This window comes from Myotis nattereri, assembly GCF_964212035.1.
Source record: "Myotis nattereri genome assembly, chromosome: 6".
Classification (NCBI taxonomy): Eukaryota; Metazoa; Chordata; class Mammalia; order Chiroptera; family Vespertilionidae; genus Myotis; species Myotis nattereri.
The window spans coordinates 40859408-40931496 of NC_138081.1; the positions used below are offsets into that span (position 1 = coordinate 40859408).

A 72089-nucleotide genomic window follows, 5' to 3' on the forward strand; every position below is an offset into this window, starting at 1 on the left:
AGTAATTACAGCAAAACTTATATTTAAAATTCTTGAATACTAAGAAGAAATAAAGTCCCATTAAGATCATATCTTGTTATTATACTAAATTAAAAAGGAATTGTACAGAAATGATATAAGGTAAGTAATAGGAAAGGTTATAAACTTAAAATATTCAAAGTCGCTCTAAAAAAAACAAACGGCCCAAACCGATTAGTATTTGTGTAAGAAATTTTCCAAGAGACCTCATTTTCTTTGTTTCTAGAATGATTAATTAACATCGTTCCCAGAACTCTGCTAGGCTCCCCTGCTGAAAGGAAGAAAGTAAATACAGTACTGCAGGGAAAACTGGTCCATTTCCACTAAACTGAGAGAGGCTTGCGCTTTTGTTAACCAGAAGCACTTGCTAACGAACTACTATTCCTAAACTATTAGCAACTACATAAAGGCTTTTTATTTAAGGGCATCCTCCAGGGAGACTGCGCTGGAATTTGCAGGTCTGAAAAAGGCACAGATTTGGCTCAACTGTAAATATTAGGTGAACAGAGGCAAAGCCATTGTGTAGGGTAGGGGGTGGGGCGGGTGGGGCTCAGATTCCCAATGTTGATAGAAGGATTCTAATTTCGCTTGGTATTTATTTTTTTTCTACTACAATTACAGTTTTGCTAAGAAAAATAAAATATCGGTTGTGCTCTCATCTGGGTTCTAATTTTCCGTGTCTGCATAAAAAGAAAACCTCCCATTGATCTACAGGAATCATCTTACTGCAATCTCCAGTCACTGGGAAAACAGCGGCGCGCCCAGCCCCGCGCCCCTCTCACCGACCCCGCCACCGCCCTCCACCGCCGCTACCTCCGGAGACCCGGATCCACCCCACCCCGACCGCCGTAGGTCCCTGGGGCTTGCCCCACGCAGATGAACCTGGGTGGGTTTGCTCCAAACCAGTAAACCACAACAGAGAACCTAAGCGTGGACTTTGAACCAATCCCTTTTGCCTAGTGTTATTTTTCCTCGTCTCCCTGGCATCCTCGCCACCCCGTGTCATAGTCTTTTCCCTGCCACGGGCTCTCTTCCAGCCAGCGGCATGCCTCAGGGATTGACGCGCAACAAGGAGGCAACCTGAAGGACCTCCGCCCACCAGTCATCCAGGGAAAGACCGAAACTACAACTCCCATCATGCCCCGCACCGGCCTCCCCCTCTTCCCTCCCCCCTCCCTCCACTGCCAGGGCAGGAGGCGGAGAGGCGCGGAGCTTTTTATCTGCAGACCAGGAGGGAGGGATCTGGGTCCCTGCGATCTCACCCGAAGGGAGCGTTCTGGCCGGTGGCAGCCGCGGTTCTCCGCTGCAGAGTTTTGCGTCCGCGTCCGCACCAGCCCAGAGTCCGGGGGGTCAGACGGTGCGTCCCGGCGCGGCGAGAGGATGGTCATCCGTGTATTCATCGCCTCCTCCTCCGGCTTCGTGGCGGTGAGCGCGGCGGGGACCCGTAGCGGGGCCGGGGTCCGGTTGGCCGGGGTAGGGGCACCGGGTGCGCGTCCTGCGCGAGGAACGCGGCGCTGATCCTTGCGGGTCTCGGCGCGCAGCACGTCCGGCCGCGCCAGCCGGCCCCCGCCAGGTGATCCACTCGCACTTGGACAATGAAAAGGGCGGGAGCAAAGGTAGGGTGGGGGACCCCGGGGTCCTACTTCCTTTGGTGTTAATTGCTCCCGATATTGCACTTTCAGCCTGGCTAAGTTTTGTACGGGAGCTTTCTCGGCTGTTTAGTTTGCTAGCCTAGCTCATGAATGAAACAAGTTTAAGAGGGAATAGCTCTCCACCCACCCTTCCCTACCAAGTCCATTTCTTTAGTTTTATACCTGCGCGAAGAGAATGGTAAACCAGGTTTTTTCCTGTTGTGCCAGGAATTTTTGTACTGTAAATATTTTTGCAGCTTTATGTAAATGTGTGTTTGGATTCTTCCCCACGTAATGCTGTCGTCAGTTTCATCTGGGGGATATATAAGTGGTGGTCTCTTTAGTTACCGTAAGCTATTTTGTTTGGTCGATATTCTTGAATATTTTAATGAAAAATTTTATTTTAAGAAGAGGAGTGAAATAGCCAGATGTCAGAATTTAAGGGAAATTCAGTAGTATAGTTGATAGCCCTCTGAGTGAGACAGGTGGCGATATGTTTTACATGATTAAGACTTGGTTTTCTTAGCTAATACTAAACTACAGATTTAAGGGGCTTTTTGGTGAGATATATAATACATATATAAATACATGAAAAAAAACGTAGTATTGATTGCTTAAACTTTGATCTGGCCAGTTAACTTCCCAGCAACTCAACCCAAAATTTGTTTCTGAAGCAGGTGGGATGGAGGACGGAATAGAATATTGTTTGCAAATCCTTATAAGCAACTGAGGCATTTTATTAAGAGGAAATCAACACTGTAGTATAAAAAGAACTCCCTTTTGCTGTAGGAACAATAGATGGGAAATGCCAACTTATCTTTAAATGCAGGCATGCTCTGGTCCCCAGACTCCTGATAGTTTTGGGGTTTCTAATTATTTGTGGCTGCTTAGTCATACCTGCCTTTTACAGACTTTTCCACTGAAACTACGCTGCATGTGTTTGGAAACCCATACTGGTGTGTGGATACATTTTTTTTTTTTCAAATGCACTCCTTCGTAAGAATGCTACAAAGCTTTTGGTTTCGCCACCAACTTGCATACTTCAATAATTGTTCCAATAGTATTTTTTTTTATTGCACCAGGGATGCTTTAATGGTATTAAGAGGTCTAGGCTATATTGAACAAGTCAAAGGCAGGACTTGAGGCAATTACTTGGCTTATCCTGTCAGTAGATAGTTTGTCAAGATAGTTCTGGAACCCCGTATCAGTTCCATTAACAAATATTTATTTCCTGCCTGCTATGTGCCTTTTTAATTTTAAAATTTAATGTTCTGTGCTTTGCTCATGAAGCTAGACTTGAGAGAACCATGTGTTTTGTTTGTTTTTTAATTCTCACTCGAAGACATGCTTATTGATTTTAGAGAGAGGGAGTGGGCTGGGGAGGGAGAGAAACATGGATGGGTTGCCTCCCATACAATCACAACCTAGGTATGTGCTCTGATCAGTAATCAAACCTGTACCTTTTGGTGTACGGGATGATGCTCCAACCAACTCAGCTAACCTGGCCAGGGCAAGAGACCTAAGATTTAATGCAGTCTCTGACTAGTAGTATAAGCTTGGATAAGGTGTTCCATCTCTGCCTGAGTTAGCCTTCTATAGAATGAAGAATTGTGTGATGAATAACTCAGAATTACACTCTAGCTTTCTACTGCTTTGACTTCATCAGTTGGGTAAATGTGGATAAACCCTAGTAAGAGCTTCTTTTACTTTAGCAATATATATATTAGCCTCAAAGTGAATTTATTTTTCCTTTGGTGTTTTACTGTGATGTCTCAGGTCCTCTCACCACCCACCTGGTAGTATGTGTCTTGACATGCTTTGATTTGAGCTGGAAGACATGCTCTGTTATCACATGTGTACAGCCCATAAACATTAATTATCCACTTGATGGACCCCATCTTTTCAAGTCTCAGTTAATCCTCAGTCATCAAGTCCCTCCAACTCTAATATCTCCTATATCAATACACAGTTTTTCTGTAATTATATGATACTAGAGGCCTGGTGCATAACATTTGTGCACTGGAGCGGGGAGGGGCCCTCAGCCTGGCCTGCACCCTCTCACAGTCTGGGATCCCTTGGGGGATGTCTGCCTGCCTGCTTAGGCCCGATCCCCCAGGGATCACACCTAAGTCAGCAGATATCCCTCTCACAGTCCAGGATTCTTGCAGCCCAGGACCCCTCGCTCCTTACTGTCCACCTGCAGCGGAGGTGGGAGAGGCTGCTGCCACCACTGTTGCCTGGCTTCTGGCTGAGTGGCGCTCCCCATATAGGAGCACACTGACCACCAGGGGGCAGCTCCTGCATTGAGCGTCTGCCCACTGGTGGTCAGTGCATGTCATAGCTACTGGTCGTTCTGCCGTTCAGTTGATTTGCATATTAGGGTTTTATTATATCGGATTGATGGTTTTGGTAATGATAACTTTATGCTTATATACAAGAATGATGATTTCCAAGAGATAATGAAGTTGTTTAAGTTAACTTAATGCAGGAAATATATTAATATGAATTTCTAATTTAAAAGCATTGAAATCAGTTATTTCGGTTGGAGAGGCGAATGGGGCTTACAGCATTGAGCTATATTAAGCTTTGAAGGCATCGCTGTAATGTTTTCCCCCCAGGAGTGGTGTGTTGACCATTGGCGATGTTTTATTACCAACAGTGAGCAGCAAGTGCATAGAAGAACAGATAATTTGATTCTCAAGACAGTTTGATTTGAGCTGAAGTTTATTAAACCTCAAGGGAAGAATGTGACTAGAATTAGACTTAGCTAAGTAAGTCCCAGGAATTTCTAAAAAGATGCTCTGCCCCAATCAACAGTAGATTCAAACTTTCTATTTAGAGTAAATGCTCATCTTACGTATTCTGATTTCCCTGAACTCTCTGGCTTACAACACATAACAGTGGTAGTTGGAATAATTAATGCAAAAGAGTGATAGCCCTTTTATCCTCCCCAGCTCCAGGTAAGATGTGCTTTTACTAGGAAATAAAAATGATGACACAATATTATGGTATGGATACCTGAAAAACCAGATTTCTTGTGCAGCTGATAAGGTTGCTGTCATTCATATTGTAGGGAAGGACATTTTACTTCAGTCCTAGGAAAATACTATATTATCTTGGTTGTATACTTAAAAGGGGAGGTCTTAGTAACTTTATGCAGGAAATATATTAATATGAATTCCTAATTTAAAAGCATTGAAATCAGTTAATTATTTCATTCATTCATTTCATTCATTCAATAAGTATTTTCTAAGTGTTTGCTGCTTGCATAGCTCAGTCTTTGGTCTTGTGGGGAACTAGAGGAGAACAGAGGGTGTGGTCTCTGTCCTCAAGGAATTCACGTGGAGACCAGGTGGGGAGATAAGATAGGAAAGGTAAAACCGTCCATAATAAAGTACAGCCCAAGGACACATGCCTCTTTCAGGAACATTCTTACCAGAGATAGAAATAATATAGGCAGCAGAGGGATGCATTGCAGGATGTCAGATAAGGAGGAAATGTGCCAGAAATCATGAAATATGCATGTGGGAGCCTTAGGCAGATGGCAGGGAGAGGGATTGAGTTAGATTTGGAGCCTGGGAGACAGCGCATAAGCCCACCTTGTTCAGACTGGAAAGGGAGGAGCTTTGGGTAAGCGACAGCAGTCAGCAGAGGTCCCCTTGGACCCCTTTTGAGGAGACAGTAGACAATAGACTCTAAGTTCTTGAAAGAAGCCCATGATAACACACAAACTCCAAGATACTAACTCCAAAACTCCATAGTACTATGTCTCAGAGATGTCTTCAGTATCTGCAGCTTGCATGCTCTCTGGAGCCTTTTGTCACCAGGGAATGAGGTACCCTGTGACAGGGAGGGACCCCTGGTATGTGATTTCAGGAAAAACACCCCTGCCCCCCTTGAATTGACTAAAATTTCTCTAAAAAGAAATAAAGTCTTGTAATCCTCCGTAAAGTTCATGGGCTCGCTGTGGTCAGTGTGGCTCAATTGAGTGAGCATGTCGTCCCCTGTACCAAAAGATTGTGGGTGTGATTCCCTATCAGAGTCATGGCATATGCCTGAGTTTCAGGTTCATTCCTGGTAGGGGCCATACAGAAGGCAGCCTCTTATTTTGGTGTTTCTCTTCCTCTCCCTCTCCCTTTCTTTCTAAGGAAAAAGGTTCATGGGCTCAGTTAGAGTTGGAAGAAAACATAAAGAGATTTTTAGTAAAGTCCACCCACCTAATTTCACAAAGATGGACATTTGGGCATAGAGATTTAGTGGCTTGCCCTGAGGTCATTTATGTCAGTTAATTCAGAGCTAAACGGTAAACGGAAGCCAGGTCTCCTTACTCCTGAATATATTCATACGTATGTTCATTCAGCGATGCATCCATGCATGCATGGATTGAGTCTTGCATTCATCAATCACTGAAAACCTACTAAATACCAGGCTCGGTGTTAGGTGGTAGGTATGTATGTGAGGGTCAGGAGAACAGGTTTAAACTGTGCCTTTAGTGGCACAAATCAATGCTGACTTGGGATGCAAACCATTTAATCAAGGAGAAAGAGGGATTCACTGGCTTGGGGGATGTTCCCATGGGCAGGGTGAAATGCGCTAGACTACCATATGTCCGTGGATGTTGGAGAGGAACCTTTACTGAGAGCAAAAGTTACAGGGAAATTGAAAGCAATGTCAGAAAACATGGAGCTTTGCCCAGGGCTGCATCTATGTTTTCAAGGAGAGGTGAGAGTGGTGGGAGAACACATAGAAACTATACTCAGAGTTGTCTTGCTCTTTGCAACTGTGGAAGGCATACCCAACTGCTTTGCATGATTTGTAACTATTTTAAACATCAGTGATCAGTAAGGCATCTCCACAGAATGTATTTAGTGAAGCTTCATTCTTGTGAGGAAGCCATTGAAAGGAGTTCCAAGGCAGTTAAAGTCAGGATGTGACTGTGTAGAACAATTGGGCATTAATTCCAAGGTGATTCTAAGACTGGAAGGAGTTTGTAAGGGTAAGCCTGGGCTCATTAGCATCTTTAACTCATTGATCTTCAGAGTCATACGGCAAGGTAGTTATTTATTCCCATTATACAGTTGAAGAAACTGAAAATTAACTGACCTGATAAGATCATATACAGCAGAAGGTGGGACCCTGAGTCAAACTCTGGTGGGCAGGTGGCTGCAAAGCTTCTAGAGCAGAAGTTCTCTGTGTGGACACTGTGGTGCCCAGGGCGAATGAAAGTACTGGGGATACTCGATATCCTGCAGTATGATGGACAGTCCCCCATAAGATCTGCCCCAGACAAAATGTCAGTGGCACCTGAGGAGAAACAGTGCCGAAGGGCATTGGCAGGGGAAGGTGTGAAGTCAAGTTCAAGACTAGATGGGCACAAACACGAAATGATCAGAAGCAGAAATATGTTGAGACTCAAGGAAAAGGATGGGATTGTAAGAGAAGGTCAGCCTGGGAAAGCATGTGTATTAGTTTCTTAGGGCTACTTTAGTTTCCTTTGGTAAACTAACAAAATACCAAAAACGGGGCGGGGGGGGGGGGGGGACTTAACAACAGGAACTTGTCTCACAGTTCTGGAAGCTGGAAGTCAAGGGCACAGTGCCTGCAGGGTTGCCTCTTCCTGAGAGCTGGAAGAGAGACTCTTGTTCCTACCTTTTGATGGTTTGCTGGCAATCTTTGGGTTTCCTCAGCATGTAGATGTATCACCATGGTATCTGCTTTCATGTTCACATGGTGTACTTGTGTGCCTGCCTGTCTCTGTGTCTAAATTTCCCCTTTTTATAAGGACACAGTCATATAATTAGAGCCTACTCTCTAATGACCTCATCTTAACTTGGTATCTGCAAAGACCCCATTTCCAGTAAAGCCACATTCATCATGGCTTGGACTTCAACATCGTTTGGGGACACAATTAGACCCATAACAGCATGTCATATGAGGGTTGAAATAGAAAGACCAATTGGTGGAATTTCCCCCCTTTAAATGGAAAAATTTTTGAACAGATTTCTTGAATCTTAAAGGCAGCTTTTGGATATATAATTATATGGAATTGTAGTCAATGTATAAGGTCTATTGCTGGGAAGGGAGATTTCTTAATATTCCAAGTGAACACCTCACCTCAGTCATTTTAGTTCATTTTAATATTCCCCCAATTTGATATTTTTCATTCTATAATAAGATTTCAAACTTGTAAATATAAATATAATCAAGGTCATGGACTCCTTTATGAAATTAGGGGCTTTTCCCCCATTTGTTTTAGGATACTTGCAATAAACATTTCTATCTGAGAAAATGAAATTTTGGCAAATATTTATAATATGAAGTATAAGGTGGTTTCCACATTTCAGAAATGTGGAAAGATTACTTGAGTCTTTTTTTTCTGTTTTTCAAAAATTTTTTTAATCAAAAATAGAAAAGGAAAACAGCTATAGCCAGTTAACTGCCACAATATTTTTAATTTAATTAAAAAAGGCCCGCCACTTGCATCTACAGATGCTTATGGCGTACAAATGGATATTGGGGGGAAAAAACCTCAACAATGCAGTAGAAAGCAGTGTAAGATACTAACTCCAAAAAATATTTCTTTAGATTTTTTAATGTTTAGTTTATAAAAAGTTCAGAAATAAATTGTTTGGGTGTTTTGTTTTGTTTTTTCGCCAGCGAAGTTAGAATTGTGCAACGGATTAGAAAAAGTCTAGTCTTAGTGAATATTTCCGTTTTAAAAATAAAAATTAGCATGACGTACTGTTCATTATATATAAAAGTTTAAAATACTTTATTTTGGAATGCAAATTTTAAAAATAGAATAAAAAGTTATTAGTTAAGCTGTTAAATGTCCATTTTTTAAAGTTACTCTATGAACTCTAAACTCAAAGACCTTTTTAGATTTCAGCAATTTTTCATCAGGAATCGCTCTAATCTGTGTGATTGTAGATGTAGAGTTAATAGTTCAGTTTTTCTGAATTAAATTGCATTCCTGTATTCATTATTTTTCTGATTAATTTTTGTTATACTACTTATCCATTATGCAAAAAAGGACCTTAGCTCCCCAAATTAGAAATTTAGTGAATATTTTTCTGTGAAATGGCAAATGCTTATTAATATTTCAGGGAAATTTTTCACTTCTGATTATGTACAATTATCTTTTGGGGTCCTCTTTATAGATGCAGCTTAGAAACATGTCCTTGAACCTTGCTTTTGAGTGGGTTTTTAGCCCAGTGGTGATAAGTATGTACTATTGCCTGGTTTTGGGGGGTGGTTGGGGTGGCGGGGAGAAGTGGGGCGGGGAAGAAGAGTGGGCGATTGGTAGCCTGTACCAGCCGCATACAACTGGCCAGTCTAGTTTAAGGCAGTGCAATTTCCCTTCTGTCTTCTTCGTGGGCTTATCTGCATTTATCTGCTAATTACTGGCTAATTACTCCGGAACTCGACCGTGTTAATTTAAAGTTAGTGTTGTTATTTCTTTTATGTTTGATTGTTTCTTCCCTAAACTCTAGAAAAGAAATCAACCTAGGAAAAGCACTTAATTGGATGTTTCCCTTTTGGACTCATGACAGCTTTTCTCTAAGATCGAAAGCTGAACTAGATGCTGGCAGACTGACTCTACCTACAGACCCAGGTACTTTTAGGCTGGTGCAGCCCTTGGGAAACTCCAGAACAATATGGTTGGTCCCCTGGATCTGGTTCCCTCGGTTGCCATTGGCAGCTTATTTATTCCTGAGGGTACCTGAATCCTTCAGGCTGGCTCAGTATCTGGCAGAACCCCAAAGAGGGTTTCCTGGAACTGACCCCAGCAAGTGGAAAAGCAGGGTGTTTGCACATCAGGGAATGTCTGCCTTGCTGTGGGACCTCTGTGGGCTCTCTGCCAACATTGCTGCAGAGCTCCAGGAGCCAGAAATGGAACGCTGGCTGGGACTAAGGGCAGAGGGTTCTAAGTATTTCAGGATGCGTTTTCCATTTCATACTGGTAATGGCCCAGATCAGGAAATGGCTTTTTGACGTCTTCAATCTAGTGGCTTTGGAGTGGAGGGTTGAGTGTTAAGAGAGACCCAATTAGGTGACTTGCTTGACAAGTCAGTTGAGATATTTCGTAAATGCAGATAGAATTAAAGTAAGCAGCTATTGATGTACACCAAACTACTATTATAATCAAAACAAAGCAAAGCAAAAACCCCAAAGTAACAACAAACACAGTAACTCAATTACTTTTGAGTAATTGGTTTTCCTTCTGTGGGTTGCATAAGGAGTGGGAGTGTAGTGTTCTTCATTCATGACATTCCCGTATGGATTGAAGTTGACTGGTTTTCTGCTTTGGTAATTATAGTCATTAGGACAGTTCCTTTGAATGGGAATTGGCCATTTCTCTAAGCTTGGATCCCCCATTGATAGGAGTTTTGGGTTGCACTGTCCTTTTATAATTTTTTTTTTAATCCTCATCTGAGGATATTTTTTCCATTGCTTTTTAGAGAGAGTGGAAGAAAGGAAGAGAAAGGCAGGGAGAGAGAAACATCGATGTGAGAGTGACACATCAATTGGTTGCCTCCTGCATGAGCCCTAACCAGGGTGGGGATCTAACCTGCAACCTAAGTACATGCCCTAGACCAGAACTGAACCTCTGACCCTTACTTGTATGGGCCGACATTCCAACTGCTAAGCCACTTTGGCCAGGGTTGCTCTGTCCTTTCATAATAAACTACTTCCTAGCCAAAGTAGGTGTTTGGATGAATATCTGCTGTTATTTAATCTGGAGTCAGTTTATATTCAACCCACGTGCCTACTTCTGCCCCATCTATGGACTTTTTATCATTGGAGGGCAGAGTTCCCTCATGGGTAAGGCAGGGACTGAGCTCAAATCTTAGCTCTGCCATTGATGAGGGATATGGCATTAGGCAAGTAACCTCAGTCGCTTCATTTGTAAAACTGGAATAGGTGTGGTACCTTCTGTGTAGGATTGCCATGAGCTTTGAATGAATGAAGTGTTCCACATAAGGTATTTAAGAGAGTGCTCAAGTACTTAGTGTATGTGATCTATTATTTCTATTATATCATCAGCAATAGTAGTTATAGCAGGAATAAAAATAACAATTATAACCTTGGATCATGTAAGATCTTTAATTATCAAAATATTGTGTACAGTACATAGAACTTACTAAGCTGAGTGTGCATGCTGGTATAGTTTTTGGAGAGTTTTATAAATTTAAATATAAAAAGTTTTCAACTGAAATTTGAATAAATAAACATTACAATTTGAGGTCATTCCCCACACAAACCACTTTGAGTTCTGTAATTTTTGAACATTTTATAGGTAAATAGCATGTTGTGCATGCATCACTAAACCATATGTATTCACTGCCTACAAAGTACTCACTACTATGCAAATGGACACCATTCTTTGCTGTACATAGGACATGATTTTAGACTTCTGGCTTGATTTAAAGCTTCCTAAACTTGGCAAGTCGATTTCAATCCAATGACAGCTCTGGCTGATGGATGGTGGCTGCCTGGAGAGCTGGGAAAGGGGTTTTGGAGCCTTGTCTGGGAAACAAGTGGTGTGATTGACTGTTGCTGTCTTCTCCGGCACCAGAGGAGTGAGGACCGGAGCTGTGCCAGCCCTGTCTTAGACTCTGTGTAGTTGAACTCTAGCTTTCAGATTTGTGTAACTGAATGTAGACTATGTGGAGTCTGAGAAAAATATGAGACACCAAATTGAATTGATGGGTAATATCCTTTCCAAACACCTCACCCCAAATTTTGGGGTAAGGATGATGGAGAAGGGCCAGGATTTCTGTGTTTAATGAAGATGAGTGAAACTTCGCAGCAAGGACAGTGATTATCTTGACTGTGAAACTGAACACTGAATCTTGATGCTTGTGACATGTAGGTGGGGTGCTTTCAGAGCTGGCAGATGGGCAGGTGGATGGTGGTAAGAGGAAAAGGGGGCTTCGTGGGAAAAGGTGGTGGAGACAGGAAAGGGAGAAAGACACTGCAATAGGTGGACTCTAGAATGTGACTCTCTACCATGCAGAGCCTTGGGGCACAGAAAGGTGAGGTTCAGGTGAACAATGAGTGTTTACCTGTGCCCAGCAATGTGATAGGACTTTCCTTGCAGGTTATTTAAACTTATAATGACCCTATAAAGTGAAGTTTATTATACCTGTTTTACAGATGAGAATATTGAGGTACAGAGTGATTAAGTAGCTAACATGCCTAGGATCATTCAGCTCAGTGAATCCATATTTGAACGTCTGTCTTCTGATTTTGTGTTCAGTACTTTTTTCATTACCCCACATTGCCCACCAGAAGAGCCTACAATCAGAGACCTATGAGAACCTGGGTCGTGCTGACCCAGAAAGCTGGCTAGGATAACAGTGTGAGCTCAAGCTCAAGCTAAAGAAAGGGGAGGGACAGGACCCCTCTGGAAGAGTTCCAGGGGTTCCCACTCAGCTGTTGAGCAAGTTATTCTAGGCACACTGTCCCCAGGGCATTTGAAAGCAGTGGCTTCTCTCTGCAGAGACTGGTAATGGCTATAAAGAATATGGGTTGAAATGGAAAGCAAATGTGTGGTCATCATCATCATCATAACAACTACCATTCACACCATGCACAGGAAGTACTCAGGGCTCTTTTGTTTGTTATTTTTATTTCTCAAAAGTAATTTGGCATGGTAGCCGTTCATATTCATATCCTCTCTCTCTCTCTCTCTCTCTCTCTCTCTCTCCTCTCTCATAGGGAATTGCTGAAGTTCAGAAACTTTAAATAACCTGCCTTGTTATAGGTTCCAGAAGGTCCAGACACTCAAATCCATGCCATCCTATTTCCAAATATCCATGTTCCTGAGGAAGGAATCAGAGATTAAAGAGAAATTAGAATAAGCAGTGCTCTGAAGTGACTGTGGAATATTTTGTTGGGTGTCCTGATCCAGATTTGCTTCAAATATGATTCTCTTTCTTTGTGTGATAAAGTTGAGTAGAACCAACTTGATGTGTTGAACTGGAGGGAATAGAGGAAGGAATGGGAGTGTAATCGGGTGATATGGGAGAAGGAAAGGTTAGCCCTGTGGCTGGAACCCAGGGATGGGGTCAAAGGCAGAGATATTTAATCTCTTGGGACAAACTGTAGTGGTGGGAGTGTGTGCCCTCATTCTAGTCATCTTGGATCCTGTGCTCCTGGGTGACATGTACTCCATGGGCTGATGAGTTCGTTTTCTACCCTGCAGATAAAGTTTATCAGTATATTGCAGCCTACTGTGGGAGTTCAGTACAAGAATGAGTAGAAAGTGGGAGGCCAGAGTCAGGGCTATCCCTGGTTGAAGGGTAGGGAAGGAGAGCCTGTGGGAGTGCAGGCAGCTGCTGTGTGTAAAAGGAATAATGTAATCAACACCCACAGGAAGGCAGGAGTGGGTATGCAAAGCCACTGTTCATACACATCACAAAGATCAGCTTCTTTACCTGTAATTTACAGAGAGAGCCTCATAAACTTAGTAAATAGAAGAAATTTTTATGATACAAACAAGGTAATAAGTGGAAAGAATGTGGATTTTAGGAGCACAAAGACCTGGGTACAAATTATAACTGGTACCCTAACCAGCAGGTAGCTTAGTAAGTCTTTTAATTTCTTTGGATCTCAGCATCCTCATTTGTAAAGTTGTTAGAGTTTAATAAAATGCCAGCCATTAATAATACCATGAGTTTCATTTAAATTTAAGCCAGCAATAATTCTCTTGTCTTTTGTGAATTCTCAATTTTAAATGAGCTATTAAGATTTAATTAGCCCTGCTGGTGTGGCTCACTGGTTCAGTGTGGATTCATGCACCAAGAGGTTGCTGGTTTGGTTCCTGGTCATGGCAAATGCCTGGGTTGTGGGCTCGATCCTTGGTGGGGAGTGTGCAGGAGGCAGCCAACTGATGTTTCTATCTCTCTCTCCCTTTCTAAGAATCAATAAAAAAGATTTAATTAAAGAGCCCTGGTCGGCGGTGCTTGCAGTGGTTAGAGCATCGGCTCTCATAACAACTACCACTTACACCATGCACAGGAAGCACTCAGGGTTTTTTTGTTTGTTATTTTTATTTCTCAAAGAAATTTGGCCTGGTAGCCATTCATATTCAATATCCTCCCTTCTCTCTCTCTCTCTCTCTCTCTCTCTCTCTCTCTCTCTCTCTCTCTCTCTCTCTCTGTCATAGGAAACTGCTGAAGTTCAGAAACTTTAAATAACCTGCCTTGTCATAGATTCCAGAAGGTCCGGACACTCAGACCCATGCCATCTATTTCCAAATGGCCATGTCCCTGAAGGATTGCAGGTTCGATTCCCAGCCCCAGGGGCTTGCGGGAGGCAACCAATGGATGTATCTCTCTCACATTGATGTTTTTCTCTCTCTTCCCCTTCCTCCCTCCCTTCCACTCTCTCTAAAAATCAATGGAAAAAAATATCCACAAGTGAGGATTAACCAAAAAAAAAAAAAAAAGAGAAAAGATTTAATTAAAGAAAAAAAGTCCTTGTAATCAGACAGTGGGACCTGAGTTTTATTGAAATGCATTTAGAAGATATGAAACTGACATTGTTTATTAGGGTTAGTGAAGGTTCCTGGCTTGAACCCCTTTTGTTTTTAACTTAATACTGTGTTTTAATGTGTGGGTTTTTTTTGGCCAAGATTTTTACATTTTTACTAGGAGATTTTCTCTCTCTCTCTCTCTCTCTCTCTCTCTCTCTCTCTCTCACACACACACACACACACACACACACACACACAACACAATATTTCCTATTCTTTTTAATCATCCAAAGATCTCTTAACCCCAGTGCCTCCCTCGATCAGGGAAGGGATCTGTTGGAGCTAATTAGTGGTGACCCTTTCATCCAAGCATGTACCCTTGGGGTGTCCACAGTTCTCCGACATTCCCACCATCTTCCCTGTTTTGAGCCATTTGTTACAGGGCTTGTGAATTTTTTTTCTTATAATAGAACGTACTTCTTGGTATTTATGTCTTATCAAAAGTGAGAAACCACAAGATTATATTGAGAAGATTATATATATTTCATGAAAAATGCGAGCCAGTGAAAGTTTTTTTTTTTTTTGGAAGGAAGGAAATAATAGTCCTAAATGATTATTAGGTGTTTGTTGGCTTCATTCCTTCAATGTTAACTGCCTGACTGCTTTGGGCATTTGAATATGTATTCCACTCTCTGTGGAAGTTTATTATTATGGGGGGCACAAAGTGTCTCTATTTCCTATGTGTGCTTGGTGCTAGCCTCCCAGCCACTCTGTCACCTCAGAATTGCTGTTTGAGGTCATTATACTCTAGGGCAGAACTTCCTTGAAAAGCTTGGAGGGGAAGCTGATCACACCCTAAACCACAGTTTATCACCACGGTCACTATTGACAATTCTTTGTCACGGAGGTTGTCCTGTGCGTTGTAGTCATAGAACAGCATGCCGGTCTCTACCTGCTGGGTGCTAGTAGTACCCCTGCTCCCAAAACAACCCAAAACTTCTCCAGATATTCTCAGATGTCCCCTGGGGGGCAAAATCACCCCTGGTTGAGAACCCCTGCTCTGATTGTGGTAGCAGAGAGAAAGTACGCACAATATAATGAGACTCGGATGGCCTCAGAACTGGAGGAGACTGAAGAGATAGATCATTTAATTCATCTTCTCTTATGATGAGGTGTGAGCCGTTAAATGACTAGTTCAAGTTCACACTGCTTGTCCTGATACTTCTAGAGCAGTTATTCTCAACCTTCCTAATGCCACGACCCTTTAATACAGTTCCTCGTGTTGTGGTGACCCCCAATTTCATTGTTACAAATTGAACATAATTAAAGCATAGTGATTAATCACAAAAACAGTATAATTATATATGTAATTATATATGTGTTTTCCGGTGGTCTTAGGCGACCCCTGTGAAAGGGTTGTTCGACCCCCAAAGGGGTCGTGACCCATAGGTTGAGAACCGCTGTTCTAGAGCAGCGCACTGTGAGCCTAAGGTACTGCATTGGGAGTTGGAAGATTTGGCATCTGGTTCTGGTGATGCCATTTAATTAGCTTTATGTCTTTGGACAAGAAACTTAGCTTCTCTGGGCTTCAGGTTTTTCTTCATGTTGTTTTTGTTGTCTGGTTGACATATGTCATTTACCATGAAATTCACCCTTTTCAATAGTATATTTCAGTGGCTTTTAGATTCACTGTGTGGCGCATCCATCATCACAATCTAATTCCAGAATCTTTCATCACCCCGAAAAGAAACCCTAAGCCCAAGCCCATTAGCTGTCACTCTCCATTCCTTCCTGTCTCCAGCCCCTGGCAACTACTTTCTGTCTCTATAGATTTGCATATTCTGGACATTTCATTTAAATGGAATCATACAATATGTGCCCTTTGGGTCTGGCTTTTTTCACTTAGCATAATGTGTCTAAGTTCATGCATGTAGAATGTATCAGCACTTCATTTCCTTATATGACTGAATAGTATTCCGTTGTATGAATATACCATATTCATTCATAAGTCGATGGATATTTGGGTCGTTTCCACTTTTGGGCCATTATAAATAATGCTTCTGTGAATAGTTATGTACAAGTTTTTGTGTGACCATATGTTTTCATTTTGCTTGGGTATATACCAAGGAGTAGAATTGGTGGTTCATATGGTAACTCTATATTTAACTATGTGAGGAACTGCCAAATTGTTTTCCAAAGCAATTTTAATTTATATTTTCACTAGTAATTATGAAGGTTCCAGATTATCTACATCCTTACCAATACTTGTTATTGTCTGTCTTTTAGATTATAGCCATTTTAGTGGTTTAGCTTTTGTTGTTTTTTTTTTAAGAGCTCTTCTAGCTCTGAGGTTTTTATTTTCTTTTATTCCATACATAAGCCAATATAAGTAACACAGAATCCAGTCTTTAAGGATATATATTTTGGAAATTAATTGAGTTAATCAGTTCTCATATTTTTTTTTTAAATATATTTTATTGATTTTTTACAGAGAGGAAGGGAGAGAGATAGAGAGTTAGGAACATCGATGAGAGAGAAACATCGATCAGCTGCCTCCTGCACATCTCCCACTGGGGATATGCCTGCAACCCAGGTACATGCCCTTGACCGGAATCGAACCTGGGACCTTTCAGTCCGCAGGCTGACGCTCTATCCACTGAGCCAAACCGGTTTCGGCCAGTTCTCATATTTTTATGAGCCCCGTCTATTGCCCATTGTTTAGTCATGTTCAGGATGCAGAATGAGTAAATAGCTTTACTCTACCTCTGCCCCTCTCCCCCCAACTACCTCATAATCTGACTGTGGGGAGGGGGGGGATGAACACGAGCACAGAAAGCAGAGGACAACACAGAGTCAGGTGCAATACCGTAGCCGGGTGGAATACCGTAGCCAGGTGGAAATCCGTAGCCACGTGGAATACCGTAGCCGGGTGGAATACCGTAGCCGGGTGGAATACCGTAGCCACGTGGAATACCGTAGCCAGGTGGAATACCGTAGCCAGGCGGAATACCGTAGCCAGGTGGAATACCGTAGCCAGGCGGAATACCGTAGCCACGTGGAATACCGTAGCCAGGCGGAATACCGTAGCCAGGCGGAATACAGTAGCCAGGCGGAATACAGTAGCCAGGCGGAATACCGTAGCCAGGCGGAATACAGTAGCCAGGTGAAATACCGTAGTCAGGTGGAATACAGTGCTAAAATTATCTCAAGGCCAGGTGTGTTTACTTGGATAAGGGCAAAGAAAGTCATATTCAGAGCTAGACAGAAAAAAGCATCTCTTGATTTGGGAAGGTGGCTGATTTTAAGATTTTGTGCCAAAATATTTTGTATTAGCTTGTGAACTGGAGCAGATGTCATTCTCCCCGTTCTTTTCCGGCAGACCTGAGTCTGATTTGCATATCCATGCTGCCCTTTGTTGTAGAGGAGATGACTCCCTTTCCGTGGCTGTTTCCTGTAGTGTGAGAGGAAGACAAATGGATGCTCTATAGTTCCTTCCACAGTGATATTTTAGTGAGCGGGGCTCAGGAGATAGTTAACAGGAACAAGATAATTAGTAGTTCACCTTTTGAATTTCTTTTCCATTAAAGTGGGGAGGGAAGCCTTATCCTTTTAAAAGATTAAATTTGTGTGTTAGGTTCAGAAAGCTCAGAAAACCTCCTTGGTTCCTGAGAGCTGATAACTTCAAGGCCAAATATTTAGTCTAAAATTCGGGGCCCTCTGTGATCTGATTCTGACCTCCCTTTGCTGCATTTTCTCTCACTGTTCTTTGGACTGCTATGCAAATACACCAGGCTTTTTCCTCCCTGCCTTCCGTGCCTTTTCTCGTGTCATTTTCTTTGCCTTGACGTTGCTCACCCTCCAGTGGGACTAGTCAGAGTCCCCTCTTATTAGAAGCTGATGCCAATAACATTTCCCAGTGAAGTGCACCCACACCGCCCCCTTCCTCCCTCGCCCTCCAGTCTGGGGGGACCCTGCTTCCCGAGCCCTTCATGGCCCAGCCTGTGAACTTCTCTCTTGTGGCCTCAATACAGTCTGCCCTTGGTTGTAAGTATTTTGTACCCAGATTGTTTGAACTGTAAGCTCTAAGTTCTATGAGGTCAGGGACTATTCCATCTTTTTATTCCTCCAAGTTTCCTATTAGAAAATGTGGCACATAGAGTATTTATTGAACAAGTGAAAAAAAATATTGTTTCTGTAGCTTCTATATCAAAAATATAAAGCTATATCAAGAATATAAAGCTATGTCTCCCTAACCGGTTTGGCTCAGTGGATAGAGTGTCAGCCTGCAGACTAAAGGGTCCCAGGTTCGATTCTGGTCAAGGGCATGTACCTTGGCTGCGGGCACATCCCTGGTGGGGGGTGTGCAGGAGGCAGCTGATCGATGTTTCTCACTCATCGATGTTTCTAACTCTCTGTCCTTCTCCCTTCCTCTCTGTAAAAAATCAATAAAAATATATTTAAAAAAAAAAAGAATATAAAGCTATGTCAAGAGTACATGACCACGTCACAGTAGGGCTGGAGTAGGGCATGCAGATAGACATGTGCTTCGGCAAATGTAAAGGCTATGAGGGACACGATTCCTTTTACTGCTTTTTAAATAAGTGGGATGAAGAATCTGTGTTATCAGAGATCATTTTGTTTGAGTATTACTTCTCTTATCCAGATATCAGAATTCTAGAACCCCCGTGTGAAATGAGGCTGGAGACCTAGAAGGAAGCAGACAGGCCACTAAGAGGCGATGGGCTGTTCTCCATTCTGCAGGGTCAAGCGCAGCCCTTCACAGCCTCACCCAGAAAACTGTATATAAAAGAGGCCACAGTGGTCATGGGCCCCACTGAGAGGAAGCTCAGACCCATGACAACTGCCTTCGGAAAGCAGGACTGGAGAATTCCAAAAGCACGGTTTGGTATAAAGTAACAGTAGGCTTTTACACAGAAGTGGACTCGGAGGATATAAGTGCACCACATCAAAGTACAAAAATGGATCATAATGGTGATTCATCAGGTTTGGCTTATTTTGGTTTGATGTACTCTGCTGAACAATGCAGGAACATGGGTGCATTTTAGAAAGATTCCTAAAGTATAAATAGTTTAAAATAAAATAATAAGTTTCTGTCTAAAGGGGTGAGCTTCAATTATGCAGAAAACCTCAATCTCCACTTCCAGGAGAAAATAACATTACTTGCTCCTAATTGTCTCCATGTTCAACTAACTCCTCTTTTGCCTGCCATTTTCCTTTCTCTCTACCTTCCCATATAGACTCTTTTTCCTCCTCACCATATGAGCTGTGTATTTATATTCCTTCTTTTTATATTTCTGATGCTGTGCTTTTGTTCTTTTTTCACACATTGCTGTAGCTTTGCAGCCCTCTCTGTGCACCTTCCCCACAGAGTGCCGCCTTTTAACAGCCTGGGTCCATGTTACTGGTAGTTTCATATGGAAGTTACTTGTTGGCAAGCCCTGTCTCCACCTCCCCCCCCCCCCGCCACCCCCCCCCCCCCCGCCACACACACACACACACACACACACACACACACACACCCCTCCATTACATTATGCATTGCATCAATGTAAAGGCCTTTTTTGTCACCTGTGTTACCCTAGTTCTTAGGGCAATGTCTAGTACATGGAAAGGTCCTCACAAGGTCTTGTAAAAACCTGTTGAGTGAACAAAGGCTCCTTGACCTTTAAGAGTCTGATTTTTATTTATTTATTTTTAATTCTCTGGAGGATATTTTTCCATTGATTTTTAGAGAGAGTGGAAGAGAGAGGGAAAGACAGAGAGAAATATCGATGTAAGAGAAACACATCGATTGGTTGGCTCCTGCACACACCCCAACCAGGGCCTGGGCTGGGGAGGAGCCTGCAACCAAGGTATGTGCCCTTGACCAGAATCAAACCTGGGTCCCTTTGGTCTGCAGGCTGATGCTCTATCCACTGAGCCAAACCGGCTAGGGCTGATTTTTCTTTGTGTTGACCCTCTGTGCGTGTTCTCTCTCTCTCTCTCTCTCTCTCTCTCTCTCTCTCTCTCTCTCTCTCTCTCTCTCTCTCTCATTCTCCTTTCTTAATTTCTCTGCTTACTCTTTGGAGTCAATATGGAATGCAGACTCATATGACTGAAGATATAGAGAAATTTGAGATGCAGGCACCAGAATTTGGAGGCACTCTTCAACACACTTTATCTTATTAGGAATTAGGCTCATCTGTGGGAAGAGTGAGTTCCTATGGAGATTTGAGGAAGCTATAAAAGCTCCTAGTGGTGTTTGTGCAGGGTTGAAACAGAATTGTGTCCAGCTGAAGTTGGATGGTTGGATTTCAGCAGACAAGGCCTACTAAATAGCCCAAGGAGGGCAGAGAAAACTGATGATATGGCCAACCCAAAAGGGAGCAGGTCCATAGAATGCAGGTAAGAGCATCCAGACTTTCTCTTAGAGGTATCATTTGTGCCTACTATGGAAATATGAACTAATTATACGATCCCCTATAAAATGTAATTGTGAAAATAACCTGTCGTCACCCCAATTATTTTTCAAATGTAAATAGAAGTAGTTTCTAGATCATCTTATAAGATCATTTTCACACATTTGAGGATGGACTGATGTAGAAACGGGAATAACATATTCCAGAACCCGCTATGTTACAGAGCAGCATCTCTGGCTGTGGATGAAGGCACAGCTTTTGGCTGAAGTCCTGTATTCTTGCCTGTGGAAAATACTATGCCCATCAGGATTTCCTCTTTACTGTAGAGGATTTGACTATTACAGCATGTTTTGCCAGAGCTGCTTTTCTGCAAAGTGCCCTCTAATTAACAGGAAGCATGTGTATGAACAGTCGTATATAATTTTTATGGTAGCATTCTAAACATATTTTGCACTTGGCTGACTTTTTTCGTTAAGGAAGTAAACATGTAATCTTGACAGGGAATGTAAAAACTATAAAACCAAACCACCCACATCTTGCTAATGTTTTATTATGGCTTCACATTGCTAAGTAATACAAGTTTGTGTGTGTGTGTGTGTGTGTGTGTTTAATGGTGATCAAGAGTAGTTTCATACATGTGTTAATAGAGAAATTAGTTCTAGGCATTTATATTCCACCAAGCATGTGGGAAAGGAGATAGATCAGTCGGCAGGTATGTATGTGATGAGCAGCTCCTCTGAAGCTATCCTACTGGCCCCCTGTGGGATGCAGGTGTGATGCACTCTTGGTCTTCATCCTCCAAAGGAATTTACAGTTAAGTTGGGGAAAGAGGCACAGATGAGTTTGGTGAAGGAGATGATCTGGGAGGGAAGTGGTTGGTATAAGTTGGGTTTTTCCCACATTGCCACTCTTAACTTTTGGGGCTAGGTAATTCTTTTTTGTGGGTCATTTTCCTGAATATCATGGGATAGTTAGCAGCATCCTTGGCCCCTGCCTACTAGATGCTAGTAGTATCCCCTAGCTGTGACAGCCAGAAATGTCTCCAGACATTGACGAATGTCCCCTGGTTGTGGTAGTGATGGGACAAAATCACTCCCAATTGAGAACCACTATATAGACATAATTGAGCACACTGTGGGCTTGGCTCTGAGCTGTGAAGAATAAATAGAACTTATATAGGAAGTGTGAGCAATATTGGGGTGGTTTAGTGGAAATAAACCATTCTGTAAAGACCCAGTCAGTTTCTACATCAGTCAGTCCTGGAGCAGAGCTATTCAAAGTGTGATCCGTGCACCAAACTTTGTTACTGATATAAGTGCTGTAATTGAGGCTAAACATTTTTTAAATTATTTATTGTTTAAAGTATTACATATGTCTCTTACAAACACATTGATTGGTTGCCTCCTGCACGAGCCCCAACCAGGGCCTGGGCCGGGGAGGAGCCTGCCCTTGACTAGAATTGAACCCAGGACCCTTTTGTCCACAGATTGAACCTCTATCTACTAAGCCAAACCGGCTAGGGCCATATCTGGGTGTGGCTTTATTTTCCACCCTTATGTTTTTAGAGCTCCTGGTCATAATGCATTATGTGTTTCCTGAAACGTTTAATTTTTGAACCTTAACTGCTTCTTTGCTAATACCTTGAAACAAGCTGCCTGAAATAATATATGGAACAGAAGGCATTGCATTTTTCATTTGGAATGATATTATGGCACAAGAGTTCCTCATCTCCTAAACGTAAAGTGTGTGGCTATTGGGCTGCTTGATAGGAGATGTGAATTCCATTCCCAACTCCTGCTACTTACATAGTGAATAATTGGGGTAAGTTACTTAACTAACTAATGTCCATACCTCGGTTTTATCATTTTGTCAAACAAATATGTTGACTCATCTATGACAGGAAAGCACACCAAACCGCAGAAAGGACACACCTGGAGTACCTGGCTCAAGTGACCAGGAAGCCTGCACTACTGGGTCCCACAGGACACCTACTACATAATGGCGCTCTACCAAGACTGGGAGACATAGAAACTACTCAATGCAAAGAAACAAACATAGGGAGGCAGTCAACACAAGGAGACAAAGAAATAAGTCCCAAAAATGAAAGAAAAGAAAACAAAGATTCCATTTAAATAAAATGGAGACAAGCAGTCTACCAGATAGAGTTCAAAACACTGGTTTTAAGGATGCTTAGTAAGAACTTCAACAAAGAGATAGGAAACATAAAAAAGAACCAGTTAGAAATGAAAAATACAGTAACTGAAAAGAAGACTACATTAGTGGGAATCAGCAGTAGATTAGATGAAGTAGAGGATTGAATCAGTGATTTGGAAGATAAGATAGTAGAAAACACCTATTCAGAACAGCAAAAGCAAAAAAGAATCTCAAAAAATGAGGATAGTTTATGGGCTTCTGGAACAATATCAGATATACTAATGTGTATATCATAGAAGTACCAGAAGGAGAAGAGAGAGAGCAAGGAATTGAAAACCCATTAGAACAGTGGTTCTCAACCTGTGGGTCGTGACCCCTTTGGGGGTCGAACGGCCCTTTCACAGGGGTCGCCTAAGACCATCAGAAAACACATATATAATTACATATTGTTTTTGTGATTAATCACTATGCTTTAATTATGTTCAATTTGTAACAATGAAAATACATCCTGCATATCAGATATTTACATTACGATTCATAACAGTAGCAAACTTACAGTTATGAAGTAGCAACGAAAATGATTTTATGGTTGGGGGTCACCACAACATGAGGAACTGTATTAAAGGGTCGTGGCATTAGGACGGTTGAGAACCACTGCATTAGAAGAAGTAATATCAGAAAACTTCTCTAACCTGGTAAAGAAAACAGACATACAAGCCCAGGAAACACAGAATTCCAAACACGATAAGCCCAAAAAGTCCTACAATAAGACTCATCATAATGCCAAAAGTTAAGACAAAAAGAAAATCTTAAAAGCAACAAGAGAAAAGCAGTTAGTGGCCTACAAGGGAACCTCCATAAGACTGTCAGCTGACACCATACAGAGTTATTATATTATTGACTACTAGAGGCCTGGTGTACGAAATTCTTGCACTGCGGGAGTTGGGGGATCCTTTAGCCCTGTCTGTGCCCTCTCACAGTCTGGGACCCCTTGGGGGATGTCCACCTGCCGGTTTTCTTCTGACTACTTTTAAGATGTTCTCTGCCTTTTTATTTTTTTTATTTTTTTTGTAGTTTCCTCTAATGCACCTAGGTATTAACTTTCTTTCTCCTCGCAGTCCGGGACCCCTCAGGGGATGTAACAGTGTGCCAAGCAGCTGGTGGCCAGGAAGGAGCCCAAACCGGGGCTAGGCACCACGCTGCTCATGGTCATCCTGACTTGTTGTGCCTGCTGCTGCTGCTCGGTAATGCTATTGCCGAGACAGAAGAGGCTCCCACCACCGCAGCTATGCTCTCCAGCCGTGAACTCGGCTTCTGGCTGAGCAGCACTCCCCCTATGGGAACGCACTGACCACCAGGGGGCAGCTCCTGCTTTCAGCGTCTGCCCCCTGGTCGTCAGTGTGCATCATAGGGACCGCTCGTTCTGGTTGTTCCGCCGTAAGGGTTGCTTAGGCTTTTATATATATAGAGAGATTCCCTATTCTATACTGTACATCCCCATGACTTGTAACTACCAATTTGTACTTCTAAAATCCTTCCTTTTTCACCCATCCCCCCAACCCCCTCCATCAAAATGTTCTCTGTATATATGAGTTTGCTTCTGATTTGTTTGTTCACTTATTTTGTTTTTCAGATTCTACATGTAAGTGGAATCATATGATATTTGACTTTCTCTGTATGACTTATTTCACTTAGCATAATACCCTCTAGGTTAATTCATATTGTTGCACATGGCAAGATTTTATTTTTTTATGGCTGAGTAATATTCCATTGTGTATATGTACCACTTGTTCTTTATCTAATCATCTATTGAAGGACACTTAGGTTGCATCCTTATCTTGGCTACTTTAGGTAATGCTGCAATGAACATAGGGATGCATATGCCTTTTTCAAATTAGTGTTTTGAGTTTCTTTGGATAAATTCCCAGAAGTGGAAAATGCTGGGTCCTTCTTTGTTTCTTGTTACAGCCTTCATTTTAAAGTCTCTTTTGTCTGATATAAGTATTGCTACCCCGTTTTTTTGTTTGTTTTCATTTTCATGAAATATATTTTTCCAACCTTTTACTTTCAGTCTGTCTTTCGATTTGAAGTCAGTCTCTTGTAGGCCACATATGTAAGGGTTTGTTTTCTTATCCAGTCAGCCATCTATGTCTTTTGATTGGAGCATTTAATTCATTTATATTTAAAGTAATTATTGATAAAGATGTAGTTACTGCTATTTTATTATTCATATTTTTTATCTTTTTTCCCTTCTCCTTCTTAAAGAAGCCCTTATAACATTTCTTATAATGGTTTGGTGGTGATGCACTCCTTTAGTTTTTTTTTTTTTTTCTTGGTCTGAAAACCTCTTTATCTGTCCTTCAATTCTAAATGATTACTTTGCTGGGTAGAATAATCTTCACTGTAGGTCCTTCCTTGCTTTTCATCACTTTGAATATTTTGTGCCAATCCCTTCTGGCCTGACAACTGTGTGCACTTACCCAGAAGTTCTCCAAATCCTTATGATTTTCTTAATATTATTTTATTTTCTCTAGCTCATTTTATTGTAAGAATACAGTATATAATACATATAACAGAAAACATGTTAATTGGCTTTTTGTTATTTGTAAAGCTTCCAATCAACAATAAGTTATTAGTAGTTAAGTTTTGGGGGAGTCAAAATTATAAGTGGATTTATTTTACTTAGTGGGGGTTGGCATTGTTCAAGGATCAGCTGTATAAGGACTTAAACATTTAAGTGTAGCTTTGAAAAATAATATTAAATTTGAGGTAGCAGATTTTACAAACTTCTTTATCTTTTTTGATTCGGTTCTAATATTGTCTTACTTAGCTATCTATTAACATTCTATCACGAATTATAAGTAGATATTGTTTCAGTACCCTGTGATCTGTAATGTGAAGGGAGTAGCCTAAACTATTCCGAAAGTATTGGTTCCCAATCAGAAAATACATACAGGTAACATTTTCATTGATGGTGGGCTAGATTAGAGTCATGGCAAGGGTCCTCCTGCCAGTGGCAGGGCAGTAGTAAGCTCTCTTTGATCTGCTCTGAAATATTTTTTGAACTCAAGAACAGTAGACCATAAACTCTGAAACTGCCCCAGTTTCAGTTTGGAAACTAAGTGACGTGATTGGTTTTAATTACATGTTAACTTCTTGATCTTAATCTATAATTCTAAAAGCGAGACAAGTGAGTATACTCAAAATAAGCAGATATTAAATTGATGTTGTGTATCAGTTTAAGGATACACCAGGACGGACTCTTAAATCCTTGGTTATTGCCATGGGGAAATTGTTAATTACTCTTTATGTGGCTGAAATTTCTGGTTCTCCTTGTTCCGCTTTCTGGTTTTATCTTTAGCATTCCTTCCTAGCCCTGTTTGCAGCAGAGCTGGGAAAGTCAAAAGGTTACTACTCTTGTGCACACTCAACAGTAAACAGTGCCTGTTTGTTCCTGGGTTTCGCTAGTCTACATGGAGCAGTTGGACTTCATTCTCCTGATGACAAGACTGCAGGGTGTATGTACGGAGACCCTTTTCTTTCCTCATCACTCTTAGTCTGCTTTAGTCTGGCTGGGATGGGGGTATGGCTGGGTCAGCAGGAACCTCGGTGGGAAATAAATCCTTATAGAACACGTTCTACTGGTGTGACAGCATTATGCTCATATCTGTAGGGAAACTCATTCTTATCGAAGGATATGTTCCCAGAGAGTGAATTATCTCTCTGTTTAACTTAAGTTTTTTACTTTGGGCACTGTCAGCGCTTTAACTATTGATACCTGTAATTCACAGCTTTCTTGGGGGTGAGCTGAAGTAAGGCAGAGGCAGGTGTGTACCCCCTATGCCTAGCACAGAGCCTGGTATTTGCTAGATCAGTGATGGCGAATCTTTTGAGCTCGGCATGTCAGCATTTTGAAAAACCCTAACTTAACTCTGGTGCCGTGTCACATATAGAGATTTTTTGATATTTGCAACCATAGTAAAACAAAGACTTATATTTTTGATATTTATTTTATATATTTAAATGCCATTTAACAAAAATCAACCAAAAAAAATGAGTCCGTGTGTCACCTCTGACACGTGTGTCATAGCTTCGCCATCACTGTGCTAGATCCTCAAAATGTGCTTGTGGAATGAATAAGAGTGAACCCGTGAAGGAATGGGGAAAGAGAAGCCAAATTCCTGTGGAGCAGTGGGACCAGGTCTCCGAGTGACTAGCAGTATGTCTGCTAAAGAACAATAGCCGACGAGGTTTATGGCCTTAGAATAAAAGTTACTGTAGTGATAATCGTAACTCGTGTGTGTGGAGCTGTTTCGGTGTGCCAGGCACTCAGAGCTCTGTATTACATCATTTCGTTTCCATCACCACGCTCTGAGCTGAATTATGATGTGCATTTCACCGATGAGGAAATTGAAACTTTGATAGGATAAGTAACTTGCACTAGATAATCCCTTTCTGACTGTCCAGGACTAGAACATAAATCAAAACTAAGTGGCCCAGATGAGGCTCAGTCCACTGCCCGTGGCATCATCACCAACATGCTACCAATCATGAACTAGTTGCAGAGATCAGGCCCCGCACAGACCTGTGCCAAGCTTGCAAAGCTTGCAGTGGCCAGGCATGCCTCCTCACCTACTTTCACGTCATCCCTGTGTTAGTACTACCAAACCAAGTACAATAACATGAGTGTGTGCATTGTGTGTGTACATGTGTGTGCGTGTGTGCACACTTCTGTGGGTGGTGGGGGAAGGTTTTCATTTAGGTAGGTTATTTTTGTAACAATTAAGTTTTGGATTTATAGGTAGTTCTGTTGTCAAGCTGAGTCACCAACCAAGTGGTGTATTGTTAATAGAAGCATGAAAGTTAGGAGAAGGAGGTGAATTGTGAATTGATGGATTGACCTTTTGAAAACAAGGTTTTTGTTATTTCTGTTGTTTTGTTTTACCAATCAAGTTAGAGGTGATGGTGACACATTTAAGCATAAATTTTTAGAAAGGCTTTGGAACTATGGGATTGGCTCTTGTGAAAGAGATCAATTTTCAAATGCAAATTTTGGTTCTATTTTATAAAGGTTAATAGTTGAAGTTCTGGGAGCATATGATATCTTCTAGGGCAAAAGTATTAATATGAAGAGAAAACAGATTAGAAAGTATATTGCAAGACGTTATGATGTCTTCAGTTTGCCTGATTCAAGCACAACATTAGTATGTGCTAATATTCCTATCTTTTCTGCCTCTAGATTTATTACCCTGTCTCATTTATGTTAATGAATAGGAAATATATTAGCTGTATAGTATACTTCTATATTTACAGCGAAACCCAGGTTAGTTTTCTAGGATTTCTTTATGAGCCAAGTAATTTTCCCAGTCATAGGTATGCTAGAATGCTTTTAGGTAAAGAATATCAAAATATCAGCCATACAGAGCCAAAGCCTAACATTGTTACAAAAACCACCACTACACATATTATTTTAAAAAAAATGGTGGGGTTTATTTTTTGCCCTTATTTTTGCAAAGTAAGAATTTATAAATTGACTTTTAAAACCTAATTTAAAAAAAACAACACTGAAAAATGAAAATAATAGACTTCAAGGTTTCTCAAATGTTTGGAACAGAGATTTGCCTTCTGGCTTGAAAGTTATTTAGACAAACATTATAAAGGAAAAAAATATATAATCTTGTGTGTTTGCGCACCCCCATTTCTCCTGGCTCCTACACTTCTCTCATGCAATGGTCTGCAATGTTTTTTGATCACATACCCCAATAATAAAATTATTTGTGAATATATTTCCAATATCTGTATATTGTAAATAAATTATCTAATATAATAAAAGCAAAACATGCAAATTGACCATACCTCTGCTACACCCACAAGTCACACCCACAAGACAATCAGGAGCGAATATGCAAACTAACCCAACTAAAATGGCGGCGGCCATGGAGCTGGAGCAAGCAGGAGGCTTGGGTTGCCCCCGGCAATGGAGGAAGCCAAGCTTCCTACCTGCCCTGCCAGCCCTGAGCTCCACTCAAGGCTACAAAGTTTCAATTATAGAAGATAAATAAATCCCAGATACCTGCTTCCAACCTGTGGCCGTGGCCAGCCTGAAAACAGCCCTCAGCCCCTCATCCAGGCTGACCACACCCCCATGGGGTGAGGGTCCCCACTGGGGGCTTGACCAGCCTGCAAACAGCCATCAGCCCCTCACCCACGCTGGCCAGGCACCCCAGTGGGGACCCCCACCCTGAAGGGGGTGTGGCCAGCCTGAAAACGGCCCTCAACCCCTCACCCAGGCTGGCCAGGCATCCTAGTGGGACCCCCACCCTGATCCAGGACACCTTCAGGGTAAACCAGCCAGCCCCCACCCATGTACCAGGCCTCTATCCTATATAATAAACAGGTAATATGCAAACTGACCCTAACAGCAGAAAGACTGGGAATGACTGGTCACTATGACACACACTGACCACCAGGGGGCAGACGCTCAATGCAGGAGCTGCCCCCTGGTGGTCAGTGCGCTTCCACAGGGGGAGTTATGCTCAGCCACAAGCCAGGCTGATGGCTGCCAGTACAGCAGTGGTAGGGGGAGCCTTTCCCGCCTCCTCAGCAGCACTAAGGATGTCCGACTGCAGCTTAGGCCTGCTCCCCACTGGCAAGTGGACATCCCCCAAGGACTGCCAGGCTGCCAGAGGGTTGTCTGACTGCCAGCTTGGGCCCAATCCCCGAGGGAGCGGGCCTAAGCCAGCAGGTGGACATCCCCTGAGGGGTCCCAGACTGCGAGAGGGCACAGGCTGGGCTGAGGGACCCCTCTGAGTTCACAAATTTTTGTGCACCGGGCCTCTAGTATAAATATATTATTGTACTAATAAAATATGTGCATAATAAAGTGTCCACAAAATAGCAATTAAAATGATGGGATACTGTTGAAACAATATTCTTAATTTTGTTTTTTAATGATTAAAAATTCTTTTTTCTGCCTTCCAAAAATTTCTTTAGTGAGAACAATGTAAGCTAATGATCAAAACTAGTTTGAAAGTCTGCTTTTAACAGTTTTTAAATTGTTGAAAATGTACCTTTCTAAAATACATAGATGCATATGGAGAATGAAAGTCTGCTTTTAACAGTTTTTAAATTGTTGAAAATGTACCTTTCTAAAATACATAGATGCATATGGAGAATGAGCATCATTATAGTTGAAGAACAGTGGTACTCATTTCAATCCCATTTATCAGTCATGTAACAGTGGTAAACATTTTCATAGTTAAAAATCATACTGTCTTCCCTGATGTCAATTAGTTGTTCCTGATAACCAATTGAAAGATGTTATATTTTTACATTTAAAAATCTCACTAATGAAGGCCTAGGGAAGGGGACGGAGCAGGAGGGGGGCAGTTATGACGAGCGGGGGAGAGTGGCGAGGTAGAACGGGTCAATGGGGGAGAAAGGAGGACATATGTAATACTTTCAACAATGAAGCTTTAAAAGTTTTAAAAATAACTCACTAAAGATTTTTATGTGAAAGACTTTTAGGAGATTAGAAAATTATCTTAATAGGTTTTCACAGTGACAGTTTTTATAGACAAGTATTGTTTTCATTAACAAAATAATAATACCAAACATTCCCTAAAATTCATTTTGTAAAAGTTGAACAAGAAAGTTACTTGATTCTTATAAAAAAAAGAAAAAGAAGGAAGAAAGAAAGAATATTACTTGATAAAGTATCATCTTTACCTGGAAGGGACAAATCAAGAAGTAAGAAGGTGTGTATATCTGTGTGAAAGTCTGTTTTAGTATCTGTTGGGAGGCATACTGATATCATTTGTCATCATGAAAGCACACTCAGAGCAGTTATCCTTTTTATAAAAGAAAAAAGTGTAGAAGGCACTCAGATTTCCAATGGTAGGATAATGTTAGAATACTCAATAGAATTGACGCATTCAATAAGATAACTCTAAAGATTATAAAATATCCTAATAAAAGAGTAAAACGTAAGTTGTCTATCACTCCAACACAAAGATGGCTGCCCCCATGTGGACACAAGATGGCTGCCACCGATGGCCAGCAGGGGAGGAGAAGTTGGGGGCGACTAGGCCGGCAATGGAGGGCAGTTGGTGGAGACCAGGCCTGCAGGGGAGGGCAGTTGGGGGCAATCGAGCCGGCAGGGGAGCAGTTAGGTGTCGATCAGGCTGGCAGGGGAGTGGTTAGGAGGTGATCAGGCTGGCAGGCAGAAGCTGTTAGGGGCAGTCTGGCAGGCAGGCAGGTGAGCGGTTGGGAGCCAGCAGTCCTGGATTGTGAGTCGGATGCCTGACTGCCCGTTCAGGCCTGATCACCGTGTGGGCTCAGGCCTAAACAGGCAGTTGGACATCCCTCGAGGGGTCCCAGATTGGAGAGGGTGCAGGCTGGGTTGAGGGCCTCTAGTTTATTATAACACCACAACATTCTACTCTAAAACATGTATGTTTTATAGCAATTATATAAAGGTATGTTTCTAAACAATGAATTCTTGGAAGATAATATGAAAATTAATTACTTCAGCATGATGAGATTATGTGTTTTTAATAAAAATTTTAAATTAAAAAGATGACTTAACATTATAAACATGGAAAAAAGAAATTAGTATAAGTTGATTAAGAAAACAGGACCAAAAATGTTGCCTGGTTAAAATGAAAATATGTTTAAAATATTTGTTAAAGCTCAATAATGTTTATTTAATCAAAACATAGAGTGTCTAATAAGTACCAAGGGTAATCTTTTCCATAATTAAAACTGTAATGCCTATTGATTTTTTGATCATAGCCATTCTGACAGGTGTGAGGTGATATCTCATTGTGGTTTTAATTTGCATTTCTCTGATGATTAGTGGCGTTGAGCATTTTTTCATTTGACATTGTCCTCTTCGAACAAATGGCTATTCAGGTCTTCTGCCCATTGTCTAATTGGACTGTTTTTCTTTTGTTGAGTTGTACGAGTACTTTATGTATCTTGGATACATTTGCTTATCAGATGTGTCGTTGGCAGATATGTCCTCCATACAGTGGGTTCCCTTTTCATTTTGATGGTGGTTTCTTTTGCTGTGCAGAAGCTTTTTATTTTGATGTAGTCCATTTTTTAGTTTCCTTTGCCCTAAGAGATGTATCTGTAAACATACTGCTACCTGAGATGTCTGATATTTTACTGCCTATGTTCTCCTCTAAGACTTTTATGGTTTCTGGAAAATATGTTAAGTAAAATAAGCCAGTCTGAGAAAGACAAATATAACATGATCTCACTTACTTGTGGGATCTAATGAATAGAATGAATTGACCATCAAAATAAGACCCAAAGCCTGGAGACATGGAACAGATTGACATACCTCAATGTGGGTTTGGGGGAACGAGAAGGGATAAACCAAAGAACTTACATACTTATAGGCATAGCCCATGGACATGGGCAATAGGGTAGTGAAGACCTGGGGGGTGGGGGGCTGGGGCCTGGGAGTAGAGGGGTAAGGGAGGGGAAATTGGAAGATATTTCTAATACTATCAACAATAAAAAGTATATTTTAAAAAGCTGTATTGCTTAATTTAGAAAATATCATAGTGGTTCTTTCAAAATTGCTCTGTATTTCATAATCCATCTTTCTGACATTCTGATTCCCTAAAACTCGTTTCAATCTCTTGCATGACAGCATCTCTCGTCGTTATCTTTGGCTTGGTAACCTGGTATTTGCTTTCAAGTAAGATAAACTGAAATGGACACTAGATACACAGTACTTTATGTGTAATCTCATGTTTAGTTAAGCAGCATTAGAATGTTGACAGTTAGCAGATGGCTTGTTGGTTCTTATTCTACACCACTGCCTTACTCCCCAACAGTGAGCCACATCAGAAAGTGTTTTAGTTAAGAATGTGTTCATTGGAAAGTAAGAGAGAACCTGACTGATATGTTTGGTCTCTCCTGGTAAGTCCGGAGGCCGATTTGTTCAGAGCTTATGTTTCTAGAATTCTCTCGGGTGGCCTTTTCCTGATGCTCATTGCCTTAAGATGGCTGCCTCTGTACCTTATACTTGGGTTTCTCTAGCAGGAAGGAGGAAGAAAGGCAGAGATAAGGGCTCTCCCATCTTAATCCATCTGCTGCATCAGGAGAGCTTGTCCAGAAGCTCTACCCAGCAGACTTGGGGTCACACCTCAAAGGCCAGATCTGGGTCACATGGCTGCCCTAGCTGCAAGGGTGGATGGGAACCTGGGGCTTGAGTTTCCCAGCCTTCACAGGAGAGGCAGTAAATAGCCACAATACTTTTTCCATCTGCATCTTCTTTATTACAATAGAATGCCTAATGAGCCTGACAGTGAAGACTTGAAGAATTTGCCAGGAAATTATATATTTTTGAGGTACCCTACTCAATCGCTGGAAAGTTTCTGGGGTCTTTGACCAGGGAAAGATTATCAGTCCTTTCCTCTCTTTTTAGTTGAAAGAAGGAATTATTTTAGGGCCCTCTACCTCTCTTAGTCTAGTTCAACCCTTCTGTAAGTTTTGTCAAGTTATAAGAAAATCTTTTTTTTCCTCTTTCTTCTGCCTGTCTTTGACTTTCATGAAATACATGAAAGACCTTAGTCAGCCTTACCTCAAGTTAGAAAAAAGAAAACTGTATCTTTAAAGTGTGCAAGTAGGTGAAATAAAGAGCTGTCGCATCGAATACCTACAGCCTTTGAAAGTACCCAGAAGTCACTATATTTTTTTCAGGAGGCTACATCTAAGGCAAGAAAGTAAAGCTAATATGTTTGGATGAAACAATTGAGCAAGTGCCTCTTATTGCTTAGTTCTTATCTTATTTAATCCTCCCAGTGAACCAGTGAAAAAAGATATTGGGTCCATTTAACAGATTTGGAAACTGAAAATGAGAGAGAAGCTAAGTAATTTCTCCAAAGCTACTCAAGCGACAAGGCCAGAATTAAAAGTAGGACACTCTAACTCTAAAATATGTTTTGTTATTAATTTTTCTCATTGCCCTCCATTTGTGCCTTGTTTTGCCTTTGAACTTGCTTTCCCACAATTGCTTATACATGAAATGTCAATTTTTAAAAATCTGTCTTAATTCAAATTGATTATGTCTCTTCATTTACTAGTGACTCCCGAGGTCCCAGGGTGCTGCAGCATCTGTGTACACCCCAGAATTCAAACATGACTAGACATATTGGGAAGCCTATGGAAGGAATCTGTCAGGGGCTGCTTAATTAATGTTAACTGGCAGCCTTCTGGAAAGAACTAATCCTACAAGAAGAGAATGGAGGAGTGCAAATTGACTTAGAAGTCAGTGTCACAGAGTAGGAGTAAGCCTAAGTCAAGTGCTATGTAATTTATTTAGCCCGCCTGCTGATCTAATCCCTAGGGACTCATGGAGCCAGGAGATTGCCAGGTTCAAGTATCTTCACAGATTTCCATGGGTCATTGAGTGTTCCTGCCACATCAGCAGATTCTGCAACAGCAGCCCAGACAGCTCATCACCCAGGCGCCTGGGCGGGTGGGTCACCAGGGCTTGGTGCAGACATTGGGGTCTCAGCAGACGTGGGTCTTGCAGAGGACTGGAGTTGAAAGGGTGAAGATTTATTGTCTTGGTCCAGTCAGGCAGCTCTAACAAACTGGGTGGCTTATAAACAACAGAAATTCCCTTCTCACAGTTCTGGAGGCCAGGAGTCAAAACCATGGTACCAGTATGGATTCTGGCGAAGGCCCTCTTCCGGGTTGCAGACAGCTGACTTCTTGCTATGGTGGAAGGGGCAAGGGAGCTCTTGGGACTCTTTTATAGGAACACCAATCCCATTCATGATGGCTCCACCCTCATAACCAAATCACTGCCTTTTCACCCCACCTTCTAACACCATCACTTTGGGGATTAGGTTTCAACAAATGAATTTGGGGGAGATACATTCAGACCAGTAGCTCTTAATTGATGCAGTGGCTAAGAAGGCAGCTTCAAAGCACATCAAAGATGCTTGCTTCAGAGCTCCCAGAGATAATTGGGGGAGGTAGTTAAGGGTGATAGAATTCTGTGGTAGCAATCGAAAGCAGAGTCATGGAAATAGTTGTTTAATTCCCAATGGCCATCAATGTGCAAATACACCAACAATTTAATAAAAATACATTTGGACAAAACAAAATACTATAGTATGCACTTGCAATTCTTAAAGTTAACTTACAATCGCATTTTTATTTAAACATACAATCACATACAATCTTCTTCAATATCCGTGTCAATGTTAGAAGTAAAGTCTTTTTTTGCATTCAGGGCCTAGAGATTCTTCTGATTATTTAAGCTATTCCCAGTTAGATGTAACATGCTAGACACACTGATTTTAAACTCATATAGTTTTAGCATTAATTGAGAAATATTAGCATTTGATCTATATTTCTGTTTGACGAAACTTCAGTTACATTTATTCCTAACTCAAATTAGCAATGAGTGTGATCTCTTGAACATCACCTGGAAATCTTCGATGTTCAGCACTGGAGTGCTAATTTTTTAATCATCCATTCAGTTAATATTTACTTAGGGCCTCCTTGTCAGTCCCTTGCTTACAGAACTGACATTGTGTGGAGAGAGAGATGATCATAAAAATGAGTAACCGATAAATAAAATTTTAATAAGTTTAGACAAAACTTCAGCTAAGGTGGCTAGAGAGGGCTCTCCAAGGAGGTGATACTGAAGGTATCTCATTTAAAATCATAAGAAAGTCAGCACCGCTGTTACATTCATCCTTCTCCTTGTGAGAATCCTGTCTGTTCATTAACAAATGTTTATTGAGTGTCTGCTATGTGTCAGTCAACCATTCTAGGCTCGGGATCCAGCAGTGAACAAACCAGCAGACAAAATCCCTAGCCCTTTGGAATTTAATAGGGGGAGGTAGACAAGCAAATACTGAACATAAAACACACAATATGTCAGATGCTACGTGCTAAGGTGAAGAAGGAAGCATTGAAGACAAGTGGGAAGTTCTAGTGTGGCTGGTAAAAAATGCAAAATCAGGTGATTAGGGAAGTACTTACTCACTGAGAAAGTGAACTTTGAGCTGGAAATGAAGATCTGGGATCTAGCCCAAGGTTGGCAAACTTTTTCTGTAAAGGGCAGCTGGTAAATACTTTAGGCTTGGGAAATGATACTGCCCCTGTTGCAACTACTCAGCTCTGCCATTGTGCAGCAAAAGCAGCCTTAGACATTATGTAAATGAATGGGTGTGGCTGTCTACCAACGTAACTTTATTTATGGACATTGAAATTTGTATTTCATATAATACAAATACATGTTTTGTCATGAAATACTTGTTTTTATTTTTTTCAATAATTTAAAAAATATAAAGACTAGATTTGGCCGATGGCCATAGCTTGCCTCCCTGTGAACTAGCCTGAGGATGTAGCAGTGTCTGTTCCCTTTAATAGCCTTGGATGATGTGTAAGGGCATATGTTTGAATGGTAAGATGGAATGCACCTTCTGTGCTTTTGTAGATATCTCCCTATTGTAGGTTCAACAACTTTGTTGTTGTTTTTCGGAGAAAATGAAAATTCATCTGTTTATCCAGTGACAGGTATTCAGTTCACTTATGTGAAATTCATATTTTACAGCTTTTATTTCTAGGCTCTGCTGTGCAGTAAGAGCTTTTACTTTCAGTCCACACTACAATATTTCTGAAGACATTGTAAGTAGCAATTAAGAATTTAAATGGCATTGCATTTAGATTCAAACTATAGAAAACTTGATATGGAGTGGCTGAACTGATTAGGGATTTGTCTGTCTAGTACACCAGGGTTTAGAGTAGGCTGCAGAAGACTGTGTGACACCTGCAAAATGTCATCAAGGACCCAGGCTCCTGTCATTCTCTTTGACCATCGTTGGCATGTGGTGTTTGTTTTCACATTTTCAAAATGGTTTCTATACCTCCCAGCACCATTTCTGCAAGGGAGACAAGAAAAGGATAAGGGCAGAATGGACTCTGTCTTTCCATTCATATGGGGAGCCATCCCAAGGAACATCTGCCTTACATCAGATTGGCCAGAACTGTGTCATGTGATCACCCCAGGCTGCAGAGGAGTGTGGGTAAACACATTTTGTAGCTGAGCACATTACTTTTAAAACAAAACCAGACTTCTGTATGAAGACAGAAAGAGAGATGGCTACTGGGTAAATTGCACTGTGTGCCATGGCTTCTAAGTGTGTTTAAAAGAAACAAACCAACCAGGAGTTACAAGTACCTTCCTTCTACTCATGGCTAAATTGACATGGGTGAAGGCAGTGACTATTGTCCAACAATTCTTCTCTTCCATTTGCTTCTCAAATTTATTTTGATACTGACTGTAAGGTACACTTAGCTTTAGAACAGTCACATATGAGGAGAAGAGAGCTCTTTGTGTTAAGGAAATGACTATAAAGTTGCTGCTATTTGAATTCTGGATTTGTGCCCAGCACATGAAGTGCCCTTGATGGCTTCCTGTTGCCACACGGGTAGCCTTTCCATTACCCAGAGCCTGGCTGTCTCCCAAGTGCCTGCCTCCTGAGGTGGGCGGTCCCCTGCCTCTCAAGCCTGGGCTCCCCCAGTTCCAGGCCACAGTCACCTTAAGGCAGATCTTAACAGTGCCTGGCGGCATGACTCATCTTCCTTCCTGATGTTAATGTCACAAACATCCACTTGAAAACCTCCTTCTCTGGGTTGAATTTCTCCTTTTTGTTTACTTGAGTGATTTACTGTAATATTAGTTAATTTTCTGGCCTTACCCCTTTTCTAAAATTTTATTTTAATCATCTGGCCTGTCTTTTAAGTGTAAAGAAACATGGAAGCCAATGAGTAACAAAATGCTCTGAGTCTTGCTTCATGCCCTGGTGGGGACCCTGATTTATGTAAAACACTGCATCTCTCTGGCCTGCACCACGGCACACATGAAGTTCTCTGTCAAAATAGGTTTCTTCTATTTAATCTTCTGACTCTTGACACGTTCACACTGTTCAAAAGAGTTTAAAGTTTATACAGGTAGAGAATGAAACGTCTTGGTCCCACTTTGTTCCCATTACCCTGACTCCCTAAGCAACCATTTTTGTTAATTTCTTTGATAACCTTCAAGAGTTTTTAAAAATGTAAATACAAGCAAATACAAATATGTTCCTATTTTTCTCCCTTTTTCTTTTCAGAAGAATGTGCTTAGTCTACTTACAATTCTGCTCTTTGTTGTTTTTTTCACTTACATATAATATATATCTTGGAAATCTTTTCATAACAGTGTGGATGGGAAAACAATTTCTCCTTTTTTCTTTGTAAGTTGCATAGTATTAAAGTGATCTCTTTGAAACACAAGCCTGGCCATGCCTCCCCTTGCTTCCCCCTTTAAAAATACATTTTACTCCTTACATGACTGTCAGTTATTATCATTGTCAGTGAGGAACTATCTTTTGCTTCTTGAGCATTGTCAGTGTCATGATGCATTTGAAATATTTTTAGAACAAAAACCATTTCTGTTTTCTTTAGTTTTATGGAGATACTAGAGGCACGATGCACGAAAATCATGCAAGAGTAGGCCTTCCTTCCCCCGGCTGCCGGCACTGGCTTCCCTCTGGCACCCGGGACCCGGGCTTCCCTTGCAGCCCTGGCTTCATCCGGAAGGATGTTCGGTCTAATTAGCATATTACACTTTTATTACTATAGATAATCGACATAATGTTTTGTAAGTTTAAGGTGTACAATGTAATGATTTGGTGTATGTATATATTGTGATATGATGAGTATAATAAGTTAACATCCAGTTACTCACATTGTTTGAACTTTAAGCTTCTACAGTACAACTTTCAAATATTGCCTATAAGGAGAGAGAGGTGCTGAGACATGGATACTTTCAAATATTGCTAGTGGGAATGTAAATAGAATGTGGCCTTGTATTTTTACTGAGGTATAATTGACATACAACATTATATTAGTTTCAGATGTACAACATAATTATTCTATATATATGTATATTGCAAACTATCACCACAATGAGTCTAGTAACATCCATCACTACCTCTGTTACAATTTCTTTTTCTTATGATGAAAACTTAAGACCTCTCTTAGCAAATTCCAACTATAATACAGTATTTTTAACTACAGTTACCGTGCTGTTTATATCCCTGGTACTTATTTATTTTATAACTGGAAGGTTGTACTTTTTGACTTATGTAGCCTTATTGTAAAGCAATATACCCTGTCTCTGCCCTTTCATTCATAGGACTTTGTCCTCAAGTAAAGTGGTATTATGAGAACCAGTAAGAGATTTGTAAATAAAGATGTTCACTATGATATTATTCCTAGTGGTGAAAATTACAAGTATGCTACATATCCAACAACAGATATGTACAGGATTTAACTGTACATCTACATGATGGAATTGCCAGGGAGACATTAAAATTCATATCCTTGAAAACTCTTTTTTAAAATTGATTTTAGAGAGGAAAGGAGAAGGAGGAATAGAAACATCAGTGATGAGAGAGAATCATTGATTGGCCGCCTCCTGCATGCCCCACACTGGGGATTGAGCCTGCAACCGGGGCATGTGCCCTGACTGGGAATCAAACCGTGACCTCCTGGTTCATAGGTAGATGTTCAACCACTGAGCCATGCCGGCCAGGCCTTACTCTTGAAAACTTTTAATGATGGGACCATATTCATGATACATTGTTGAGTTAAAGGAACAAGGTGCAGCTATTTTTGTTTGTTTTTACTGATATCAGAGAAAGGAAGGGAGAGGGAGAGAAAGATAGAAACATCAATGATGAGAGAGAATCATCAGTTGACTACCTCCTGCACACTGCCTACTGGGTATCATGCCCAAAACCCAGGCATGTGCCCTGACTGGGAATCGAATCCTGACTTCCTGGTTTATGGTCGATGCTCAACCACTGAGCCACATTGGCCAGGCAACATCCAGCTATTTTACCTAGTGCGACCCTGTGAAAGAAAAGACCAATTAAGCTGTAGATGATTATAATCCAGCAATAAATGCTCTGTGTATGTGTGTGTGCGCGCTATCTATTAGTATATGTGCAGGGCAGGGAGGTATGGATGGAAAGAAGCTGTATGAGTGTCTTTGATGTATCCTAGTATTGAGAATGTATGAGTGTTTAGGTGCTCACATATTAACCTAAAATAGTTAATATAGGTTCTTAAATTAAGAAATTGGTAACATTTCCAGGACTACAAATGTGTTTGCAGCTCTTCAAGAGCACACCTGACCCCTAGTGACTGAGGAAGGAAACATGAAAGATCAGAAGAATGAAAAGGGTTAAGAAATAGAGTTCGTAATAAAATGGTGCTTACTGTTTACTCTTACTTCAGAAGTGGAAAACACTTTTCTCTCGTGAACTGATGAAAGGATGCTTTCATGCCCATGGCTGCCGCTGAGGAATATCTGAAGGAAGCTTCTGAGGGGAATGAAAATGTTGCTGCTCCCGGGAATCAATGGAGTGTCGACATTTCAGATGGGCTATATATGATTTTCAAATGGTTTTGAGCAGAGAGAGCGCTCATGACTATAGATGTCAACTCCTGTGGGTGGGACGGGAGAGTGGTGTTGGCCCCTAAGAACTGTGTGAATCTCACCTCATACCTAGTCTTTCCCAGGCAATCTGAGTTGTGCCCCAGAGTTCTGGGGAGTCTAGGTGAAGAAATTCCTGTGTCAGGACTTGCTTAGACTTCTGCTGGTATCCACAGAGTGGACAGTACATGGCGCCTGTGTAAATCGCCTTTTTTTTGTATCAATGACCTCTGACAATGGGAAGTGAAATCTAGTTCAATTTGGAATTATATACATATTGTTTCAGATGAGCATTTCTCCTTATTTGTCTTTTCTTTTTAGATAAAGAAGAAGCAGCAAGATGTGGTTAGATTTCTGGAAGCCAACAAGATAGAGTTTGAGGAGGTGGATATCACAATGTCAGAAGAACAGAGGCAGTGGATGTACAAAAACGTGCCCCCAGAAAAGAAGCCCGCCCAGGGCAACCCTCTGCCACCTCAGATATTTAATGGTGACCGATACTGTGGAGTAAGTAGCTAGATTGTTATTACTCTATTTCTTTGCAATACTCAAATCACAAAGTCACCTAGAGTACAGTTGGTTTTTTTCAGTTAGGACTGTAACCTCTTCATACGGTGCCTGTTCAGGTCCACTAGTCTAATGGAGGGTGAAGTTGAGGAAGGGCAATGAGTCCAAGATCACAGACAGTGTGTGTGAGTCCGAGTGCATGTGTGTCTGCGAATTTTCTTGTCTCTGTTTGCTTTAGAAAAGGGAATGGAAGGGAAGCTGTGTGCATGATTTCGTTGTGTACTAAATTTTAAAGCATATTTTTTATTAATACATTTTGGGGGGCAGACTCGGAGGAGTAATTATTCTTGAGTGTTTTTCCTTTTACAGTATAAAAAAAAGCCAGATGGATCATTATGAACATGTAAAATACATTAGGTGCCTTCCTGCTATATGTAGCATATGAAGTCCCCTTTGTCTAATTATCTGTTTCCCTTCTTACTCTTAATCAAGAAGTTTCTTTTCAAGAAGTTTCTTTTTTTAAATTGATTTTAGAGAGAGAGGAAGAGAGAGGGAGAAGGAGATAGAAACATCAAACCCAGGCATGTGCCCTGACCAGGGAATCCAGCCATTGGTGCATGGGTTGATGCTCAACCACTGAGCCACACAGGCTGGGCTCAAGAAGTTTCTTTCTCATGAATAATTAGAATTTGCCTTTTGCCAGAGCTCTAAGTATATAAGTCAGTGTTTATTTGGAACCTATATTCCAGTGCTTTAGGATTGCCTGGAGAAGAGCAAGGGGCTAAGCTACAGTGCTCAGGTGCTTGAGGTGAAATGAATAGCTAGGTTGTCATTAGGGTGGAGAAAAAGGATAACAGAGTGTGTTTGATGGTTTGCAAGGAAACAGTTTCCTGTGTGCATACGTAAGAATGAGATATGAAAACATTAAGCCATAAATATTGTGCACAGAGTTCTTACATACATGTTAAGAGGAGACTCCTGAACATAGCACTAGAGATAGATTTGAGTTCTACTACTACTTTATGTTGGTTGTGACACCTTTTGAGAGTCACTTACCTCTTTAGGCCTAAATTTCCTCATCTGTAAGCAAGGGATGATATTATATGCCTTCATAGGATATTTATGACTGTTTCTAAAATATTTAATAAGAATAAAGGTTATTGTTTTGTGGGATTTTTTTAAATATCATGATCTCATATTTTATTAGGGAAGAATGTGGTAACCAAGGGTACATCCCATTCACAATTACTGAGTCTAGAAAATGTACTCTTATGCCTGCAGACCAAAATAAGGTAACAGTTGAAAATGTGTGGGAACTATAGTTTCAAAATAAAGTAAAGCTATTAGTCAAATAGTGCTAGAATGCTTAAAACAAAGATCTAGTGATTTTCTGTTTCTCAGACTTTGAAGGTATGAAAATGCCATTATTCTGGGCTTGTAGTTGAGTGCTAGTTTGGCTGGGTATAGATTTCTAGGTTGGGAAGAATTTTGATGGTTTTGCTTCAATATCATTGTTTCCAGTTCTTCAATTGAGCTGTCTAATGCCAGTTTCCTTGAACTAGTGTATGTTTTTGTCAGTTTCTTCTATGCAAGTTTTTTAAGATCTCTTTCTTATATATATGAGATTCCTAAAATTTTTTGGTGAATTATTATAATACTAGAGGCCTGGTGCACGAAATTCATGCACAGGTAGGATCCCTAGGCCTGGCCGGTGATCAGGGCCGATTGGGGCCTTCCTCCCCCTGGCTGCCAGCCGGGGCCTTCCTTCATTCCGCGCCACCCCCTGGTGGTCTGTGCACATCATAGTGAGCGGTCAAACTCCTGGTCGGTCAAACTCCCAAGGGGACAATGTGCATATTAGCTTTTTATTATATAGGATAAGCTAGCATTAATCACTGAGATAAGTGCTCAGTAGATTCTTATATCTAAGAATTATATAATTGAGTCATTAAATATGTCATTGCTCTTTCTCTAATTAACTAGGACTCTGCTTATTACACCCCTCCCCATTCCAGCAAACCTGTGCCTCATTATTGCTATTACTAGAGGCCTGGTGCACAACATTTGTGCAATGGTGGGGGCCCTCAGCCCGGCCTGCACCCGCTCCAATCTGGGACCCTTCGGACATCCCTCTCACAATCTGGGACCACTAGCTCATAACCGCTAGCCTTCCTGCCTGCCTGATCACCCCCTAACCCCTCTGCCTGCCTGCCTGATTGCCCCTAACTGCCTCTGCCTGCCGGCCTGATTGCCCCTAACTTGCCCTCCTGCCAGCCTGATCGACCCTAACTTGCTCCCCTACTCGGCCCCTGGCCTAAGCCGCAGTCTGGCCTCCCTCTGCAGGAGGCAACCTGGTGGATCAGGGGAAGGCACCGCCCCCATTACCCTGCTGCTGCTGCCACTGCCAGGCTGAGCCTGGGCCCTTCACAGCCACTGCAGCTTTGTCTGGAAGTACGTCCAGAAGGTCGTCTAGAAGATATCTGCTCTAATTAGCATATTACCCCTTTATTAGTATAGATGACATTTATCTCATAGAATTTTTTTTCTTCACATCTTTGCCTTTAATTGGTTTCTGAGTTCCTTGTGCTTACTCTCTGTAGGCTCCATGGCATGTTTATCTTTGTATCTGGTACCCATCAGAATGCTAGGAACATAGGCCGCATTTAAAAAAAAAAATTGGTTCTGTGAATGGGTGAATAGTTCCACAGATGTTTTCAGCTTAGCAGGGAACTACCCCATTCTGTTGGGTCTTACCTTGTCAAGGTTCTGAGCATTTGTATTCTCATTTTATTAATAAAAGTCAAAGCCAAATGTCTCAAAAACAAGCTTATTAAAACTTCTAAATTTTGCCATGACATCTATTTCAGAGCTCTATTAGAAGCTCACATATCCCACAGGTAGAATTTCCTTAGGAAACTTTTTATCTGAATTAGAAAATCTGTATTCCAAGGCCTCCCATCTATAAAATCACTTATCAAGGAGAATCTTCTCCTTTAGATATTTTACTGTAAATAATCGTATCTGGCATCCTCCCAGCTACTAGGAAAGGAAAAGTTGGGTGTTGGGGAAGGGGTGATATAAAGTCTTCTTTATCACTGATTGCTGATCAGGTATATGCCCCAAAGCATAACATTTTAGATAATTCTCTGCAGTTTTATCTCTTCTATATAACCCCCATTTTTATTCTTCTGTCTATAAATGTTTAATCTCCCATTTTCACCTTACTGAGATGTTTGCTTCAATATTCTACAGTGATGAGTCAGTCCCTGGGACATATTTTTCATAAAAACGACTTGTGCTGTGAATATTGAAAACCTTCAACCAGACAGTTTCAGGATGCCCCAATTGCATGTTTAGCACTCTATTTTAACTACTATCCAAACTGCAGTTTTCTTTCTTTCTTTCTTCCTTTCCTTTCCTTTCCTTTCCTTTTCTTTTCTTTTCTTTTCTTTTCTTTTCTTTTCTTTTCTTTTCTTTCTTTCTCTCTCTCTCTCTCTCTCTCTCTCTCTCTCTCTCTCTCTCTCTCTCTCTCTCATTTTTATTGATTTCAGAGAGAGGAAGGGAGAGGGAGTGAGAGATAGAAGCATCATTGATCGGCTGCCTCCTGCATGTCCCCTAATGGGGATCAGGCCCCAAACCCCAGCATGTACCCTGACCAAGAATTGAACCGTGATCTCCTGGTTCATGGGTCGAAGCTCAACACTGACAACACTGGCCGGACAAACTGGCAGTTTTATTTTTGTTAAAATTTTTTTCTCTTTCTGAGCCTATGTAGATAAAATTAATGAAAAGAAAACAAAACCGTTAAGGCCATGTTAATATCAACGTTAAGACAATAAAGCCTGTTGACAGGAAGGGTCACAGCAAGGAGTTAGTTTTCCTCTGTCCTTTATATGTGCCCTCCCCCAGATTCCCTTTTACAAGGTTCTTAAGTTATTACCACGCTGTTTCATACACTAATGTATATATTCCTTGACTTTAACTGTAGACAGTGTTTACTTTTTTTTTTGAAAGATGGAGATTTCCGTTCTTATAACTTCTCTTATTTCTCCTCCTTTTTGATTTAAACACACACTTTAGCATTGCTAAAATTTATAACAGTCCAATTCTCTTCTGCAGCTATAGTAACTATTATAATATGTAAACATAGATTATATTTATATTGTTTTAAATATAGAAATACTATTCTCTACAGAACTGTTTAGTTCTGTGAGCAGTCACAGAGGGCAGTATATAATCCTGTTTTACTAACCCCTGTGGTATAAAAGGGAGTGACAAAAATGTCAATATCCAAGAGAGTCTCTTAGCCTTTTCACTTACTCCGCGGGGGTAGTTATTAAAATTTTATTGCTGGTTCCTTTTCCTATGTTTAACACAAAAATATTTTCCATCCAATTTCAATTGGTGCTTGGGTGCATGTTTTTGCTTGCCTTGCCATCTTGTACTAGTAGGTTGGAAACGTTTAACATGAATTAGGAATTTAAAATCCTCAGTTTTGGGCTTACTCATATTTTTAGTATTTGGCATAAAAATTGCTGAATGAAGCTGTTTTAGACAACTGCATCTTACATATCCATCCAGGATTGGAACTGCCAACTGTTTTTTTCCTTCTCTACCAAGATTTCATAAAATAGAATATAGTACTGTCTTCAACCACTAAGTCAAGAATTCTGCTCAGAGGATACCCTCAGGCTTAACTGAAAGGAGGAGGCGCTTGGCCCAATTTAAACAGCAGCAGTAACTCTTATCATCTTAAAATGAATATTTTAAAAAGATTTTCATCTTTTGGAGAAACTCAGTTTGCTTTGGCTCATTTAGAATTGATTGCTGCCACCATTTCCTTGTAGGCCACGGGTTGTTTTGTTCCCTGCAGCCTCCTGTTTGGATATGCCCTCGGCATGTGGAAATAATGTGGGTCTGTCCACTAATTGTCATTGGCTTAGCGTGGGAAGCTGCACCACTTCTCAGAGTGGCTGTTTGGGTTCTCCCCACTGCTCTCTTAGGGAACGCCAAAAGGGCAAAGAACTTTAAGGTCTTTGTCTCAAATGCTTGTCTAGTCCATAATAGTCTAACCGTAGTGGCTTATGTCCTTAAAGAAGCTCTCAGGAAGAATGAGACCATTGTGAACTCTACCTGTTTAGATTTTATCATGCACTTATAAATGTCTCTAACATTGGTTTTCACTTGAGCACAAACAGAAGTATAGGTAATGGAAGTTATTTTTTTTTCTTCTTAACAGCCATTTAGCTTGTTTCATTCTTAAAATTGCAGCATTCAGATAACTATTCCATTAATAATTGTACTCAGTTAGGCTGATATCTATATAGTCCAGAAATATTTCTTTTCATAAGCAGTCGACACTGCAGACAAAGGGTATTTCTCATCCTTTTTCTTTAATGTAATAAAAATGTACCAGCTTCTGAAACTAGGCAGTTTTATCCTGAATATGCTTTGTATGTTTGTACCTTTCTACAAAGGTTCTGTTAACTGATCATTAACAGAGGTTGATTGTCCTAAAATGTGTCATTGCAGACATTTATTTACAAACACTTCTGAGTGTCTGACTATAAGGAATTCAGCAAGCCTATTTAGCAACTTGAGAGTGAGTTTTTACAAATGGTGATTTTAACATTTGCAGTATAAGCCGTATAAGCCGTAATATATTTTTTAAAATATAAACCTGATAGGTGAAATGAATTTGATAATAAGCAGATCTTTCTCTTTTATTGGGGAATTCCTAAGGCCATAATAACTTATACTAATAATCAGTAAGATGTGATTTTAAATTTTCTAATGCTATTTAACTCTGAAATTATTTCACATCATGCTGTTTATTATATCTGGAAGGAGGTATTAACTATTCAAAAATCCTAGATTTTAAATTATCAATCACATACTCTTTGCCTAAACATGACAAGGAAAGTAATTTAACTTTTTACACTTTGAGATCCATCAGACCACTCAAAAGCTTTTGAATGTCAGAAAGTAAATTGTGTACATAATTCTTTAAAACCTGTAATTAATAGAGTAGAAATAGTATTTATTCAAATCATGTTACCATGTAGCATGAGATTATCTAAAACATGGCACATCAGACATTAATTAGCAGATAGCTAATTCATCCACTTGACAAGTATTATTGGTAACCTAGTGTGTTAGGTACTTTTCTAACATTGACGTTTAAAAATTATTTCATTAAATTATTCTGCTTTTAAAGTTAATTACCAAATTTTACATTTGTCACTTGGAAGGAGTTAATTACCTTAAGTGACAATTTCTAAACTCTTGGGAGGATCCAATTCAGTATTAAGGTAAGAAGCCCGCCCCCTAGCTATAGTTATGTAGTAGTGCGTTAAAAGTTCTTAAAATAAAAATAATACTTACAATATTAATGACAGAGATACAGTTAAAGAGGATTATTTAAAAATCTAAATGAGAAATGTTGCCCTTCTGAGATTTCTAAATTGAAATTTCTAAATACTTTTTTTGGTAACTAAAATTTATAGTTTTGTAGAGAATAGTTTTTTTTTAATTTATTAATTTTTTACAGAGAGGAAGGGAGAGGGATAGAGAGTTAGAAACATCGATCATCTGCCTCCTGCACACTCCCCACTGGGGATGTGCCCGCAACTAAGGTTCATGCCCTTGACTGGAATCGAACCTGGGACCCTTGAGTCCGCAGGCCGATGCTCTATCCACTGAGCCAAACCGGCCAGGGCGAGAATAGTTTTGATTGAATGTTAAATGGATTCTTTATAAAGTTACATATTTTCTCTACATGTATAGATTTTACATGTCCTGTTTTATGTATGAAGAGTGTTTTGTGAGAGTTGACCTTATTTCCAGTTTTATGATTTGAAGAACTGTAACTATTTTTAAATTAAGATTTTTAACATAAACAATGAAACCTGAATTATACACATTTTCATGGTAACTTGCCTTTTGATCTGTTGCACGCAAGATATTTTCATGTTAGCATTTCAGTCTTTTAAAGTAAAATTCATACTACATTTATAGAGATTGAGTCAGGCATTGTTTCTCATTTTTTATTTCTTACATTATTCGTTTTTTCATTCCTGCATTTCACACTGACCATCAGAGATTATTAATCAAGTAGAAGGGTAAAAAGGCCTTTCAAAATTCAAAACAGGGATAGCATTTTGACGACTGAGTCACTAGTCCTAATGTTTTCTCTCCCACTATTTTCTCTTCCTTTTCCTGTTCAGTTAAATCAGAGAGAGGCAAAATTTTCAAATAGGTATCTTTAGTAACCAGAATATTTGGGTGACTTTACCCCTAGACACAACTAACAGCCCATTTAAGAGCAACTCCGCTGAATGCTCCATCATTTCATAGAATCATGAGGCTTTAAGGGATTTCGCTAGTATCTGATGCAGAAAGGAGGTAATAGTGTGAGGAGGTTAAATGAGTTGATCAAGATCATATAACTCCGGAGACTGCAGGACACCACAGATATAGTTCCCTGAGCATATATACCATTCAGAATCTGTGAACTAGATAGTTGTTGGTACATGGTAATACAAGACCCCTCTTCTCCTCAGTCTTGACTAAGTCAGGGCCACATACTGCCTTTTAAGCCATGTTAAGAATTTTAATCTGTATTGTAAGGATACTGAGAAGCTTTGAGGGAAAGAATTTAAGAAGAGGGCAATATGATCATCATCTCATTTTTAAAAGAGCAGTCTATCTTCACCTGAGAATGATGGGGTAGAAATAGGTTATATTGGAGAAGGGTTGATAAATTGAGGTGCTACTGCAGAAATCTAGCTTCAATTAGGGCGATGAAATGGATGTGGAAATGGAGAGGTTAAAGGAACATGTAAGATAGTTGTTAGCTGAGGAAAGGGAGGAGTCCTGTGGTACCTTGATTTCTGATGTGGTAGAGCCCATTAGATGACGGTGCCATTTTCTTAGAGGCCCATCTTGTGGTGTGCCAGGAAGATCATGAATTGTGATGTAAATCCCTTATGTTTAAGAGTCTGTGAAGAGTTAGTTATTATATAGAACCAGAACTGAGAGGAGAAATCAGAGCTAAAGATGTGACTTTAATTAGGGCCATGGCTCTAAATGATATTCTCTAGGGAAAGAATTTAGACTGAATAGTGGCCGAATATGGTAGGGGGAGGAACAAATACTAGTACACCAGTTTTTGTATGGTGGATATCTAAAAGGATGAGATAAATCTGGCTGTAGTTTAGCCGTCTCCCTCTTGTTCCCACATTAAATATGCAATAAATGATCAGCTAGAGAATATACAGGGTGTCCCCAAAACATGTATACACACTTTAACAACTGATAGCTCAATTGATGTTCTTTCTTTTCAGCCAGACTAGGCTTTGAACAAAGGAAATTCATCCTACTGGAAGTTTGAAAACACAGTTCAAATACAAACACTGCCTTTATAATTATTCAAAGGGTGTCTCCCCAAAAAAGTATACTCACTTCAACAACTGATAACTCACTTAATTTTCACTCCTTTTCAGGTTTATCTAATTTGAAGTAATGGATGAAGCTAGGCTAAGCTTTGAACAAAGAAAATTTATCCACTAGACTTTTTTATGGGGATACATAATAAATAAAGCTTATGGTACAAAACCAGCAACAGTTGACAGATTGAGGGCACACAAATACTGAATGAAATGATTCTTGATGTTTGTGATTCCATTGCTTCGAATTATCAGCAGTGCCTGGACCAGAAGGTCATGAGTTTGAAAACAGGCGTTGACAAAAAAGTTATTAATTTCTGTAGAAGTGTGTATATATTTTTGGGGGACACCCTATATATATTGAACAGGATTATTTCCTGAACTCAGTGAAGTGTCACTCAACTGTTTGGAAATATCTTTGTTATAAAGAATATTTGTAACATTTTCAGTTAATGGTATGTTGCCTAAATTCCACATCAAATGTAGACTTGCATTATTTGTGACATAGTTTTCTTATAAAAATTGTAAAATTTTTCATAAAATTCTACAAAATCTGTAATTCTGTAGTCACTGCTCCGCTAATAATCTTCACTTGGGTATCTTGTATAATTTCTCAAACTTCACATTTTGAAACTCAACTCCAACCTCACCCTGCTGAAACATTTGTACAAGAGAGTCTCTACATGGAGTCAAATAATTCAGATTTTCCATCAACTGAGGCATGCTTTGCAAGAAGCAGATCTCCACAAGTCAACTCTCATTTAGATTCCTAGATAGGTTTCAACAGTATCTGTGATGCCACTTGTTCAGCATAGCAGTGGATCATTCATTAGCGTTCAGTGACTCATTTACAGAGTGCCCCACACTTGGTTCCCTCTTGGGTAAGAAGCTTCATAGAGTACAAAAAACATGTTACAACATCAATGGAATTGGGCCCAAATCTCAGCTCATGTATTAGCTGTCAAACTTGGGCAACATTTTTTTTTCTTTCTCTGAGCCAGTCTCCAACCTGGTGGGCCGATGATGGATTGATCGTAAGGCGCCTCCCACAAAGGGAATGCCTAAAAATGATTCTGATCCTTGTCTGCTTACAGTATTTACTCTCAGGGTAGTTATCAAAAGGGACTTCTACCAAATTTTAAAACTGCTTTATATCAACTTAGAAACTGTGTAGTATTACATATGAAAACTTTTGAAAAGAATCAATTGAAGAACTTATTGACCAGAATTCCTTAATGGTTTCTTTTGTGAAAGTAGGAAGAGAAAAATGATTCTGCTTCTGAGGCAAAGGTAAATGTCATAGAGAATATAGTTTTCTCTAGTTTTTATTTGATCTTTTTATTCTCTCTGAAGACACATTCTTTAAGAATGTGGACTTCAAAGGCAGAATAGAAGCGCTCACATTGACACATGGAGACCTTTACTAGTACAGGTTTCTGTTCACCCGGTGATATATTTTTTAAAAGCCCTAGATAACAGCCTATCAATAGTAGAATTGGGAGGCAGCCTTCCATATTGAAGTGCTAGAATAAAATCTGAGGTCACAGTGGTTTCACACAAATAAATGTTAGTTTGGCCCACAAAGGAAAGGAAGTGTGTTCCAATTTCATTTCTGTTGTCATTGTTTTATGTTTTAATCCTGTCACAGGCTTTGGATTAAAAACTTGTTACATTTATCATCATACTCAAAGAAATTTTTAGGCTTAAGCAGGACAAATTAGTAGATTTATATAGCTCTTCCCTGACCTGGATGGAGCAATGGTACGTTTTTTATTTTCATGAAGAATTTGTGTGCCTGGCTGGGCTGGTGTGGCTCAGCAGTTGAGCATCGATCCAGGAATCAAGAGGTCACTGGTTAGATTCCCAATTCCCAATCAGGGCACATGCCTGGGTTGTAGACTTGATCCCCAGCAGAGGGAGTGCAGGAGACAGCTGATCAATGATGTTTTTCTCTCATCTGTGTTTCTATCCCTTTCCATTCCTCTTTCTCTAAAAATCAATAAAGGAAAAAAATTATTTTTAATTGCAAAGAATTTGTCAAGCCCTGGCCAGTGTGGCTTAGTTGGTCAGTTGATCATTTTCCTGTGCACTGAAAGGTCACCAGTTCAATGCCAGTCAGGGCACATGTCCAGGTTGTGGGCTCAATCCCCAGTCAGCAGCTAATTGATGTTTTTCTATCTCTCCCTTCCTTTCTCTCTAAAATAAATAAAAACATTTAAAAAAAAAAAAAGGGAAGAAAGCAGTCTCTCTAAAAAAAATTTGCCCAAAGCACCAAATACAAAGATAATTGTTTGCTTTTGTTTATTTTCTCTCCCCCCCCCCCTTTTTTTTTCTAGGATTATGACAGTTTCTTTGAATCAAAGGAAAGCAACACAGTCTTTTCATTCTTAGGCCTGAAATCACGGTTGGCATCAAAGGTAGGTACATCTTTGCATTTTAAAATTTGTTTTTCTTCAGTTGTTCTTAATTGTTCTCAATTGAAGTTAAACGTGTTAGAGGAATGCATATATACCCTAAATATGCATAATTAGAGAGTGCCCAGTGTAAAAACACAAAAAGAAGCCTAGTATTTTTTTTTCATTTCAGTGTTCAATTGCTTCTGTATATTAGTTTGTTTTTTATTTATAACTTAATTTATTTATAATTTATTTCCCCTTCTTCCAAGAAGAATTTGATAGCAAAAAGTAGTAGGTACTTTCTATTTTAAAGTGCAAGCTTACAATACTTTGTTTTTTTAAATTGTAGCATCAAAGCCATATTTTTAAGGTCTTTTGCATGTTTAATTCATTTAATTTAAAAGAGAGATGGTCTGCATTAACAAGTAGTCAACCTTGAAAAAACCCTACAATTCTTAAACTAATCAAAATGTTTTCAAAGCTGCTTTATTGTGTCATAAGTCTTTTAGAGAACAAACGGCTCAAGGTTTTTAATATTTAGGTGTAGAAATGATGTATATTACCACAACTTTGTGAAGCACATGGGTTCACTTTCAAAATAAAAAATAGCATTTCCTCATTAAATAAGGTGATATTTTTATTATTTCCCCTTTTAAAGACAATGTTTTTTAATTTTATTTTATTGATATTTAGAGAGAGGGAGAGAGAGAAGAAAGGGAAACACTGACATCAGAGAGAAACATCAATCCATTGCCTCCCATACAAGGCCTGACCAGGGATTGAACCTGCAACCTGGATATGTGCCCTGACAGAGAATTGAACCCACAGCCTTTTTGTATGGGATGATGTTCCAATGAACTGAGCCACACTAGCCAGGGTGACACTGGTTTTATTCTGATTATGAAAGTAGCTTAGGCTCGTTTAGAAAAATTGGGAACATACAAAAATGTGTTGGATAGAAAATAAAAATCAACTGTTAGCCCACCACCTAGAGATAACCACATTAACATTTTGGTGTATTTCCTTGAAATCTTTATATACCCAGCAATTGAAGTTTTTACTGTATTTCAATGAGACTGAGTTCTAAAGTGTCATTTTTAACACTGAATTGAAATAGAAGTGCATTATTGGCAACTTTGATGTCTGTAAGTAATAGGTCTTTTGAAGCTGCCTAGGATTGCACCATTTCTGGAACACCTGTGGGAGGAAGGCAGCGACTATCAATAATATAAATTATACACCAGCACTTGTAGTTTATAGCTGATGGGAAATCTTCTTTTGTTTTTGCATCAGTAAGTCCACAGATGGTAGTGGGTGGTTTCCATGCGCATATTTTAAACAGGCAAAACCCACACGTATAATATTAAAAGGTTCTTAAGACTATTTTTATAAAGGTGGAACACTGGAATACTTGTTAGAAAAACTAGTATTTTATAACCTGTTTTATCCAAAGGTTATTAAACAATCCAGATGTATCTTCAAAGAACTGGAAAATAGGGTGGGAGTGATCTAATGGATGCATAAATCCAATGGGCATCACTGTCCATGCAAAAGCCTTTTTTTAAAAAATACCGTGTGCTTGCCTTCTTTGCTCTTATTTTCCCCGATGATTTCGATTCCTTAGGCACTCTTTAGGCTGACTGTTCTACTCTTTAAAAATATTTATTCTTCTCAGAAATTTCTCAAGAAACGTGTGATAAAAGAAGCATTCTCACATGACTTGCGGTCATAGTATTAAAGTTGGTCTTGAGGCCATTGACCTTTACTTGTTTTCAGCAGACCATTCCAAAGGCAGTGAGGGCTCGGGGCATCCCCACCCATTCAGCCCACCATGTTCAGGTGCCTGAGCAGGAGCACATGGAACCAGAGTGGAAAACCCATGGTGCAGAGTTTGGTATTTAGAGAGAGGGAGAAAGAAAAGAGAGGAAAACACTGATATAAGAGAGAAACATCTATCTGTTGCCTCTCATACAAGCCCTGACCAGGCATTGAACCTGCAACCTGGATATGTGCCCTGACAGAGAATTGAACCCACAACCTTTTTGGTGATGTTCCAATGAACTGAACCATACTGGCCAGGGTGACATGAACCATTTGGGGCCAGAAGGGTTTAAACGATTCATACTACATTCATCTTCATGGGAGAGAAGAAATAGGAGTATCTTTAAGAGCAGTTCAGCATTTCCCTCCTTTCTAGTTACTTATATTTTACCTTGGTGGTAATTCATTATACAGTCTATAAGGCCTGAGAGCATTCACAGGTGTCATGCAGTAAAAGATGGTAGCCCTCTTTTCTCATCTCCTTCCCTACCCTCTCTACAGTATACACACATAAAACACAGGCCTAGAAAGCCTGCCAGGGAATACAGAAAGGCACCATTAGCATCTGTAATTGCTCTTCCACAGTGAGGAGACAGAAGAGAGATATGGCAGGAAAAGAACATTGATGGCTCAACAGGCACAGGTGCAGCGGGCAGTTCTCAAAAGTAGACGAGGTGGGAGGCAGAGGAAGGTGGAGGTCCCGCAGTGGTGGCCTTTAGGATGTGTTTGTCTGCATAAGACTTTTAAAAGAATTTAAATGAGTTGTTAATATTTAAAATAACAGATTCCCACTCTTCTGGAGAAGTTGAAAGGCATGGAAACCCTGGGGAAACCCACTTTCTTCTCTGACCAGCGGGAGCCAGCAGTGTTTGGCCCATCAAGTTTGTTATTTTAATAGACTCACAGCAGGGACTGGAGAAGTTTCTGATTTCAGAGCTCCATGCCTTTCAGGGGGTGATAACAACTGGTAGACCCTGGGCACTGACCAACCAGAGCGGGAGCAGGGCGGAGGCCCTCCATGCCAGGTATCTGTTTGGTGGTTGAAGCACAGAGCCCTCCTGGGGATTGGGGCAGCAAGAGGCATGGCCATACAGCGCTGTTCTTCACTCTCCACAGGCCCCCGAGCGGGGGGAGCCACACACACCCTGCTCACCCAGGTGTGAATGGAACCTCTGAGAGGGGCCTCTATAGTTGTTGAAACATGGCTTTCTCTTCACTTTTATATTGGGCAGGTCAGGTGTGTGAGATTTAAATCTGGCCTCTTATCCTAAACCAGTGGTTCTCAACCTTGGCTGCACATTAGAATCACCTGGGAATCTTTTTAAAATCCTGATTTCTGGGCCTCATCCTCCAGAAATTCTGTTTCTTTGTTACTAATGTTGTGGCCCCACCCCATAATAAAGAAACAGAATTTCCAGAGGCTGAGGCCCAGAAATCAGGATTTTAAAAAAGATTCCCAGGTGATTCTAATGTGCAGCCAAGGTTGAGAACCACTGTTCAGGATTTGTTCTTATCAATCACGCAGGGGTGATTTATTGTGATTCCCAACTTCTTTGTTCCTGATATTTAAAATATTACTGTCAGGATGCATTTTGTTGTCAACACAGTGCAATGACTGACTGTTTTTAATTATTATTAATAAATAGGCAGAACCTTAGAGAAGACAAGTGGAAGATGATGGAGATGCATTTTGGAGCGCCCCCGGTACTCAGCGCACACCTGCTTACCTAATGCATCACTGTGACAAAAGCCACATGCATCATCAGTAACTTTGCTTGCATTTGGAAAAGGTGTTCTTGGAAGACATGGGTATAATGGGATTGCATGATCACTTTAAACCAAATCAGAACTGTGGTGGGTTTTTTCTTATTTTCAGAATTGCCTGCAGTTGCCTCACTCACCTGGAGGTACTATAACCTGTTACAGGTGTGCTTCCTTAATGACTGAAAGATAAGTGAGTGGCACCATCAGAGAGAAAATGTTGGATCTGTCCTAGGTTGTAGCTGATGCCACTATTGCTCAAGACCTTCTTCTCTTTAAGCTGCCTGGGTTGTATCCTTAAATTAGTCTGCCAGGATATAAGAGTCTTCTGATGAGAAAGAAAAAAAAAAGAAATGTTGGTTGACAAGGAATTAAGATTTTCGCTGCAAAATCACAAATGTCACTTTCAGTGCTTTGTAATAACACCTACAGAAAAAGTTGGATGTTCTAGGCTCCTTTTGGTAATGTAAACTCTTACCCCCATAAATCCTCTAAGCACCCACAGATGTTTCCAAAAATCACTGTTGCAACTATTGTGTGATCAGAATCAAATTACATGAGTGAAAATAATCGCTATTTTGGAAAATAGATGCTTCTTTATCTCTTGCAAGAGGAAATTTTCACCTAAATGCACGAAACTGTTTAAAAGTATATTTTAAGAGGTGCACTAATTAGATAGTAAATTTATAGGAAAAGTACTTGACTCATATCTGAAGGCATTTTCAGCTCTAGCAACTTACACATAAGTGCACATATATTTTTAAATGGAGCTACCCTGACTAACAGCTGCTTATTCTATTTTGTGAAGGGATTATATTTTTTTGAGTAAGGAAGATCTTGGTTAGATATACTTTGTGAACCCTTGATAAGGCATATTAAAAGATGCTAATATTGCTGCACAATTCTTTTTTTTCTGCCTTACTTTCCCTTGGTTCTTTAACTTTACTAGTTCATATTTCTGGCCAATGCACAGTCTCGGATTTTTCAGAGTAATGTACATACATGTTCTTATGCCATATATGAGCTCAGTGAGTTTCCAGAGCAGCATATATGAGAAAGGGGCTGCTGGGGATAAATCGGAATTGTACTTGGCATGCAAAATCTTTGGAGTGCATGCTGATAAACACTAAACATGTCTATTTTATTAGGGCAGAGGCTACTTTTTCACATCCTTGTTCCTGCTTACATTTTTTAGAGTTTTTAGTTGCCAAACATGAGAAGAGTCTTGAATAGGACGTTATTACCAGCAGGCTACCTAAAATATTCCGCTATTCTCAGCATCCTGATGCTGGACCTTCCGTTTAGATTCTGAGCAGGGCATTTATAAGAAATTGAAAGAACAGAAGAATTAAAGCCCTATCACATATGTTCTCTCACCCTCCAACTTGCTAAATGTGGACGTGTTGAATGCAAAAGCTAAAATCCTGGACAGATTTGTAGCCCAGCACTGCAATCAGAAGAAAAGCATGCCACAGATTTCTGCTGGACTGGAACACGTACACGACCCCCAGTTTCCTCTCCAAGAAAAGCTGTTGTGAAATCATGGGTATTACTGCTTAGTTGGCATTAAAGAAGATCTAGGCCAAATCCATTTGATAAATCCCAGGGACTATCCAGGATTTTTTTTTTTTTTAACTGGATATTGTGTTTGAGTATGTGAGTCTTCTGACAAGACTTAGAATTCCTTTTTAAGCTACAGCAATTAAAAACATTTTAATGTTGCAATGATCTAATTTATATTGTCACCTCTTGCCAGTGCGCACCCAAAACCAACTTGTTAAGATTGAGACTTTGTAAGTTAAATTCTGGGGTTACAGGTTCAGTACAATCATTGCCAGACAGGGAAAGCTACGTAGATTTGTCTTAAAATTTTGGAATTACTACGGCTACTGTAGGCCCAGTGCAGTTCCTCTAAACAGACGGATAGTAGTGCTAAATCACTGTCACAGTTACACACCGTCTACTCCTCGCCCTACCTTATTTTTTTCTTTTTGGGTCAGTGCAAAGAAATAAGAGACCAGCCTCGGCTGTACTTGTTTTGTGCGAGCTGGAAGCACACTGTGTGGCGTTAATGCGGCCCCGCAGCACCCAGGCTCTGCAAAGTACTGAGGGATTGCCCTGTGGAACCACACTGTCTTCAGAAAATATTGGGTCCTTACTTGTACTATTTTACCAGCTGAATTTCAAACATGTAATGGTTTACATGTTCCCTTCTTGAACTAGCTGCCTTTAGATTTAGATAATCACAGTCTTCAAAGCCTAGGAAAGAAATGGGTGGGGATTGCAGGCTTAGAGGTAATGTCAAGGGCATTTCAAGACAGGATTTTTATATCCTGTAGAAGGCTTGTTGGGACAAAGGAAATGTGCTGCCAGAAATCAGAGTATGCCATTTTAAAATTAGATACAATACACAGTGCCATCCTGCTAGGTGTATACGGTATATGCAGACCAGAAGGAAATTTTGTTGGGGAAAAATTTGTGTGTTGTTTTTTGTTTTTTTCCCCTCCAAATTCTGGTGTTCTCTTAAATATCAAAGAGCAGAAAAGGAAGATTTTTTTTCTCAGACTTTAATATATTTTAGATTTGTTTCTGTTTTATAGATTTATTCAACATTCCCACATAGATGTTTTTGTATTACATGGATTTATATGAACTAAACCTATTTTTTCCTGTTATTGAAAGGTACCAAAGTCTCTTTTTTGTTTGTTTGTTTTGGTTTTTTAAAATTTGATTTTGCTACAGAGGGTTTTGCTTTTCCTAGAAATGCTTTTCATTTAGCAGCTTTTCTTAAGTGTCAGGGCCACTTTGATCTGCATAATTGTTATTTTTAGATTTCAATTTGTATGCATTTGTCCCTAAAGGCATTGGTGAAATCTCAGATTTTATATTCAACATTAAAAAGAAATAAATTCCAGAAAACACATATTCTGAAAATTGAGTGTTTGTTCCCTTTCTTACACCTTTTCTAATGTTAGTTTCATGTTTGGTTGAAACCTTCCTGTTTATTTAGGATGCTGGGTTTCCACTCTCATCCATGAGCCCCATATCTGCAGATTAGTTATAAAAATGTAGACATATCGTTTGACCATTTGAGGAGATGCACATGCTGGGGTGTGTGTGTGTGTGTGTGTGTGTGTGTGTGTGTGTGTGTGTGTGTGATGGGAGGTGACCATCTAAGTCATCAGAATCATCTCAGACAGCAACTGGGACCAAGGATGGCGTTACATCACTTGGTCCCTTGGTTGGCTTAATAGAGGATTGGTTTCCTGAGTACACTGAAGCCCTGGCTGGTGGATTTGTTCCTCTGATTGGAGGTAGAAAACAAGTACAGTGTAGCTGCCACCTTTAATAGAGGGGCCCCCTTTGATGCAGCCACCTCTGAAAGCAGAAGAAAGCATTTCTGAAGGCAGTGTCTGAAGCTGATCTCATCACCAAACTATTTCAAACCTTAAACACCAAGACAGAGGGAGGGGAAAGGAGGAGATAATAGAGAACAGGCTGTAAGTTTGCAGAATGTGCTAAATCATGAAGCCAAATAAGCCACCCTCTTTGTAACCCTGACTTTCAAAGTTTTCCTAGTTCTTCTAGAAATGCAGGTCAGGTTAGTTTGGTCATCCTCTCGATCAGCAGGCGTGGAGGCCTCAGAATGTTACGGGTACTGTCTAAGCAGGGCAAGTCTCCACCCCCAAGGATGAGAGAAACAGAGGAAAGCTGCAGCGACAGCCCAGTGGTGAATGCAGAGTTGAGCTGAGGGAGTTGCACTCCAGGCAACGGGCATCATCTGAAACATGATGTATAATCCTTGCCTGTGTTTGTTACGGCCACTCCAATGTAAAATTATTTCGTACATGCAGTGGAACATAGATGCCTCCACACACACAGGAAATACACATGTACTCACTAAAATGTAAAGTGTAACAAAGAAACCCCTATATGCCTGTGACCAGCTATTGCCTTTCCTTTCAAGCACCGTGACTCTTCTCTGACCCTATCCTGTCCCAGTTTGATGGCAGAGGCCTTCTCCTGAACTCTGTGTTATCATAGTCTTTCTGTCCTTTATCATTTTACCTCCATGTATGTATCCTTAAGTAATAAATGAAATGAAATCCTTCTTTTCTCACTTCTTTTTTGATCATTGCAATTGAGCATTATCATTTTGAAACAAGTACCCTAGTTTGCTTCTTTCACTGTTACGTTTCATTTCATTGTAAGATTGTATCACAGTTTTTCTCTTCTGTTACTGGATTTGAACTTTTAATCAGAAAAAGGAAATGTTGTTATGAACATTTTTATGTGATTTCTGGTACACATACATTAGAGTGGATGTACACCTTGAATAGGATTGCTTTGTCATATAATACAGCACATCATCAACTTTAATAGATAAGGCCAAATTGTTTTTCAAAGCAATGGTATGAACTTACATTCCCACTGGTATACTAGAATTTCCAGTTATCTAGATCCTCACCAACTTTTGGGATCATCAAACTCAAATTTTTGCCAAGTTGAGTGCAAAATGGTATCTCATTGTGATTTTATTTTGCATATATTTGATTACTAGTAAGTTGAACATTTTTATTATGGGAATTCTTATTTCATCTTGGAGATCCCTCTTCCAAGTATTTCACCTTTTTCCTATTGTCTTACGTTGTTAAGTATTAATTTTTAAAGCTCTTTACACTTAAATCTCTTATCAGTTATACTTATTTAACTGTTAAAGAGAACCTAAATTCAGAGTAGAAAAATTTATGAAGCCATTTCCAGAAGTATGAAAAGCATATGAAACTTCATTCTATTTGGAGAAAATAAAGTTAAATGCATATATTGTGTGTTTAATTGTTTGCTAATTTTCAGCTTGTCAGCATTATCAGCCCGGAGATGTACTTTGGAAACCTCTCTACACTCCAGAAGTTTTTCTTCTTTGAAGCTATTTTAAGGCTCATCAATTCCAGTTATTCAGAAGGAAATGCATGTCATGATTTGGTTCTCTGCTCCAGAATTTCACCAGAAGGGAATCTTTATATAGACTGCCTGTTTACATACGCACATTTTCTTAGTATTTCAACACATAATAGGCTTACATCAGTAGGCCAAAATGATATTATAGGTAAAAGAACATTTTAAAAACCACTTGTTTAAGTCATAGGAAATTGTACTGGACCTAGACTCATCATTAAATAATCGTTAAGCAGAATAAGAAAGACCCGCATCATGTGAATATAAGCCAGTGAGTTGTGGCAGTAGCAGGTTTTCAGATTGGTAAACAGATTGGTTAGTATAAGAACAAGAAAATACAATGCAGTCTTATCTTCTGAGACTCCTGCTAAACAGAGGACAGCATTTTTAATAGACCAAAGACCCTGGCATTTGAAAGTATATCAACTAAAAATCTGGCACTGCTTATAATGAATTACACAAAGATGTAGACCTTTTTATATAAAACAGCACTCTACACTCAAAATATACATCATTTTTGGTTGTATAATAAGATTCACTGTAACCAAACTTCCCACTGAAAAAAAACTCCAGTGCAAATATTTATGATTAATGTTATGAAAATGAAAGCTATAGTATAGCACAGTGCTACCCAGCATGGTCCCAACAAGCCACATAGAACTATTAGCACTTGACATTACCTAATTGAATTTGGGATGTGCTGTGAGTATAAAAATATATTCCAGATTTTGAAGAGTTAGTATGAAAAAAAGTAAAATAGCTCATTAATAATTTTTATATTGATTACATTTTTAATGATAGTTTTAGGGATATGTTGGGTTATGTTAAATACTAAACTTTGAATGTGGCCACTAGAAAAATGTTTTAATTACATCTATGGCTTGCATTATAGTACTACTAGACAGTACTGGTCTGGACCAGCCTCATTACCTAAATTTACAACAGAAGAATTAATACCTTCAAAAGGTTTGTAGGGTTTTGCAAAATATCCTTCCTTCATTTGTAATTGCCAAAGGAAATGTGAACATCTTTCAGAATATAATTTTCTAGTACTGTTTGCCAGGGTAAGTGCTTTTCTCATTTTGCTTTTTCATCCCTCTAGATTGAAGCATTTTTATCGCCGGGGAGGGTTCTTTTTTCCCCTGGACTTAAGAGTAACGTTTGTGTATTGTATGTAACATGGGACATCTCTCTATGCGTCCAGCCTCATTCCTTTATTGTCTTATGAAGTTGATGTCCCTATTGAATTGACCCACATCTGTGAACTAAGTCATGGTGACATTTTTGTGTTTTTCCTTTCATTCAAGAGGAAATTTAATGAACCACACAGATACCATCTATTCTGCAGAACAGTGATGAATATTAATGGGACTTTGTCCTAGATTTCCTAAGATGCTAATTCTCTGTAAAACCCATTTGAGCTCATAAGAATATATGGATAAACTGCTTTTTAAAAGTTTCTTTCTGATCTCACCGCCACAGATGGAAACAGAATGTGAGTATTAAGGAAAAATGTCTTCCTTTCAAAACTGCCAGGGTGTTTAACCATTTTCTTTTTGCGACTCCTCTTAGCAAAACAGTTTTTGGGGGAAACCTGTGTTTGTCTTGTCATTAAAATAATTGATGGTAGCTACTGGGTTAAGTGGAAGACTATTTGGGGGGACTGTTTTGTTCAAGATCCTTCCCTGATATAAGAGACTGATTGTGCTTCAGCCTTGCAAGCCCAGGGAAGCCAGCCATCTGTTCCTGTAGCTACTTTGCATGTTGCTTTGGGGCTCATTATTTGTCATTCTAATGAGCTACCACACCTATGTAGGATTCTGCCTTTGGGGATGGGTGGAACTACTTGTCTGAGATAAATTATAGACAGACATTTCCCACATTAATTTGATTTCGTTTAGTGATGTTATTATCCCATCTGTTAAGTTCAGATAATATTTGTATCTTATTTTTCTCCCTGTCAATCCACTTCTTATCATGTATTAATAACATCAGTAGGTTGAAATTCAGATTCTGGGTTCTCAGCCAGCCCATGGTTCGGCTCAAAGATGACTTTGAAATCGATAGCTCGATTTCAAAAACCCCAGCAAAAACCCCAGCAATTTGGCAATGATTGTGTTATCCTAGACCAGACTTAAGCCTTTTCTTTCTCTCTTCCTGACGTTAGTGGTAAACCACTCTTAAGTAATCGCTGCTAGCCACATCCTAACCAACTAGTACAGCGGGTAGCAAAAGTGTTGACAATAACGACATTTTTCCTCCCCAGACTGGCAACCAGAAGGAGTCACTCTGACTGCAGCTCCCCTGCTGTACTGTTTTCCATGCCTAAAAGGTGCTTGTGATTATACTGTCCCTGTCATAGATGAGAAACGGGGTGCTGGCAGGTTTTCCGTCCTAGTTACGAGGTGACCGGGCAAGCAGACTTTTAGCAGTCACTTCCGCAGGTAAAATGACCACAGCATTCTGGGTTGTGGACAGTTTCTGAGCGACAGCAGGAAACCACTTCCTTGCCAGGGACCAGGGGCCCTCGAAGTGAGACAGTTCAGGGGTGACACAGTTCTTTAGGGACAGCTTTACAGGAACCCCAAAACTAAACAGTTACATCCACAGTGAGGATGGGCAGAAGTACTGCTGGAATCACACAGATGAGCAGGCAAAATGATAGGGGAGTTGGGGAGGTGGTGGTTTCTACCAAAAGAGAGCATTTCCTGAAAATGGGCCATTTCAGTAGAGAATGGATTTGCAATGTTGGGGAAGATCTGTTTTCGCCAATGTTTTCATCATTACCGAAACTGTTTATTAGTCGTTCTTGTTGAAGATGGCCTTTTATTGGATAGTATTTTCAATATACATGTTGTGTTAATTTACATTCTGATTTTTTGCTGATCAGAACAGCATCCTTTCTTTGTATGGCTTGTGGTAGACACAGAAGTCACCAGCTAAGCTGTCCAACCAAAACCCAAGAATTCTGTGCTACTAAGTCATTTTTCGTGTACCCCGGCTTGTATCTTTTACCTGGTGAACAGTAAGCCCTTCCTTACCTGAGCTGGTATTAGGACAATTCTGTTTGTTGATACCAGGTGCTGATATTTACATTTGCATGATGTTGATGAAAGAGTAGTGCTCTTTGTGAACCTAAATGTCTACTATTCAGTATCGGAAGCTGCGTGTGTGTGTGTGTGTGTGTGTGTGTGCTTTTATTTTATACTATTGGTCTGGGTCAGTTTTGTATTAAGAAAGAGAAATTACTTACATGTTCTCTTTTGAACAACAGATTTGTTATATAAAAGCAGACCCTAACTAAGCTGGTGATGTGTCTTATCACCAATATAAATGTCACAGACAAATGATATATATGGTCTATTAGTATGTGTTCAATAGTCTATTTGATAATTAACTACATGGCCATGTACTGAAAAGTTGTTTTTTTTTTTTATCGTATCACTAGTAACTTGGAATCTTTATGTCTTTTCTGCTGGCAGTTACCAGTTGCTAAGTGTGAAATGTGTTGTATTAGTCTGTGACCAACTGGGAGAGGAACACACAAACAGGAAGTTAAATATAAAGACTCATTAAGCTCTGATAAGAGATGGTGAGATAGATGAAAACTGTATTTTACCCTGGAATGGAGGAAGAATTCCCAAGGAAGGGAGGCGAGGTTCCGTGGAGAAGTGGTAGTTGCAGTCCACTGTATGGCAGAGACATTCGCTGGTCCTGGGCGGGGCTGGTTTAGTCACTGGTGACAGGAAGCAACCCTCTGGATGCCGGCAGTGGCAGGTCAGCGTGGGCAGGCCAGCGTGGGCTCAGGGTGTGTGCTTACGGAGGGAGTCGGGGTGCCAGTGCAGACAGGACACCTAGAACCAAGAGGCTATCCCCAGCGCAGGCCACAGCTGCGGGGGCCCTGAGGAGCCACGTGTTCTGGGACCCTGTGTTGAGCCAGCACCATCAGACCCACCAGGAAGACCCACTGGGCAGCAGCCCCACAGCAGAGCCCCCTTCCTCCTACACTGTTCCTCCAGCACCCTCTACTGTCAAGGAGAGATGCCTAAAGGAATTCTGCACGTTATTACAGAACCCGTGTTAGAGGGTGAATTTGGAGCTACCACATGATGAATTGATAATTAGCATGGAGCATGTCTTAGTGACTTCTTATCTGGAATTAGCCATGCGCATTAAGAGCAAAAGGATTATCAGTGTTTTGTGGAGTATAGGTAATTTAAATGAAAATTTGCTTTGCAAACAATGCTGATTGCCTTGCTTTCAAGTATTCAAAACTTCATTATGGGAGCTGGCAACTCAGTTGTTAACTAAGCTGATGAAGTGTCTTATCACAAATGTAAACGTCACAGGAAGATGCAAAGCTCGTTCTAGTCATCTGTGTGGTTCTCAGTTTTATGAAGCTGTTGAAATGTTATTTAAAGGAAAAAGCATGATGTTAAAATACATATTTAAAGCTTCCAGAACTGACTCCATGTAATCAGTTATTCAGAGGCTATGTGCCAAACTATTTTTAGAGCATCAGTCTTACCCTACCAGTAGAATTTCTGTTTAATTCCAAAATAATAAATACCAAGAAACCAATACTTTTATAAAGGACTTAACTATTGGTTCTTTATCCTTTTTTTTTTTTTTAACAAATAGAAACTTGAAAAACCAATCTCTGTAAAGTCTGATCTATTCACTCACCTTGAAAGATCTTACCTGTAATGGAAGACAAGGTAGAAGGTTGTTAGGAGATGGTAGGTGCCAGATCCAATTAGATCCAATGATTCTCTGCATCCCAGACTCTCCCGTGGCGGCTAGTGATTAAGCGGCAGGTAGATGGAGAGATAGATGGTCCTGCTGGATATCCTTCCTTTAATAACATTTTAGTGAGCCTGAAGTGAAAGAAAAATTAATTTTACTGAGAAAGTAATTAGCGTCGAAAGATGGCTCGTCCAGGACACTGCAGTGCCCTCTCGGCTTATTGCTGCTGGGTTTGCCCGTTTTCTTTTTCCATGTTCTCACCAGTATTTGAGGGTTTTGTGTGCCATTAAGACATGTTTACAAAATCAAGAGTAACAAATGGAGACTCAGAGCACCTGCATCGTTCTGAACTTCCTTGGGAATATAAGAGGAACTCCCAGCGTGGCTCTGACATGGGAGTTTGCAGTGTTGGTGGCACCACAGCGACGTGCAGAAAAGATTTCTGTGGCGGTGAGGACCTAAGCTAGGCAGCCTCTGCACCCTTCTCACTCTTAGGTTCCATGGTACGGTTTTCACAGGCATCTATAAATCAGTAGTGACATTGGTGTTAGTGCCTGGAATTAATTACCCTTACCCCACAAGCCCAGGCTTTTTCACCTGTGAGTAGGTATGCCAGGGAGGTTTGGGTCTATTTATTATTTTACAAAAGTATTCGTTCACTAAACATTCCAATTTCTTCAAGAGCCCACTGGAAGCGTCACTGTTGGCTTATAATGAAAGCAGACCAAAATGTGATACTGACTTTTATTATGTAACCACTCAGTTTTTCAATTTGATTCTTATTCTTTTACGTACATAATTTAAAAAACAAACAAAAGCTGCCTTAACTAACACATCCAATTTAGTCCCTCATAATAACTGTGGGATTGCTTCTCTGTTCAAGAGAAAATCCTGGCCTTCCTGGTTCCCTAATTAATTTTAGCTCCAAAGTCAGAAATCAATACAAATTGCTTTTAGAAGCTTGACAGAATTCTGCCAGTTTAGCAGTAACTAGATAGAGCCTTTAATATGCGCTAACTGCTGTTCAGTATTTTTCTTGGGTAGAGCAAGTGGGTGGATATAAACACAGCATGTTCTCATGTCTCACAATAACCTTGATTGTAGTCAAAGTTCCTTGCCTAACAATAGCTTTGGTTCTATTCAGAGCTTCAGAAAATTGCTGTATACATATTAAATGTAAGATTCAGAAAGCTTTCGTTTTTGCATGTGTGTGTACACACTTATACATATATCTTAATGGAGACTTGCCTCAATTTTTACTAAATCTTGGTTTTAAAAAAAGAGGCAAAGGGTGTCCTTAAAGAGAATGTTATTTCCAATTATGCCATTTAAGTTTTGCTCTAGCCTATGAAATGTGACCTAATGCAGCCATCAGAAGTAAAATGAATGTAATCATTACAAAGTTGGCAACAAGAAGAATCTCAGGAAAGGGTGACACGTAGACCGCAGAAGTGGTTGCCACAGTATAAACAAGGACATGTGAACAAAGGAGGCGATTCTAGCATAAAGAAGAAGAAGAACTGAACTGGTGATTTTTAAAAAATATGTTTTTATTGATTTGAGAGAGGATGGGAGAGGGAAAGAGAGAAACATGGATTGGCTGCCTCCTGCACACCCCATAAGGGCTTCCCTGACTGGGAATCTAACCAACCACCTCTCAGTACATGGGGTGATGCCCAGCCAACTGAGCCACACTGGCCAGGGCTGAACTGATGCTTTTTGTAAAAGTTTGTCATATGTTTTGAAATCAAGGCAATTTAACAGTATAGAGAACTTTATAGAATCAGAAAAGAGCAGTACTGGAGAGCAGGGTTTCAACCTTTCTGGACCCTTCTAAATATTCCCATTTGGCATTCTTATTTCAGAGTCAATATACCATATGTTTACATTTGTAAGTTGTCAAGTTTCCGAATGGGGAAGAATCTAATGTTACTAACTGGTAAACTTGAGAATGTTTCCAGAACTCTAAAGGCACTCTTCGATGTTTGCTGCTTTGAAATCCAAATAAACTCACAGTAGCCTCCAAAAAATATACAAATCTAGAGGAAGGGAAAACACTGGAACAGTGTTGTACAAGGAAAATTATTTGCTTGTGTGTCAATGGAACTGGGTGCATCTTAATGAATATTCTGATAGTCAAACAAAATCCAGTATGGTCCAGTGCTTTTATGAAAATGCAACAAAAATAAAATTTTAAAGTATTTAGGTACATCATTTAGTTTGAATTTTGCACAGAAAACGAGTTAGAATGGAGCAAAGGAAAATGTCAATGTTCTGTGATTATTATACACACACAAATGAATATATGTTGTATATATAATGAGAGAAATATATATATAATCTATATTATATATATATATATATATATATATATATATATATATATATATATATAGAGAGAGAGAGAGAGAGAGAGAGAGAGAGAGAGAGAGAAAGAATTTCCTAGATAATCTTAAAAAAAAAATACTTAACACTTAGCAGGTATTTATAGAGCCAGGAACCCTTTGATATCAGGACTTGGGTGGTGGCGACACCTAGAGGACTAACAGTTGAGTACAAATTACAGAGCGGATTTCGTGTTGCATTTTAACTGTAAAGCATCGCAGTTATAGCGACCTGTAAAATTATCTATGTAAAGGAAATCTACCTCTTTAAAAAAAAAGCCTTTTTCAGTATGTATTTACATAGGTTAAATTGGAAGTGAAGGCCTATGGGAGGGGAATCTTTGAAGCATTTTTTTGCAAGTTACCTAAGTGGGTCAGAAAACCTGGGTTCTCAAAGGAGATAGGTGGTCCTGTCTTCTAGGGGGAGGCAGGAACAGTGGGGAGACGTGGAGAGCAGGAGCTGATTGCAAGAGGTGTTAGGTTTGAATTTACCTTATTGTGGTACTCATTCTCAAGGAGTTCTGGAGAATTTTATAGTAAACTATAGACCAAATAAAATTTCCCACAGTATCAACCAATAGTTGACAGAAAATATTTAATTAAGCATGACTTTGCATTTTTCTGGAGTGATATAGTAGGTAGCCCTTCCCAGCCCTGACCCAGCTGGGCCAGCAGAACACAGGGAGCAAAACACCTGTGGGTATAAAAGGTACCTCAACCAGGTCCTAGAGCATCACCTGCAGCTTCCACTGCAGGTCAAGGAGAAAGAGGAGAATGAAAAAATACATGGACAGAGAAAATGATTCTGTAAAAGGACATTAATTGAGCGCTGTTTCAGTTTCCTTTTGCTGCTGTAATGAATTATCTGAACTCAGTAGCTTAAAATAACATGAATATATCTTGGAATTCAGGAGGCCAGAAGTCCAAAATGGGGCCCTGGCTGGGTAGCTCAGCTGGTTAGAGCATCATCCTGATATGCCAAGGCTGCAAGTTCGATCTCCTGTCAGAGCACCTACCAGAATCAAACAACAAATGCATACATAAGCAGAACAACAAATCAATGTTTCTCTCTCTCTCTCTAAAAAGAAGTCCAGAATGGTCTTAGGCTAAAATCAAGTTGTTGGCAGGGATGCATTCCTTTCTGTTGGTTTTAGGAGAAAATCCATTTCCTTGCCTTTTCATCTGAGGCTGTCTGCATGCCTTAGCTCAAGGCTGCATCACTCAGCCTCTGGTTTCAACTCACATCTCCTCTGACTCTGACACCTCTACCTTCCTCTTAAAAGGATTCTTGTGGTTACATTGGGCCCAGCCTGAGAATGATCTAGGACAGTGGTCGGCAAACTGCGACTCGCGAGCCACATGCAGCTCTTTGGCCCCTTGAGTGTGGCTCTTCCACAAAATACCGACTTCTGCGCATGGGCCACGAAGTTTCAATCGCACTGTATGTGCGTGCCCGCATGTGGTATTTTGTGGAAGAGCCACACTCAAGGGGCCAAAGAGCCACATGTGGCTTGCGAGCCGCAGTTTGCCGACCACTGATCTAGGATAAACTCTCCATGTAAACATTAATTCTATCTGCAAAGTCCCTTTTGCCAATGTAAAACTATACAGTCACAGGTTCAGGGGCTTAGGTCATGGTCATCTTTGGGAGGAGGAGGGCATTCTGCCTGCCAGAAGCACCTTATAAGTCAACTGTGTGTCAGCCAGGCAAGGAGGTATAAGGTTCCTGCCTCTGAGTGGGTGGGGATGGGGTCAGGCACATAAATAAGATTTTCAAGCAATACAAATGGTGGCAACTGCAGGGAACAGTAAGAAGCCAGCTCAGCTGAGGCAATCAATTTAGGCTTCCTCATTCAGGTAACATCTGAACGATGAGGTGGAGTTAGCTACAGGAGTGAGAAAAGGAGTTTTAAGCAGAGCACATAGAATATGCAAAAGTACAGAAATATGTAAAATAGCTCAGCAGTTTCCATGATTAATAAGATGTTGGATTGTCTTGCTGGAAGTGGTAGGAGATGAGCCTAAACCTAATGGCTCAACTACATTATGAGATTGTTCTTCCTATGATATCTATTCTGGGCTCTAAAAAAAAGAGGGGGGTTGATCTCTCACATAAACACTGCTTCCCAGTGGTGTAGGAAATTATGTTCAACCCTGGTCAAACAGCCAAATGCATTTTAATCTACCTCTTTATTAGTCACTCCTAATGATAAAAGAAAAACGAGCTATAAAGCTAGAATGAAGATATTAAAAGACAATATCTAGAGAAAGATACATATATTTTTCATAAGGCTCTTAATATAGTTCTGCTCTCTCACCACTGGCCTCATAAAAATTTTAGTGAGATTTTCATTAAGCAAAAAAGATTACCATGGTAAAGACTCAAAGGTGAATTGTTAAGAAATGTGAAACAAATGTGATATTATTGAACCATTTCACACAAAGAGCTTGTAACACATGTATTTCCCTGCTATTATGGAAATTTTATTTGATTTTTATCTTTTGAATATGGACTAATCCCCAGCTGGTGCTCATTTTACTGGCTGACAAAAGCTATGAGACATGTAGCTAGAAAACTGTGAGGGTCTCTAAATGAAGGTGAGTGAAGGTTTGGAGTGACAGGTATCACAGGAGTTCTTCGGGCAATGTCAGGAACGGAAGCTGTAATGTTAAGCAGGAAGCAGGCTGTGAGGGCGTCTCTGTTTAATATTTGGACATGAAATTGGAACTCCTGATACTCAGAGTGTGATGCAAGGAATAGCAGCAAAATCATGTTTAATAACCTCCCAGGTGACTCAGTGTCAGGTTGAGGTTTGAGAAGCACTGCTGTAGAAATTAGAAGGCATCAAAGGATTTAAAGCAAGAGTGTCAAAGAATAATATTTGCCTGTTTAGAAAATCACAGAGTTGGCAGTGAGAGAAGATGGGGTGTAGGGAAGGATGATGTGGGAAAGAATTGAGGCTGAGAGACCAATTAGAAAGTTAATTCAGAGATGAGAGAACTTGAACTAGGGTCATGGCCATGGAGATGTCTTTTTAGCTGGTGGCGAAAGGGAAGAGTAAAGGGTGACACCCACATTTTCTGGCTTGATTGATGGATGTAGGTGACAAAAATGGGGGAGACAATGAGGCTGCCAGTGTACACTACAAGTTTGAGGTGCAGATGAAATACCCAGGTAGTTAAATTTACCACTGAGCAGCACAGTAGCGGTGATAAGATAGTTCAGGAAGTCCCAGAGAACAGAAAATGAAGGATTACCCTGAGAGTAGGGAAAGCATTGTATGGAAAGATGAGAAGGAGAAGCATCTCAAAGAAAGGTCTGATCCAACAAACACTAGAATGCTTTCTTTAGACTTGACGTCCTGGAGGTTTGGGGTGAGCTCCTTAATTATTTACATGCCAAAAAAAGATATGAGAAAGAATTGCTGAAATTGGGAGATCATGAATAGAAATGAAATAGGACCAGAAGATGCATATAGAAAGTTACTAAAGAAAAAAGGACTAAGTTGGGGCAAGTGGACTTGTAGTAGGTGTGGTTTTAAGGACTCTCGTGGGAGCAGGCAAGCCACTTGAAAAGGAGAATGCTTGAGCAGAAATCTTATAACAGCCAACTGCAGTAAGGGGAGCTCAGAAATGAGAAGAAAAAATGAGAAATGGAGATCAGAGGTATTAGAGGCTCTGTGAAGGTTTTTACAGAAGGAAAACAGAGAAGAAATTGGACATAAGTGGTGGAGACAAGACTGACTCTCTCAACTGTGGCCATTAAAAGAGCCTTCAAGTTTGTGCTATCTCATTAAGAGCAGGTCTATGGAGTTCATCCTGCCTATTGTCTTACATGACTAATCGTTTCTCAGTTGGCTGTTCATGCTGCACAGTGGGTTGGAAGCTCTCCAAGCATTACGCCTCCTGTCACCTCTCCACATTTCACTCCTAGGTACACTAGAAACTGGGTGGGTTTCATCACGTTCTTGTACTTTCTTAATCCCTCACAGTCTGTGAGCTACAGAGAGATGTTTTATAGTGACTTCAAAAAAATGTATGCTTCCAGGGATCTGTTCTATTCAGAAAGCTAAGGCCACAGGAAGGCTTCGTGCAGGTGAATGGCAAAACCTCAGAGATGCTTGGTGACTGGCTTTGTCTAATTTTGTCTCCTAATTATAAAATAACTCACTGGAACTTGATTTGAAGCTATCCTTTTGTTCCCATAATTTTGTGTCTTTTGTAAGAATTAAAACTAAAAATGTGAGACTACTGTATTTGTAGTAGTCTTATTCTTACTCAATCATTATATATAATAATTTACTCTTTAAACAAAACATCATAAACCTGAGAGATTTTTAAATTGCCTGCTAATTGGTTTAATTCAGTTGTTGGCCCTACAGGGAGACCTCCCATACATGGTTTTCCTTCATGTAACACTATTTGTTTACTGTCGTTTTCCCCAGTTTATATGTCTTTTTTTCCGGTACTGAATCCAACTTCCATTGTCTTTTCTTAAACATACCTCATTTACCTTATCAGTGCTCCTCACTGAGGAACCTAGTGTCCATTATCAGCTCACATAACCCGCACTTCTGGCCTACTATATAGCCCACGGTTAACTCTGGATGGAAGGCAACCAACCTGATTTGTTAAATTCAAGCAAAGATAACAGAATACTGATCTGAGAACTGAAGTTAACACCTTAGGCATGGCTGCGTCTTGGGTCTCCAGCCACATTGCCAGGGGTCTTTCTCTCCAACTTTCTGCTTGAGGCTTGTCTATTCCACACAGAGGGTCTTTCATGCTGAAGGAAAAACAGCCCTAGGTTCTCATGGACCCTGTGTCAGATACCAGGAAGA

The 72089-nt window shown here is 40.2% G+C and overlaps 1 protein-coding gene across 2 annotated transcripts; it reads left to right on the forward strand.

Moving 5' to 3' along the window:
* The first annotated feature begins 1204 nt into the window (after positions 1–1204).
* On the forward strand, positions 1205–58092 carry SH3BGRL2 (SH3 domain binding glutamate rich protein like 2). 2 transcript variants are annotated; one of them, XM_081095084.1, is made up of 4 exons: positions 1205–1443; positions 40552–40737; positions 51521–51601; positions 55048–58092. In XM_081095084.1, exons 1-4 carry the CDS (start codon positions 1399–1401, stop codon positions 55057–55059), a joined length of 324 nt encoding a protein of 107 aa, XP_080951210.1. In that variant the 5' UTR covers positions 1205–1398; the 3' UTR covers positions 55060–58092. The 2 variants fall into 2 exon arrangements, with proteins under 2 accessions (XP_080951210.1, XP_080951211.1); XM_081095085.1 differs by lacking the exon at positions 1205–1443 and adding an exon at positions 1494–1634.
* Positions 58093–72089: the final 13997 nt, after the last annotated feature.

Excerpts from the sequence above, each read along its gene's own strand:
- SH3BGRL2 (XM_081095084.1), top strand. The coding sequence starts at position 1,399 with ATGGTCATCCGTGTATTCATCGCCTCCTCCTCCGGCTTCGTGGCG. Across the intron at positions 1,444-40,551 it reads CCTCCTCCGGCTTCGTGGCG|ATAAAGAAGAAGCAGCAAGA; the intron begins GTGAGCGCGGCG and ends TTTTCTTTTTAG. Across the intron at positions 40,738-51,520 it reads ATGGTGACCGATACTGTGGA|GATTATGACAGTTTCTTTGA; the intron begins GTAAGTAGCTAG and ends TTTTTTTTCTAG.